Consider the following 71,347-nt stretch of genomic DNA (forward strand, 5'->3'; position numbering starts at 1 on the left):
TCAACTTTTCTTTTTTAGATTCCACACATAAACGACACCATGTCGTATTTGTCTTTCTGTCTGCCTTATTTCACTCAGCACAACGCCCGAGGTCCATCCATGTTGTCACAATGGCAGGACTGCTTTCTTTTTTACGGCTGAATAATATCCCGTTGTATATACATGCGCCACTTCTTTACCCATTCATCTGTTGATGAACACTTAGGTTTACCCGTTTCTGTACCCTGGCTATTGTAAATAACACCATGACTAACATGGGGGTGCAGATATCTCTTGGAGATAAGTTTCATTCCCTTTGGATCAATACCCAGAAGACTGCTGAATCATCTGGTAGTTCTATTTTTAATTTCTCGAAGAACCTCCAGACCGTTTTCCACTCCCACCATCAGTGTACCAGGGTTCTCTCTTCCCCATGTCCTCACCAGCCTTTCTTCTTTTAGGTAATAGTCATCCTAACAAATTGTGAGGTGACATCTCGTGGTTTTGATTTGCATTTCCCTGATGACTGCTGATGTTGAGCACTTTTTCATGTATCTGTGGCCATTTGTCTTCTTTGGGAAAATGCCTTCTTAAGTCCTTTGCCCCTTTTTTTAATTGGATTTTTTTTTGAATTCAGTTGTATGGGTTCCCTGTATTTTTAGTATTAACAGGTTAAATTTTAGTATTAACCCCTTATCAGACATATGGTTTGCAAACATTTTCTTCCATCCCATAGATTACCTTTTCATTTTGTTGGTTTCCTTTGTAGTCCCACCTGTTTATTTTTGCTTTTGTTGTCATACCCAAAAGAATCATTGCCAGGAGCCATGTCATGGAGCTTACCCCTTATGTTTTCTTCTAGAAACTTCAGAGTTTCAGTCTACATTTAAGTCTTTAATCCACTTTGAGCTGACTTTTGTATATGTGTAAGATAGGGGTCCAGTTTCATGCTCTGTGCATGTGGCAATCCTCTTTTCCCAGCACTATTTATTGAAGAGACTGTCCTGTTCTCATTGTATAGTCTCAGTTCCTTTGCCAAAAATTGACTATATATGCATGAGTTTATTCCTGGGCTTTCTATTCTGATCTACATGCCTGTTTTCCTACCAATAGCATACTGTTTTGCTATAGCTTTTTAATACAGTTTGAAATCAGGAATATGATGCCTATAACTTTATCCTTTTTCTCAAGATTGCCTTGGCTATTCAGGGTCTCTTGTGGCTCCATACAAATTTTAGGATTCTTTTTTCTGTGAAGAATGCCATTGGAATTTTTTAGGGCTTGCATCAAATCTGTAAGATCACTTTGGGCAGTATGGACATTTCAACAGTATTAATTCTTCCAATCCATGAGCATGGGGTATCTTCCCATTTATGTGTGTCTTCAATTTTTTCATCCATGTCTTAATAGTTTTCAGTGTACAGAATTTTCACGTAAGTTATTTGACATTAAGGAATTGTTACTGCTTTTGGTGTGAAGTTATTGAGGTTATTTTTTTATTTTTATTTTTTTTTTGCGGTATGCGGGCCTCTCACTGTTGTGGCCTCTCCCGTTGCGGAGCACAGGCTCCAGACGCGCAGGCTCAGCAGCCGTGGCTCACGGGCCCAGCCGCTCCGCGGCATGTGGGATCTTCCCGGACCAGGGCACGAACCCGTGTCCCCTGCATCGGCAGGCGGACTCTCAACCACTGCGCCACCAGGGAAGCCCCTGAGGTTATTTTTTATTTTTATTTTTTAAAAGATTTTTTTGATGTGGGCCATTTTTAAAGTCTCTATTGAATTTGTTACAATGTTGCTTCTGTTTTATGTTTTGGTTTTTTGGCCATGAGACGTGTGGGATCTTAGTTCCCAGACCAGGGATTGAATCCACGCCCCCTGCACTGGAAGGCGAAATCTTAACCACTGGACCGCCAGGGGAGTCCCGAGGTTATTTTTTAAAAAGAAAAAGGGTCCTTATCTTGAAATGTTAGACACGATTTACTTCAAAATAATATAAAAAGGTGGGTATTAATAAGACTGTATTCACTGTGAAAGCCAGATGACAGGGCCATGAAGGTTCACCACACCATACTCTTCTCTTCTGAAATTCTGATTGTCATGATAAGATGTGTCACCCAGAACCCCACCTGACACATAGCAGGGACCTGGTAAGTGATTAACTGAAATGACCGCGCAGCTCCTGCCTGGTCAGCACAGTGCCCGAGGGAGCCCATTCAGCACTGGAGATGGTTCCCAAGCTGCTGAGCAACCCTTTACCCACCCAAATCGGGCTCACTGTAGCTGAAGGGTCAATACCGCCCTCTGGAGGATAAAAGGTAAACCCACAAGAAAGTCCTTCAAGCGCTTTCAGGCCTAACTACTGACTTTATTCAAGAGCTGTCTTCACATTAAAATTCCTTCCACCAGCTAAGGCTTTAATCCTAATGTTTCCATTTACCCCAAAATAAGTTAGTTCCTTCTGCCTCATGAACTGGAGTAAACACTAGAGTCGTACACATACCCATTTTCATTAATGACTCTTTATTTAAACTTTCCAAGGATCCCAAACCCCATTTAAAAATTAAAATTGCAGGGTACTCCAATAAAAGCACATAAGCCCCTCATGACTAGTATCACAATTCACAATACAGCTCTTACTGTGAGAAAGTTTATTTTACCTTTTATTACAAAGGCACAGAAGTCATCTGAGACCTCAGATATTAACCCCACTGCGTATTAATGTTGCACTAATGGGCAACTTAATACAATTATTAAAACTGACAGTACAGTTTTCCAACAATCCACATGTAGTTACAGATTCTCCCTAAAAAAATGCCTAAAAGAAGCACTAGGCCTTAAGACCCATATAGGCATAACAAAAGGGACCTGAAATTTTCTGCCAGGGCAGTTATATGTCTTGGTAGAATAAGACTTTAACAATGAAAGTCTATTACCAGCAACAGGCATACTGGACCCATCTTTGCCAAAGAAATGGGGAAATTCTAACAAGCTAAAAAAATACCTTCCATACGCTCCATGTGAAAGGAGTCCGGGGGTCATTCAAAGACCTAACCTTCCGTCACTTCCCAGTCTTTACAGACGTGTGCCTCACCAGTCAGAAGTAGGCCTGGGTTTCGTCTCAGCGGCGACGCTGAGGTGGAGGCCCCTGCAGCCAGCGCACCGGGGCGGGCCGGCCGCCGGGTCACTGCCTGTGGCAGCATCCGGCCAGCCGGCTACTCTGCCCCTTGCTCGGCACCCGCCTTGTCCTCCGGAGCCCCAGGGCTGGCTGCACTCTCGCTTGTCGGAACAGCCCCCTCTTTCTTCTTTTCTGCCAACACTTCCAGCCCCATCATCCTGAGATAGTGAAGCCGTTCGTTCTTTGGCACAAAAGTTCGAATCGAGGCCTTTCCCCGCCATCCACATAAAACGATGGGGCACTGGAGTGTGTCCGGTTTCCTGTGAACAGAACGGCTCCGGGTAAGCGTTAAACATCCTCCTAACTGCACCGTAGGCAGTACTAACACACAACTGCTCCCCCAAAATACCCCCAAGCCACGGGGAAGGCATTTTAGTCTGTGATTCTATGGAGGCTTCTCTCAAAGGAAAACCAGCTTCCTTCCTTCTGTCCTGAAGAGCATCAACGCCCTCAGGTTGGCCAGTCTTTCCTTCTAAAAACTCACAGTGGAATAACCCCCAAATCTGCAGATTTCAAACACTTTCAGTGTTAGAATCTCCAAATACTTGCGTCTTCGCCAATGTGAAGACCTATCTGTATGCCCACCCTACCCACCAACAGGAATCTGTCCTGTCCCTCATGGCTCCTTGCAGCTCCTGCCCACGTCTACAGGTGAGCAAGCTGAGGCCCCGCAGAGGCCGGGTAACTGGGCCCAGAGTAACAGCGCCAGCCACGTGGGGTGCCAGGACCGGGAGCCAGGACCACCATTCTTTGCAGACTCAATGCTTCCCAAAATTGGGTCTGGTCACCCACCCCCGTAACAGTACAATGCCCAGCACACCAAGCCTGCCTGTGTCCAGCAAGCAGTGCCATCCGGGTCCAAACACCCTGGCTGCGCAACCGGCTTCCCAGGCGGCATCAACTCCCCTTTCCTAACTGGGAGGGCGGCTACTGTCTGTATTACGCATGTGTCCCTTATCAAGCACTGTGCGTATCCATGCATACTGTTATTTACTTTCTTTCAAACGTGACTCTGGTCTAGTTTTTAGGCTCCTAAAGCCCTCATTTAAGTAAACATGTGTCCCAAGCCTACCTGATGCCAGGCATCAGTGACACAGGCTGTGCATGGAACAAACAGGCGTTTCAATCATATTTCTTAAAAAACAAACAGCAAAAGAGAAGAGAAAGGCCTGAACCAGGAAGAGAGAAACCACTAAGAAAAGGAGATGGAAACACATCTCCTTTTCTTAGTGGTTTGGTAAAAAACGATGAGAGGAAAATACCAGAAAATTCCCATACTCCCACTGTCTTCTTCTTTAAAAAATCTAATTCCTGAAGCTGTCTTTTCACCTGTGTACTTCAACTGGTAGAAACCAGTGTATGTGGAAAAGCGGACCCACATCTTAAAACAGCCTACAGTTTTCTACGTGGGCCACACAAGCACTGTTACCTTAAAACCCACCTGCTGTCTTACTCCTGGTCTGCCCCCCCGCCCCAAGGCTGCTCCCTGCAGACGATGCTGGATGCCGGGACCTGGCCTCCTGTGCAGACTCCACCCAGGCTGCTGTCCAGCTGGGTCCTGCCTTCCAGAGAAGCTGCCCAAACCCCTCTCCAGCCCAGACCCTGTTCTATCCCCTCCTTTGGAAATGGTGCTTTATTTGACAGAGGCAGCTGTTAAATGTAAACCAGTCTGGGGATGCAAACGCTGACTCTGCCACCCCCTTGCTGAGGACCCCTGGGCCTGACCCCCAAGTCCTCTGTCTTGTTTCTGGCAAGTGCTGACCACGTGGGACCTGCTCCCCCTGTGAGGGGTGTCGCAGAACAGCGGTTCCGTGCTCCCGAGGTGGCTGTCAGTCTAGCTACGGGGGCCGGCCCGCCATGCCCCGGCCCAGAGCAACACTGCCTGATACCTAACGGGTGATCCACAAACACCAGCCGAACCAACAGCAGAGGTGGAAGAGCTCAACCTCTCTTGACTGTCCTATCTGTACACTTCCTCTGTTTAAGATAAAAATCAGAATTAAGATTTCTGGGGCACAGAGAACAGGACGCTGCATTTTATCTTCTAAATAAAAATACACATGGCTTGAAAGGAATGTTTTATCAAGAGTATCTTCATGATATACGAAAATATTCCATTTCTAAAATTTGCACAGTACTATTTGAGGGGAACATCATAAAAGGCTTCTAAGACCACCCACCATCCTCCCACCTCCAAGAACGCCGAGGCTCCGATGGCAGGAGCGTCTCACTTACATGGGGTCCGGTTCGTACTTCAGGACGACGCTGCCCTTGGCTGGAAGAGAAACAGACACACACTGGTCGAGCTCTGCCAGCAGGGACGCCTCTGCGGTGCACGTTTATGTGCCCAGAGAACAGTAATCTAGACTCTTGGTCTCAGGGGTCTTGAGGCAGAAAAGAGGCCTTTCCGTCTAAATTCACAATGCCATCCGCAAGCCAGGCACCAAGTGGGGTCACGGGGACAGTGTAGGAGAGGCTCACGTCAGACCACTGAGAGACTGAAAACACTCAGCAAGCCTCTCTCAGGAGCAGGGAGGTGGGGGTTAACTACTGCTTAATTCTCAGAACTCAAGACTAAGTAAATAACTGCTCCAACTCCCAGAAAGAGCATGGAACAACACATTAAAAACTGTCAAAACTTATGCTGCGGTCGTCCAAATGTAGGACTAAAAGAGAAAGAGAACACATGTCCCCTCATCCTTTAAAGCAATCCCTACTTCGAAAGCAGCCCTGCCTGGGGAGACGAGGACGCCTCGGCACGGCGAGCTCCTACTGCTCAGGCTTCAGGCCGGAACATAAGGCATGAGACCACGTAACTTCAATGACTGATTTGTGCCCTTTTCATCCAATCGAGCCGGAAATAAGGAATAAGTTATAAAAAAGCAAGCAAGAATGAAAAGAAAAACAGAACTAGAGTCCCAGGTGGAATTACTTGTATTCGTAGGAGGAAACGTCACTCAGTGATTCGAGGTGGAAGTTTATGAAACAGAAAAGCGAGGATGTGACCGCTACCCACAGAGCAGCAGGAACCTTGGGCAAGGATGCACATTCTACCGCAGGGGGCTGGTCAAGGTGCCAAACCAAGCCGACAGCCTGTGCTCGTCTCTCCTGGGCCTCAAGACGCAGACACACCTGAGCGCTAGGACCTGCCCTCTGCTTCCACGCGGGGCCCGGTCCTGGCTGCCTGAGTGACAGCGGGCGGCTTGGGGCTCTGGCAGGTGGGCCGGCCGGGCCCCGACACCTGCACAGGTGACCGTGGAAGGCTGGCTCGGGGAAGAAGAGCAACCCCAGCAATGCCCTTGACCCTCAATGAAAGGGATTATCAGGTGTGTCTCCAGAAATCCCTCCGAAAATCGACACAGGCACTAAGAACAAAGTCACAACGTACATAAAGTGAAAAAGCTCCATCAAGCAGGAACACCTACATCTTCACTATGTGTACGAGGACAAGTGACGTCTCTACGCCAGTCAAACTGCTTACCCATGTCCTTGACTTGGCCGTATGCCTCACTGCTGAGTTTTCTAAAAAATGGATTTTCCTGGGTTAACAGAATTTTAACATCTTCCATCGAGACGGTGATAATTCTTGAATTAATAAATGGATACAACGTATATATTCCCTGTGGGAATAAAGAGAGGTGGCCATTACGAATGGTAGCAATCACCGCCCAGGCACGTGAGGTGAGCCACCTGCCCAAGTCCTCGGGGTTTGGCGGGCCCTCCCCTCATAGCAGCCCCTCCCCTCACGGCAGCCCCACCCCTCACCGCAGCCCCAGGCAGGCGGGACACTGGTGACACACGGGACACATGCCAGCAAGCACAGCTCCACCCTGGCGCCCCGGGAAAGCTCAGTGTCTTCGAGAGCCCCCCTGGCAGCAGCCGGCCAGGTGCTCAATGGTCCTAACCCGCCGGGCCGGCTCAGAATCACCCATCCACGCCTTCACGGCTCGTGCCGCCCCACCGGCTGCGCTTACCTCCTGCGCCAACCGGAAAGCACAGTCGAACTCTTCACCGCTGTTATTTCGACACCAGACTTTAACCCCAGTGTTAATAACCTGGAATGGAAAATATCAGATGAAACGCACGTAAGTGAAAGTCAGGATAATCGACTAAAATACTCCTTTCTAGCACAAGGAGACAGAGCTCTAAGTAACTGCTGAAAAGAAGGAAAAAAGAAGTGGAAAATACTTCAAGAGTCATCTGACTAAAATAGACGTTCTCTTGCCCCGACCGATACTCTCACACGGCTTTGGTTTCTGTGGCTTATACGGACTGATAATTACAATAGACGTTAAAACCAGGAAACTCTGAGAACACACGAATAGGTCAGCACACATTCCACGAGCCATCGGGAGCAAGGACGCCGTCAGCCTGGAAGCCCCAGCGGACACCCAAGAGAGGACAGGAAAGACAGCACCTAATGGCCTAGCACTGTCCTGAGAACACTCTGAATTCGGGGGCCTCCAGACCACACAGAGATGAGCTGCGTTAAACAAGCAGGCAAGAGGGAAATGAGCTGGGAAAACTGTAAAGCAAATGAAGAGGCCCCAGAAGTGGAAAAAATCTAAGGAAAATGGAAAAAAACAAAGCCAAGCGCCCACAGGAGCAGCAGGCAGACGTCGGTCCCCCGTGACGCAGACGGTGTGAGCCCAGCGGGGCGGACAGGACACGGCCGGGCAGCCTGTGCCTGGCAGCGGCCGAGGCCCCCGGGCAGCTCGGCTCCCCTCTGCCCACGACGGACAGACTGGCAGGGTCGCATCAGGGCCAGCCCCTCCCAACCGAGTCCGAGCAGAGGCGAAAGCACCACCCGCTGAGCGCACGCGGCCCCGGGGCTGTGTGAGCGGTACCTTCACTCTCTCACTGTTGTTCAGCAGCACGTTTCTCAGCTCCTTGGACACCATGTAGAGCTGCCTTCTCTTCCCCTCCACGGTTCGAGTTAACAAATTCATCTTTGGGAAGGAAGGGCCCAAAGCATAAAATTTCCTGTGAAAAAGACAGGGCTGCTTACAAGAGTTCCGTTCAGAATGTGACGAATGCCTCTTGGCGGCCTGCTCTCCCCGACAGATCCCATTTCTCAAAGCTGCTGTGGTTAAGGGTGCTGGCACTCTGCCGTGGACGCCCACCTTCACCTGCTTCACCTGGGCCTCCAGGAGCTTCGCCTGAACGCAGCTAGATCTGGGACCTGCATTAACAGGTGCAACTCCTCCCCTCAACTGCTGCTCCAACACCACACCTAAGAGCACCCACCTGCTCCATGGGCATTTTAGGAGGGATTTTTACAAACACAGGCAAAGGACCAGTTATCTACAAGACGATGAATGTAAGTGACCACTCTGGTTTAAAGATACTAAGTTCAACAAACAAGGAAGAGATGAACCCAAGACTGTTATCCTGAGCACCTTGTTCTACCTGGAAATCCCACCCAGACGCACTACTCTTCATTTCCTAACCGGGAACAAGGTGGGGAGCCCTGGCCGCAGTCCAGAGTTTTCCATCTCTCTATCATCTATACCTTTGCGTGGCTTAGGTTCTCTGATTACTGCTCACCTTAAATTGAAGGGTTCAGTAAACACCCTCTAAACTTTCATCCAGCTCTGACATGCGTTGTTAAAAAGCGGCTAAATGAAAAACTACAGTTAAATGTGACCACATGTGCATTTCATCCTACGGTAAATTTAAAAGAAGAATTTAAAACGTTGAATTCATCCTTACTGGATAGGTGGAAATAATGGGTCGTCTTCAGGAATAAATACAAACGGATCTTCTTTAAATCCAAATAACTTCATTTTCTTAGACGGAGGAGGACTGAGAAGGGAATGGAGACGAGGTAATCTGTCATCCGAGGAATACCGCTAAATCCCAACAGCACATCCCTCCTCCCGCCCAGCCCTCATCCCAGCTCCACGCCACCCGGGCTCTGGAGGGAAGTAGGTCTCTTCCCTCCGGGGGTCATCAGCACTGAACCGTGTCCTATACAGCAAGGACCTTCTCACCCCTGCAAAACCACCCCCGAGAGAGATCTGGGTTCCTGTTTAATCTACAAGGGCTGGGGAGACACAAGAACGTGAGGATCAAGACACAACCGTTGGGCTTCCCTGGTGCGCAGTGGTTAAGAATCCGCCTGCCAATGCAGGGGACACGGGTTTGAGCCCTGGTCCGGGAAGATCCCACATGCCACGGAGCAACTAAGCCCGTGTGCCACAACTACTGAGCCTGCACTCTAGAGCCAGCGAGCCACAACTACTGAGCCCGTGTGCTGCAACTACTGAAGCCCGCACGCCTAGAGCCTGTGCTCCGCAACAAGAGAAGCCACCACAATGAGAAGCCCGCGCACTGCAACGAAGAGTGGCCCCCGCTCGCCGCAACTAGAGAAAGCCTGCGTGCAGCAGCAAAGACCCAACGCAGCCAAAAAGAAAATAAATAAAATAAAGACACAACCGTTTCTTACCCACACACACCATCTTTCTTATTTTCATTATTCTCTAAATTCTCAGCTCTTTCAGTTGCTTCTGTGTCACTAATACCAGCGGCCGGTTTACTCTCCAGCTCCAAGGGGTGGGAAACGCTCCTTCCCATGGGATCTGCGGGGCCCGGCTGCACAGGCCCCCGCGGCTCTGCAGACTCACCCTGCAGCTGGAACAGGGGGTAAGCTTGTTTAAACTCAGACAACAACCTCCTCTGCCCTGATACAGGAAAAGAAGGAACTCAAAACGTCGCAAAATCCATCCAAATGAATACAGCATTTCATGTACAAAAGAGAGACAACAGAATTTTTTTAAAACAAGTGTCTTAAATCTATCTGCTATTATAAGCAGAATTCATGGGCACTGATTCTAGTTTTAACTTCCTGTTTCCTAGCAAAGGCCAACAACGCCAGCTTGTCTTCACTCAGAAATGCTGCCGTGCATCTGCTCTGCGTGATGAGTCGCATGCTGCCCCAAACATACTATCCGGGGCCGAGAAGACAAGGACATACATAAAGGACAGTGGAAACTCTCCCAGGACCCCTGGATAAACCGCTGTGGAAGTTAGAAGAAAGACAGTAGAAAGATAAAGTGCACCTCTAGGGACTGAGAAACTACCTGTAGAAAAACGAACTTCTGATCCGGGATAACAGTATAATTTTGGCTTTAAGAATGTGCAAAATGTTTCACTTACATTAATTTTTTATGTATATTTTATATACAATCTTATATAAAAAAACTATTACATAACACAGCACAGCGACTACAGGTAATAACACTGTTGCATATTTCAAACTTCCTAAGAGAGCAGATCTCAAAAGTTCTCACCATGAAGAAATACATTCTGTAACTATGTATATACACACAGAATCATTATGTCGTCCACCTGAACTAATATAATGTTTTATGTCAATTATACCTCAACTTAATAAAATTCTTTAAAGCTACACGTCCTTTCTAACAGGTCACAAGATTGGTAAAAGTGATAATTCTCAATCCCTATGAAGTGAGTTTACAAATTAGGACACTTGAACACAGAAAAGTTCAACATGTCCCTCAGTTCACAAAGCTATTAAGTGGACAAGTTGGTAAGGTTCTAAAGCTATTAACACTAGGCAACACTGCCTCCCAGAAAATGTACTCTATTTGTTTAAAAAAAAAAAAAAGGCAAAAAAGAACAAACCCTTTGCCAAGGCTAGGAATGGTACACATCCTTTCTATGCCCACCTGTGCCTGCTGTTCGGAGCGCGTCTCCCAAGGCCCTCTGTGCAGGAGGCTTTTTCTGTTCCATTGCAATGACCCAGATCTAATCCTGCCCCCTCACAAGGATACCAACAGCACTTTGTCAGCATGGCTCTCCCTGGCTCCAATTCTGACTGTTTTTACAAGCTCCATCACTTCAACTAGACAACGGCGTCCTGAAGACTGAGAATCTGAGTTATCAATGTGGCCCCAGCAGAGTCACGCTGGGCGAGCTCACAGGGCAGGCCGCCAAAACAGGTTTTCAAAGCTAAATGAATGAGGAACTGACATACTCACAGGAGACAGAAGTAGTAGTAAGATTTAAATGAGCAAATGATACCAAGTTGTTCTAAAAGGTAAGATGCCCCATCAGAGGTGGCACACTGAAGAAAAAGCTCAAAACCACTTATGTGACAAAAATGTCAGCACAGCCCCAAGTGCAAGTGAATGTGAAGTACACGTGTGTAACAGGCTCTGACCAGTGCCCTTGTACTGCAGCACCAGTCGTGCACTTTGGCCATGTCAAATGTGACCCGTGCTACGTAAGACGCTTCTCAGAGTGAAAGTTCACACTGCTTTTAAATCTCGGAACGCAAGCATGAAAAATATCTCACTAATAACTTACTTTAATTGCATGAAAATCACATTTTATTATACTGCGATAAATAAAATGTCATTAATCTCACTTTTTCATTTACTTTTTATAATGTGGCTGCAAGAAAATTTAAGTTACCATGTGGCTGGTGTTCATGTGTCAGGGAGTGCTGCTCCGAGCCCCGTGGCCCCATTCCTGACCGGGAGTGAGGGGCTGTGACAGCCAGGGACTCCGCCTCTGGGAAAACCTCTCCAACCTCACAAGCGCCGTGGCGACGGCCCGCAAATGCCACGTCGCTTCAGTGTGAGGCTGTGCCCCAAGCATTCGTCTGGATTAGCCATACCCCAGAGAACAGTTTCCTTTCTGTTTCTCCAAAGGCCAAGCATTATTTGTCCTCGTTTTCCAGCATGGACTGTGACTCCAGGCCATGTTCCACGGCAACGGAAGGAAGGCTGATGGACACGCTAACAAAGTTCCCCACGCTGATACACTGATAAAGGGGAGGAGAGCGCATCACACGGCAACTTTGTGCCAAGACTCAAGGCTGCCCTCTCCGAACCCCTCGGCTTCATGGCCTCCCTTACATAACCCAGGGGGCGGCTGAGGTTCGTTCGACAGGTCAGGCCCTATCTATGTCCACTTCAGCCAGGCCTGGACAGCTTGTCATTACCTCTTATGGCCAAGGCAAAGACTGGCTGGCCTGAGGTTGGCAGAGTTGCTCCGACTGAAAACTACCCACAGGAAGGCAGACACAGACACCGGCCTGCAGGGATTCCTTCTGATCCTAAACCACAGAGCAGCCATCTTTATGACTTTCCAATTTTTATTAAAGAACTGGATTTAAGATACAGAAGAAATGCATTTCCCAACTCTGCCTTTTCCACCTCCCTTATAAGACACGGCTGCTTTCTGGAAAACTCAAAACTTAAATTTAAGAACACCACCATCACCACCTCACACACAAAAACGCTCCACTGACCTCGGCCAGCTTCTGCCTCAACTGCACAAAAAGACCACACGGTATGCTACATTGTTTCGGAAGATGTTTACCTTTGGGGGACGTTTATTCCATGGCATTGAAGACTTTTTCACTAATACTGCTACGAAGAACCCTCCAGTGTTTTGATGATGTGGTAATATCCTAAGACTGAAAAAAAAAAAAAAACCCACACAATTTACCCTTTTTAACTGATCCTAAGTACATTCTTTTGCTGTAAATATTCACCCAACCCTCACTGACAGAATCATCAATGTGTAATGTGTAAAAAGTTAACGTAGTGGCCAAAGTATTACCTAATTAAGTTCAAGCCATTTATTTTTGTTATTTACAAATGCTCAACGCCTGCAGCTCAGGCCCTGAGAACCTTACTTGCTGAAAAGTTCACACATGAGGGGTCGGCCATGGGCGCAGCCCAGACCACGCAGGACACGCCAGAGGTCCCACCTCCCCACAAGCTCACCACCGCTCTAGGTGCATCGCCTGTGACTTCTCGGGGTCCTTTGGGGGGAACATGGTAGGCCGAATTTGGGTGTGTCTGCTGTGCGGAACATCAGCCCACGCTGCAAACCACTGCCCATCCTTCGTCATCACCTGCAGAACGAGAGGGCAGGATTCTAGATTACCAGCCGCACCTAATAATAGGAAAAGTCAGAGTGGGCGATTCTCATTTCTCTCCCAAGCGAGGACTGTCTGCAAAGATAAAAATGAGACAACCTTTTATTCCATGGAACAGGACAATCATTCTGTAAAGCAGCATTTTCACTTTCCATGTGGGTTTTTTTTTTCTTTTTTAAAACAAGCCTCAGATTGTTCCTCGTTTAAAACTGAAAACTGAATTGTTTCATATTGGAAACAAGGCTTGAATTCCAGCCAGTTAAAAGAAAAAAAGCAAAACTATACTTATGGGGATGAGAATAAACAAAGCTGACTTCTAACTGCAGAATAAAGACAGGAGATCTTTTCCAGTGCCAGAGAGAAATATTTGTGTAATCATACCATTTGTCATTAAACATAATTTTGAAATTGATTCTAAGCTGCATAACCAGATGTACTATTTATCCAAGTTACCCAACTGTGGGTGCTTTAAAACATCCACAAGTCTAACAGGTCTATCAAGTTGATCTGCCCTTCTGAGTCAGAGTCCTTGCAGAAAGACTACCTTCCACTGTGTGAGTCCAGGCATCCACTTTAGTCCTGGCAACTCAGAGGACACATCAGCAAGTTCCAAGGCACCTATGTATCAAACAAAAAACAAAACAAAAACTCACATTATGCCCAGTGAAAGAAACTAATTATAAAAGATCACATATTGTATGATCCCATTTACAGGGAATGTCCAGGGAGGGCAGAGAGCAGATTAGTGGTTCCTGCGGCGGGCGGGGGTGGGAACAGGGAGTGACTGCAAATGAGCTCTTCTGGAAAATGCAGTGAAGTCACTACAGATCGCTGAACTGCACACTTAGAACAAGTGGATGGTACGTGCATAAATGACAGCACAGTAAAGCTGCTGCAGTAAGGAGCTACGGAGTCCACACCACGTCCGAGACAAAGTCCACAGCAACAAGAGAAGCCACCGCAGTGATCCGCCTGCGCACCACAACGAAGAGCAGCCCCCGCTCGCCACAACTACAGAAAGCCCGCGCGCAGCGACAAAGACCCAACGCGGCCAAAAATAAATAAATAAATTTATAAAAAGAGAAAAAAGAACACTGTGTCTACAGTAGCACTACTACCAGAAGCTGTACGTTAGGGCCGTTACAGGAAACCTCTCAAATGAACTACCGTCCACAGACCACAGACAGAGCAGACGGTCTCAGGAAGAGGAAAATCCAATATAAGCTCCATGGAAGCTATGAAAAATGCAGGCAATCATGAAAACAGAGCGAAAGAATCCCCAAGGTGGAGGTCCAACAGTAAGAAACCTTTGACAAAAGCATCATACTGACCTCCACTAGTACATCCAAATATTCTGGCTTTTAAAAGCAAACACTAAATAAAGGGCAAGTGTACAAAAACTGGTTTTCTCAATCAAACACTGCCCTGGGTTCAGCAGTGACTTTCTGCCAGCATTTGGGTCAGAAGCTGCCCACGCTGGCCCAGCGCGTGTAGACTGAATGCGTATCGGCCACCCTTCCCCCAGCTGAGTCTGAGGACTTCAAGGCGGGGACCACAGCCTCTCCAGTCCAAATCCCCAGCAACTGCAGAGTACAAGGTCCAGCCAAGGCCTACTGTCTGATGAAGCCACGTCCACACATGACGCCTCTACATGACGTCTACACATGACGGAGGACGGAGATGAGACATCAACAATGTGGTCTGGAGCAACCACGTGCAGAGATGGCTGCGAGAGCAAAACCGAGACTGGAAACCCACCTGCCTGGTTAGAAAGTAATTACAGAATAGGACACTAAGAGTTAAATTTACTATCAAATTACATCACCCACAGCTCTCCTCTTCACACGCCTTTCGAAATAAAGTACCATCAAAAATGTAGAGCTCATAACCATGCAAGAAACACTGTTCAGAAATCACATCTTTATGTAAGTATAGCAAAACAAAATAAACACAACATAGTAAATTCAGGTCGAAAAGACCCCAAAGGTGTGAACAATCAGAGGGCTGACCACACAGCACAGAGATCACTCGGCCACTAAGAATGTAACGGAAGCCTAGACGGTCTCGGATACTGCCTCAGGAAATGCACACCTGTTTCAACAGCTGCATTTCAACTTGCTTCATACGTAAGCAGAAAACTCGGTAGCATTCTATTCTGGAAATGTAGTTAGTTTGAAATCTCCAATTATTTCTGTTAAGGAGAAACTGATGGAAAGGTTAACATTTCAGCAAAAACATGAAAACATTATGAAATGTTCTTACAACCTATGCTGGTCCCTCAGTATAAAACAGTGTGATAAGACCTCACACCCATTAGGATGGTTACTATCAAAAAACAAAACAAAAAAACAACCACAACAACAACAACAAAAAAACAGAAAATAACAAGTGCTGAAGAGGCTGTGGAGAAACTGGAACCCTTGTGTGCTGTTGGTGGGAATGTAAAACGGTGCAGCTGCTGTGGAGAACGGTATGGTGGGTCCTTAAAAATAAACACAGAATTACCATCTGGTGCAGCAATTCCACTTGTGTGTACGCACATAAGAACTGAAGGCAGGGTCTAAAAGAGTTATTGGTACAGCCATGTTCAAAGCAGCATTTATTCACAACAGCTAAAATGCAGAAGCAAAACCAAGTGTCCATCAACAGATTAATGGATAAACAAAATATGGTCTAAACATACAATGGAATATTTTCAGCCTTAAAAAGGAAGGAAATTCTGATATATTATGTAACATGGGTAAACTTTGAGGACATTATCCGAAAAGAGGTAAGCCAGTCAGTCACAAAACAACAATACTGTAATGATTTCAGTCAAAGGAGATATCTAGAGTGGTCAAAGTCACAGAGACAGAAAAATAATGGGGGGTGGGCGGGCAGAGGGGATACTGGGGAGTTGTTTAATGGGTCCAGAATTTCAGTTTAGCAAGGTGAAGAGCTCTGGAAATTGGCTACACAACAATGTGAATGTAGTTAACACTATCAAACTATGTATTTTTAAATAGTTAAGATGGTACATTTTTAAGTTATGTAAGTTTTACCACAATTTAAAAAAAAATGCAACAGTGTGGTAAGGATCTGACATAACCTTTCAAACCTAGAGAAACAAAATGGGCAAACTGCATGATTCACGAAACACAACAAACCCATTATATAAGCATGTTTTTAATCAGGGATACCTCATTTTAGGGTTTATAGGCTAATCACACAAGCAAACGTAGAAAAAGCCTACAGAAAAATACACTAAAGCAATAAAGGTTTTGAAAAGTACATACTCTTATTGAAAGATCATCATGCACTTACCTTCACTCTTTTCCAGTAAAGATGCTATGACTGCTTCATCTTCAATGGGGTTTAGTGAACACGTAGAATACACCATCCTGCCGCCTTCCACTAGCTGTTCAGCGCCCCGAGTTGCAATCCGCAGCTGTAAACTAAGGGCCGGAGACTAGGTTACCCTATGTGCCGAGCACATCCGCATGGTACATACATCAGAGGCACTGACTGTAGCACATATTCATTACAAATTTTATGACAGACATAATAAAACATAAAATACTCTATGTAAGATGAGCAACTCCCATATAAAGAAAAAAATAACAACAAAAATTTTAAGATTTTTAAGCGAAGTTAGATTAACCCTATATAAGATGTTCCCTGTTTATCTAAAAAACACGTATTTATAGATGTTGTTACTATATGTTGTTACTACAATGTTGTTACTGTTGTTAACCTTTCCCAACATGCCAACAAGCAAAGCATAAAGCTGATTAACAAATGAATTCAATATATTAGCTAAATTTCACTATTAAAAAGTCTCCATACTTATACAAATATTTGCTTTTTCTTTCCATGAGCAGTTTGTACCTCTTAGTACATTCTAATCCCAATTGCCTGTTTCACAAAAACAGTAGTAAGTTTTTAACAGAGAAACAAAATTTCCTGAAGTTATTTATGGTAAATATTCATTAGTACCCTCCAGATCACCCACAGTTCTATATTTGTATAATTTTAATGTTAAGTGAAAAAAAGAAAGCAAAGCTCTGTAGACAGTAAAATCAAAACAGCTATTTTAAAAATCCCTCTACACAGAAAAACACTATAATATACCAGGCATGACAGAAATTATCTTTGAGTTATAAGAGTTTCTCTTTCCTTTCACTTCTAGGAACTTTCCAAATTTTCTTTAAAGACAACCAAAACATATTTCTGAGAGGTCAAAATGTTAAGCAAAATAATTCAACACAAAAGAACTGAAAACAGAGAGGAGAAATATTAGTAAGAAATGGTCATTTCATGGAAAACACATGTCTGAAATGTTACAGGAAACTTTTATAAAAGGCATTCTCAATAAATGTATACCTGAAATGTATACAGTCTTCAGTTTCCTACTCTCGAGAGGTTTTAAAAACAAATACTTCTGACAAATAAGCAAACTCGCATGAAGGTGGCCATTAACATTCTGAGGATTACAGTCAGTCAGCTGAAGCTCTGGGCGCCCAGGTAATTCAACCATAAACCTTCACTAATCTCTTAGTCACACAGGGCTACCAATTACACAGTTTATTTACCCATGCAGCTGCAAGCTGTTTAAGGTGCTCCACTTTTTCCAGACGTCAATGTTTTTCCTCATAGTGCCATCTCCACTGCAAAGAAAGATACTTAAGAACTTAAAACTCTGTACCGGTTAGATGATCACAGCTCAACAAATATGTCATATTCGAGTTAAATTACAAAACAGGTATCATTGTTATTATTATAAACACCAATTAGAAAACAATCTAAATTCTCACAAGCTACAATAAACTTTCTATTTTTGTTTTGGGGACACTCTAGTAGAGTAAACTAATTGCACTTCCATTTCAATGCAATAAGGAAATAAAGATTTGAAAAGAACATCTCTCTCAACAAAGAGATAGTAATTTGTTTCCATTTGAGAAAAAATACTATAGCAAAACTAATCTTCAGGGCTTCCCTGGTGGCGCAGTGGTTGAGAGTCCACCTGCCGATGCAGGGGACATGGGTTTGTGCCCCGGTCCGGGAAGATCCCACATGCCGCGGAGCGGCTAGGCCCGTGAGCCATGGCCGTTGAGCCTGCGCGTCCGGAGCCTGTGCTCCGCAACGGGAGAGGCCACAACAGTGAGAGCCCCGCGTACCGCAAAACAAAACAAAACAAAACAAAACACTAATTTCAGACCTAGGACACAGAACCTTTTGATCCTGCTACTTAGAAAAGAAACTTGGCTAATCAACAGTAACATTTTAATCAGAATTACAAGAATAATGATAAACTTATACTCATAAAGGATTTCCACAGCAAATTCAATTAAGCCAATTTAATTTCTTTACCAAGATTTTTCTATATATCACACTTAAACATTTTTTAATTTCTGCTTTTACTTAATGGAAATCATTTACATGTAAATTCCATAATACAGAGTTGATCAATTAATCTTTCTGTCCATGTCGAATTTCATCTACTCAGAATTTGAGTAATTCCTGTGTCTGCTGGCTTTCTCTGTAAAATTTAATTTTCCTTGATGGTCTAGTCACATGTTCTTGAGGTGAAGGGTCTGCAGGATGGAAACGTCCTATACGATATAACTGCTTTCAAATGACATCCCTTGCGTGTATGGTGGTGGCTTAAATTCTAATTCCCTCAGCTTACAACTCAGAGCTCATGAGGTCACGTCTTTCTCACAGTATGATATTTGTGATCGCAAGAACACAGGGGTGGGAAAAATCAGTTTTTCTGATCCAAAGGAAAACTAAAAAGCTGCAATCTAGAAAGAAAGGAATATAGCTCATGACCTATTTCAATTTTGTGAAGGAGAATTCTTTCAGTATTTGACAGGCAGTCCACACTCAGTGCTAATGAGTTCTGCCACCAGCAGTAATCTGCCCCTTGTTTAAATAAGACAGGATTTAATTCCGATGTGTCATATTTAAACACTGTGTTTAGTGCTAACAAAGTTCTGTGGCAGCGTCTGTACTAAACTTTGTTGAGACAAAGTTTGTACTTTGTCTCAACAAAGTCATGTGTTCAGAAGGTATTAAACATGTGTGACACCAGTGCCTATATCACTGCCTCCAGGAAATTAACAGACGTTTTAAGTTTGATTCTCTTCTTTTTGGAAAAACTCAGTTATTCAGCTATGCCATGAAATTCTTTTATAGGTAAACTCTAAAAATCTGTAATTTATTTGTAAAACTTGAAGAAAGGCACGTGTACAAATACACATGAGTTTCCCAAAGGTTGGAACCCCTGAGTTTCACTGTGCTACATAAGATTCACCACAGAAGCCCAATGTGATCACGTATTATCCTATGACAAGTATCCTACATACTCACCGGAGGTAAGCACAAGCAAATCGCTCCCGGCACTAACATCCTGAAATGCCTGTTAACGAGGCTTTATGACGACACTGCTTGCCTCTCAGGTATCTTCTTCGTGTCCCTTTTCAAGACGATCAAAACCACCCCCTTTCTGATCTCTTCGTTCTGTTTATCACTAAAATTGAGTTTCTGGCTTCTGATTTACGCTCACAGTGTCTCTCTCTTCAAACCAGTTGCCACAAGACTGACACCTGCAATTGCATGCGCACCGTGCGCAGATTCACTTTAGACTATACCTGATTTGATTTTGAGTGGACTCTGGGCTTTCCGGCCTCTTAATCGTACCTGCAAGGGACGTCACATAAGATGCGGTCATAGAAGAGAATCTCCTTCTTCCCGTTCACATCCATCTGGAGCCGAGGGATGCAGGAAGCATCATGGTTGACCACCATGATGCAGGGACTGCTCAGCCGCTTGGCCTGATGCACAAGCAGGTAACAGCGCTTGTTGTCCACGTCATTCGCGATGACAAACCCCTCTGGAAACATAAAGCTGTGCGTCAGGTGAAAGGTGGCGTAAGTGGAGCAATTTCCTGAAATGTGTAACCTCTAGGTTGGCAGGTGAGACGGACAACTGAGCAAACTTAAGACCGAGCTTCAGATTTGCTAGAACTAGGGAAGTGGTCCAGAAAAAGGAACCAGGTGGCTCGGCATGGATTTCACAGTCAATTAAAATGTCAAAACTTCAAAATTCATCTGTTCAACAATTATTCACTTTGTACCAATTACTGTGCCAAAAGTAACATTTCCATTATTAACGATTAACTAAAAAGGAGGGTGAGGGGAGAAAGATGTAGAAAACAACGGAATCCCCCAACCAGTGTTTAAAATAGTGCACATGTGCTGGGCCTCCATTCTGGACCCTGCGAATCCGCTTCCTGGGGAGGCGCCGAGGCTCCTCAGGGTCAAGTCAACCCGCTCCCTGGGAGGAGGCTCTGACCTTTGCAATCTTACATAATGTCCTCCAAGTTCAAGACAGATGTCCCATTTCGTATGTGATGTCTGGTAATGTCACAGAACTCACCTATTAAATGGTGGTGGGATTTGAACCTGGGGAGTCTGACAGCAGCTCTGGACAACTACATTCTCCTGCCTCTCACATAGGTAGTAAAGAGTGAAAAGGAAACAAAAACCCCAATGTGAGACTGTTACTACTGAAAACTCAAAGGGCAATCTACCTACTATGGCTTTAAAAAGAAACACCACTTGCTTTTATAGAAAATACATGTAGGGGGCTTCCCTGGTGGCGCAGTGGTTGGGAGTCCACCTGCTGATGCAGGGGATGCGGGTTCGTGCCCCGATCCGGGAGGATCACACGTGCCGCGGAGCGGCTGGTCCCGTGAGCCATGGCCGCTGAGCCTGCGCGTCCGGAGCCTGTGCTCCACAACGGGAGAGGCCACAGCAGTGAGAGACCCGCGAGCCGCAAAAAAAAAGAAAAGAAAAGAAAAAGAAAATACACGTAATTCTAAAGTAAAGGCCCTCCCCACAATGCACGTGTGGGTCTGAGGACAAGTGACAGGTGTGCACAGCGTCCAGCTCTACTTTCAGAGACACAAAACCCATCTGCCTGATGCCTCCTGTGTTATGCTCTTTTCCTTGTCTACAACCCACCAAAGTAGCACCCCTACCCTTCAAAAACCAGCCCAGTGCATACCTGGGAAAGGCACGCTCATGTCGGCATGCAGCATTTCGATTAGCTGTGTGGTCTTTGATCCAGGTGCTGCGCACATATCTAAAATCTACTGAAAAGCGAGAAAATGTCTGATGTTCTCCTTTTAATAAATGAATCATCCTACATTTAATTTAGAACGACTTAAAACTAGTTTCTCATTTCTATTTCACAACCCAAATACATTTATTTATAGAATGAATCTATAGCGTATTATACTGAACTTCCAGGGTCCTAATATTATATGATGTCCCCAAACCACAGAAGGATAAAGATACTTACTCCACAGGGGATAGGAACAAAATGGCACTAGACACCAGTGAAAGCAATACATTTAGGGATGATGAGTAAAGATGCTAAGTGCGAGAAGCAGTATAACAAAATGCTAAAAGGCAGAGCTAGCTGAGTTCAAGTCTCAGCTCAGTCACTGCTGACTAGTTGGTGACTTCAGGCTCCACTTTCCTTTGCCTCCTTCCCCTCATCTGGAAAAAGGGGGACAGTGATAGCATCTACCCTCACAGGGGTATGTGGATAATAAAGTGAATCGATTCACAAAAACAACATAGAGCAATCCTCAGCATTCAACAAGTCTTCAATACATGTTCACTATGATTTTCAACCAATTTAGTCAGTCAAGAACACTGAAGATTATCTGAGTAGTAAGTAAAGAAACTGAGCTGTAAAAATTGCAAAAAGAACCTAAAATAAATGTCATTCTCCACTTTACCCAAAGTGAAAAGGAAAACAGAAATGATTAACTATATAAAGAAAAAAAGGTCTCAACGGAACAGAGAGACACAAACACTGATAGTAGCCTACCCACCAGAATTTTCTATTCAATGCACGATACCTTATGGTGAGGGTGAGCATTAAGCAACAGTGGTGGAATCATGCTAACGGCTTCTTGACGACTGATGTTTCCCTTAGAAAATAAAATTTTTAAAAAATCAGCGATGGCATTAAGAAAGGCAGAAAAAAATTAATGCTGGGCGTTATTTCCAATGCAACAGGAAAATACCATATAATTATACCAGAACACAAAAGTTAGTACTATCACATAGACAGTAAGTAAGACAGATTTTTATACTAGTGGATAAATGGTTGCTACCAAAAGACTAAGTAAGGATGACCATAAATATCAAAACAACATTAGAATATTAGAAATTCAAGTATAACACGAGCACAGGACAGGACAGAAAGTCCCCGTTAGAAATTTCATAGCTGAAACTGTAAGTTCTATCTCTTAGTTCTCCTGTTTCCAGAACAGCCCACGCCTGCTTTGTATTCCTGAGAACTGTCCCCATCAACCACTGCCCCCATGTTTCCTGTGGAAGAGAGAGAATAATTAAAACTCCTCACTAAACCAACCATCCTCTAGATCTTCACTCGTGGGTCAGGACATCTGTTAAAACGTACAGCTGTTCAGATTCAGACAAAGTTTCTTAGTGAAATCCAGCACTTGTGTCAATCACAACTCTATTGTAACAGCTTAGGACTAAACACTTAACAAAAAGCCAAAAAAGCATCAGCTACCAGGAGGCTTCTGCTTCTTTACAACCTGGGGCCCCTGTCCTGGAAAGGCCACCCAAGCAGCCATCACTCATCTTACAACTGCGCACCTGACTGTCAGATCCTAAACACAGGCCTCCACTCAACACCTGTTCCTTTCACCTCATGGGTTTCCGGCCAGCACTGCATCTGTGAGGACTGAACCATGACTGCCTCGCCAGGGGCACGGATCCCAAGTTCTGGGTTACACCTGTGATTCTGATGAGCCTGCCTTCTGTTTTCACCCGAGTTGTCACTCAGAGCATTCACGTAGGACGAGGATGTCAGGCACTTGGCTAGACACCCCAGCAGGTGGTCCCTGGATTCAGGGACACTCTGCAGTCAACTTTGAACAACCCAGGGAGTATTGCACCCTGCCGGCTCCTGATCAAAAATCTGTACTGGTTCCCTACTATACACGCCACCAACACTAAACTCCAGTGTCCTCTACCTTTCAAAGCTGCCAAAACCCAGCTCTTCACGACCTACCGGACTGTGTATCCCTCCATTCCCCACAAATCCTCTGCTCTGTTGAAGTTCGAACCTAAATTGCTCTCTAACGCATCCAAGTAGATTAAAAGCTGAGCCAGAGAACCCCTTCTTGTATGAGCCCGAGCACAGAACTGGGCCCGTGGTGGTGCTCAGCTCCGTTTACTCCTTACCAGGGTGGGGATGGGGGTGGGAAACCAGGCAAGCGGAGCCCAGGTTACCAGGTTACCAAGCTGGACACAGGGCCACAAGGGGGAACAGCTCTACCCTGGACTGAGTAGCTACTAGAACGGAGCGGAGCGAGGTGAAAGGTTTCTAAATTGGTTACGGCTTCAAGGCAAGAAACATGGGAAGCACGATAATCCTTGTCAGCTGGACACAGAAGCGCCGAGTGAAAAAGAAATAAAAACCATCTGGTGACACACAGAGGTTTCCTTGGCTAGTAAAAGGAGATTAGAAAATAAGAAGGGGCAGCTTCTGATTTTAAACGTGAGACTATTAAGAATGCCAAAAAAACTGAAAGTAAACTGCAAAGCTCACAACATCCAAATTTTATGTGCATTCACTCAATCATGCGTTACACGCGGGGACAGCTATTTTGTCGGGGAAGATGTGAGGCTAAAGGTTAGAAGTTCAAGTGACTGAACCGCCATCAGGGAACCTGGGGAGGCTGAGGGGCTGACATGGCGAAGGCGAGGTCGTTCTACGAGAACCAAAGCTGTCGCATTTAGGTCTTGTTTGTCTGCCTGGCAAAGGCGGGGTAAAACACTTTAATAAAATACACATGGCCGTGAGAGCATATCGCTTTCTCCGCGGGAAAGGCGCGTGGCACGCGCACCTCGGAAGGACATGAGAGCAGACAGGGCAGCTGCTCCTGAGCGAGGCCCATGGAGCAGGGTGCTGTGCCCTGCCCCCCGCTGCGGCCACCCCAACCTGGAGCGGCCAGAAACAAGGAGCCACGCCAGCATGTGTGACGGTGCCCGCCGGACGTTTCACGATCAGAGGCGCCAAACGAGACAGCAGCCACGTAACTTACCAGAAATTCAGGGGGCGCACACACACTTCAGCGGGTTTTTCTGCCTGCCTCATCCACCTCGGCACTCCCAGAGGCACGTATGGTTAAAATAAAACTACCGGACTGATACTAAGGCCCATTTAAAGTTGCAAGGAAACCAGCAAATGTAGAGGCATCTACTCACAGATTCAGTTTCGCTAACCAGAAACTGGTGAAACTTTTCCAATTGTGGAGACTTTCTCAAGATTTTTCGACTTAAGTTTGTGTGCCAGGCAAGTTCTTCAGGATACCTGACCGAAAAGAAAGCAAAACATTTATGGGTTATGTTAAAGTGGCCTCTTCACAATTTCTTGCTTATACAGGTCATAAGCCAAACGAGACACCCAGCTGTGTTCCGGCCGCTCAGTCCCGTCCTCGCATGACGGCCAGCAGCACCGTGAGACCTCTGGGACACATGGGTGCACTCTCACTGCGCCCCGCGGCCCCGGCACAGGTGGCCTGGGCGCTCTGAGAGACACACGCACACGACACCACTGAGAAGTTATGGTGATGCGTGTCCACGATCTGATGAAACGGGAGCCTCCCACCCCGCTGTTCTCCACTGTGGTGAGCTAACGCGACGGCACGGAGGCCAACAGAGGACATCACAAGGTGACGAATTACTTAAAATGCAGATCACACAGAATCAAAGTGATGCCGTAGGGCAGGTATTAGAATGTTTGCCAAACGTTTGATTACAATCCTTTTTACTGTATTTTTCGCTATTTCCAAAACAAATCAGTCCAATAATGTACTGAAATGTTTTACATACCAAAAAACCTTGGAAATCACCAATGCATTAATTTGAGCTCCTAGGCTGCTACTTATACAGACCTAAGAATGAAGCTTCTCCTGCCATTTCTGGGAATATATTTGAACTGTCTATAAATCACACCACCACTGATTAGGAAGTGTGTGCTTTTTCATCGCAGCTTGCACCTGCCCACCCACTGAGCTCCAACTGCACAGGTCAGTACACGGATAGGACGCATGGGGCCACGCTCAGCATAACATGGCACTCGGTGACAAATCATACCAAACTCATTGTTAACTCTGAGGTACAATAATGAGCTCAACTTAACAATGCAGGGTCACAATGTTTCCACGTGTCAAACTGCAGCTAAGGTGACAGCCATGAAAACGAAGCTGGAACATCTGAAAAACAACACATCTGACTGCTTTGAGACTCTTGATTATTTGACAGACACAAACTCAGGCTTAAGATCTGAAGACACTGCTCAACTGTCATGTTATCATGAGATACATGTGAAAATACTTTCCACCAAATAATGAAGATTAAACTGGCTGAATCTGTTCACGGCCACCCTCCAAATGCCCCGGTGCTTTGTTTCTATCTCTTATGCCTGCTTCTCTCTTCAATATTTAACCTGTTTCAAAAATACAGAAACAAAATGCAATCATACTTATCAGACAATTTCAAAAAGTTTAGCTTTAAATACTCCCTTTGGCCTCACTAGAGGTGAATGGCAGGGATTCACTCAGGTTGGCTCCAGCTGTAGAACTGAAGAAAACCTGCTGACCCATTGCTACCTTTGCTGATATCCGAACGTCTACTGGCAACCCCAAATTGTCTGTGACTAATGACAGCACATATGCCAGTTACTACTTTACCAAGCCACCAAACACCACTAATTTGAACGCTGCCTGCCACTATTTATTGTACATTGCTGAAGTTTCATTTTCAAATAGAGACAGCAGTCTCTAGATATAACTTGAGGGAATATTTCCTTATGTGCCTTACAGGTTGAATTTCTAGTAGTTAAAATGTAAATTTACTATTATAAGAATAAAACTCGATTGTAAGTTATTGTACGTTATTATGATTGTGAAAGTTCTTACCTGAGAAAAATATTTAAGAACTTTTAGACAGTTAAACACAGACAATTAAAATGAAAAAGTATGTTTCTTATATAGCTTTAGAAACAACTCTTTTGAGCTAACAAATGTTTATGAAAATCTTCACAGACTTCAACATCAAACAATCTTAAAAAACTGTATTTAATTTATAGTTATGTAATTCAAATTTAGCTCCTGAGTCTTTAAAGTCCTATTTTGCAAACTTGTCGTATCTTTTAAGGATAAATTTAAAGCACCACTGTCCCCTTTGTCCCTAAAAAATTCTTAAGAGAAACAGTCTCTAAATATATACAACACCTACGATAAATCATCTTCAACCCAGACATTTAAAAAGAACACGAACAGCATGACAATAAGGTGTGTTCTCAACAACTGATTGTCAAAACAAGGTCTCTTAAAAAATGCTTTAGGATAATTCCTTACAGTTCCCAGTCTATGAAAAGTAAGGATAAAAATGAAATCTGCCCAAGCTATACGTCCTATACATAATAAGTCCTATACCTTCTAGAAAACCTGGTTCCCAAAAACATTTCTCCTATATTATATCCCACGATGTACCAAAAGGTTAGAAGAATACATGATCTATTTCTGCATCTTGAACAATATAGAAAACCACCAGAAGTATTTTAAGTTTCTGCTTTACTTGCTTACTGATTTATGGGTTTCCCACACTTGACAAGTGAATTTGATTGATTAAATGTTTATACAATAAAACTATCACACAACTTCACTGATAATGGAAGAAGGCTGACTATCAGGAACCCAAATCTTACAACATGCTGCTCACACCCTTCAGCCATGTTCAGAAAATTAAAGCAAACAGTAACGTGTAGAGAATGCCTGGCTGTTACTGGAGTGACTCGCTTGTGTTCTTCACCCACAGAACACCTGCAGAGCCTTTCCAACAAGTCTGGGAACTGACTGGTCCTGTACCCATACCCCAAATTCAAAAATCGAGAGCGAAAAATAGCCGTTAAATGTTCAATGAGCTGATTAAAGAAAAGTATGACCACAGTTTGCAGAGAACAATAAAAATAGCGAGACTAGGGCTTCCCTGGTGGCGCGGTGGTTGAGAGTCCGCCTGCCGATGCGGGGGACGCAGGTTCGTGCTCTGGTCCGGGAAGATCCCACATGCCGCGGAGCGGCTGGGCCCGTGAGCCATGGCCGCTGAGCCTGCGAGTCCGGAGCCTGTGCTCCGCAACGGGAGAGGCCACAGCAGTGAGAGGCCCACGTACCGGAAAAGAAATAAATAAATAATAATAGCGAGACTAATTCCCGTATTTGTTGGAGCTGTGGAGGAAAATCCCACGAGAACAGGCCCAGAGAAAAGGCGCCTCTTTCCCACAGGAGCACGTGCTGAATTTTCAGCTCCTCTTACTGCCCAGACCCAGAGGACACTCAGAGACCTTCGCATTCAAAAAGCTGCATCTCTGAACATAAGGTTGAAGGAATAAAAATGTTTTCAGGTGATTGCGAGAGGCAGCAAATGCAGGCAAGATTATTAGAAATAGAAACGTGCACAAAGACAACCTTAAACCTGCTTCTGAAAACATCAGATGACCCCTACTTAAGCGCCAGGACATCAATCACATCTCCAAACCTCGGCACGGGAAAGTTAAGTCTACAACCCAGGTCCTCTGAGAGGAAGAGGAGCTCACCACGTGAAGGCTACCTCACTCGGCAACACTGTAGGTACAGCAACTGGAAATACATCTTCCTTGTCCACTGGCCTCAGGACAGCGGACATGCACTGAGTGACCACCAACAGCCACCTAGCACCTGAGTCCTTTTCCTGTCCTCTAACAGTCAAGCTTTTAAACTCTGACTAAAATCGTTTTAACGAAAAAAACACCATGAAATTTTCTGGCTTAATACTGAAGGTTTAGTCCTGTGTCCCGGAAATGCATTCTATAATGCTGACATTTGGTTTTGATCTGATTTTAGCATCTGGCCATTCAGCATTCATTCTAAAGGTGGATGATGTGCACATCTGTGATACAGACACTGAAAATCCGAACGGCCAAAGAACGAAAAGTAAGCAAATCCACAGCCCATGATTAATGAGAACCTGACCTTGGTTTGTGATCACTAAAGGGTATCACAAGGGTAAAAATGAAAGGTAACATCAAATACATGAAGAGTCAAAGCTTCAAAAGTTGCCAGGAAATGCTGGTTAAATTCAGCTTTTTATAGCAATCATTTAAAATGTGTTGTTGTTGTTGTTTTGTGAGAACTCTCAATACCGCAAAGTTGATCATCTGAAATGTGGAGCTACAGCAATTTAACGACTTTTCTGTTTATAAATTAGTCCGGGGCTTGGCATGGCTATGGCTTGTGCTCGAGTACTCCAGACATTTTACGAGACAGAAGGGTCTGCCTTCACACATCTGAGCCCTGAACTGGACCCTGAGAAACAAGTAAGCCACAGGACACCTACGGGACAGTAAGATTAAAGGGCAGAGAGGGCAGGAGTGTGCTTGGGAGACACTGGAGACAGCCGACACACAGGACAGCTGAAGCAGCCTTGCTGAGCCTTTGCCAGGTGAAGGGCTATGTTGTGATTTCTAGTCATGTGATTCCTACTCTCTCTTTTTTTTAAAATAAATTTATTTATTTTATTTTTGGCTGCGTTGGGTCTTCATTGCTGCGTGCGGGCTTTCTCTAGTTGTGGCGAGCAGGGCTATTCTTCGATGTGGTGCGCAGGCTTCTCACTGCGGTGGCTTCTCTTGCTGCAGAGCAGGGGCTCTAGGTGCGTGGGCTTCAGCAGTTGTGGCTTGCAGGCTCTAGAGTGCAGGCTTAGAAGTTGTGGCGCACGGGCTTAGTTGCTCCACGGCATGTGGGATCTTCCCGGACCAGGGCTCGAACCCGTGTCCCCTGCACTGGCAGGCGGATTCTTAACCATTGCACCACCAGGGAAGCCCCGATTCCTACTCTCTTGTATGACTTTTGGCAGCGTTGAGTAGTCCGAAATGGAGTCACAGTGACCAGTGTGAATCTCCGTGGGGACTGTTCGGAAACGTCTGGTGTTTGGTAACGTCCTCAGAAAGATGGCATGGGAACAGAAGGGGTGACAGATAGAGAAGAGAACCCCAGGTGCATAACTCTTTAAAACACTGAGACAGTGGCTGGAAGGCTCATCATCCCAGGACCTTATGCTCCAAGGCCGAGGAGCTGCTTCAGACAGAGATGCTGCTGGAGGCACTGTCAGATCAGATGGGGACTTCCCGCTTGCTCACACCCCAGGAAAGGGGACCAACATTCATGCTGAAACGCCCCCTTCGTCACCCCCTTCCTTCCCTCAGGTGCATGATTACCTTCTCTTATGTAGTGCGGTGTGTACAATAAACCGAGCGGTTCACAAACTGAATATCGGCTACCCTCCATGTTACCTCCCGTGCCGCGATTCTTACCTGGCCTAACCGCTGGGCCCTGCAACAAAACATTAAGTCTGCAACGCTTCTGACATGAAGACAAGGGGTGTAAATGGAAATGGTGGAAATGGTAACATCAAGGAAGGTAAGAGGCTGGACTGACTTGGAAAAATTAACTGAAATCAAGACTTCAACACACTATGGCTGCAAATCACATAGGAAAACTTGCACACCGGCGTGAAGTAACAGTGATAAAAAAAAGCACTGGGAAGAACAGGAGAATGCCCGGAAAGTATATCCAGGTTCTTTCAGGCCAACAGCAAATGCACTACCAAGAAATACATTCAAGTGAGAAAGATTAAAACTCCAGAGAAATACCCAACAGGATGAAGCCTCGTTATACCTACCAACTCAGGGGCTGTGGAACTTCAACTTTCTGCCCGTCCACCTCCAGGTCCTCCAGTTCCTTGAAATACTTGTTCTTTAAGCAATGGAGAATCTCTTTTGCATGGCTATTAAAAAGTAAGCAAGTTTCAAATCCATCTGGAAAGCTAATTTAATAAATTTTATCTCTCTGTAAATTCAAGATTATGTTTTAAAACTAAAACCATCGTTGTGTGGAGAGAACACATTCTTTAATTACTGCCTTTTTACTCTATTCTTTCAAAGCTTAACAATCCTCATTGTCTGACCACTAAAAGGTGATAAACTAAATACAGTACTACTGCGTTCCTTCCCTCCTAAATATTCCTCGAGTTCCAATTTCAGTTGCAGGTCATCTTCAAAAGGTATAACTGAAACCATACCCTGTAACTTACACACACTCAAGGCCCATAGGCAAAACACAGTGATTAACTGAGACCTCTAAGCTTGTTTTGCAAAAGACCAGGGATGTGCAGACATGGAAACAACGTGCTAAAGGCCCCTTCGCGTGGCACAGGCGCGTTTAGGGACTAAAATAACCCACGGTAAACTTTAGACATCACAGGCTGAAAATCCACCACAGGTAACAGACAGAACGCCCCACCCCGAATTTGCACATGTGACCCATAAACAGGCATGAAGGACAGAGAACCTGTAGGGAACTCTTGAAACTCACCCCAACTTTCCACCCATCATTTCCGAGCCCCCTCCTCCTCTTACTGGCCACCTCCAAGATAAATACCCCACTCAACAGCTGAAGGGGAGAGCTGAGCTCTGCCTCCTGTCTCCTTGCTTGGTTGCCCTGCAATAAAGCCTTTTCACTTTCTGCAAAAGCCCCTTGCCTCGGTATTTGGTCTTTGTGCAGCGGGCAATGGGCGCGCACTTGCTCACCTACACGACTACAAAAAAACATTTTTTTTAAGGAAAGAGAACACTGTACGTTTCACTTAAACTCGGTAATGTCACAAATTCTCATGTGTTCCAAAGGGTGGGCATCCTCAACTCACGAATTCCCTGGAGTCAACCCTTCCTCAGACTGCATTTTCCCTTCTCATTCTGGCCTCCCAACTTGCAATCCCTCCTTTCCCTACGCCGTAGGACACTTAAGCTCCCTCCCCTCAAGGCCTCCAGGGACTCGAATCCGCACCACTGACATGCGCTTCTTAGGGGAAAAAATAACACCCGCGTTTTAAACCTTGGGCGTTCTAACCCCAACTTTCCAGGAAATACGAAAAGCATGACCCCTACCTTTTGTAACCCGTAATTCTTAAAGTGGCCGGGAGAGGCTCCCTGAGCGCTTCCATGAACTGGTCCCACTCGCCTTCGGGCACGATCTTGAGTTCCTGATAGTAGTGCTCGAACAGCTTGTTCTCCTTGACGATCTCGGGGTACCCGCCTTCCCAGCCCTGAGGAATAAGAGGGACGTGTGCCCAGGGCCGGGGAGCCCCACCTTCGCCGCCCCACAGGCCTGGGGATCGGGGAGGTCCCCGCGGGTCCCCGGCTCCTACCGCCCCACTGCGCTTCCCGCCGTCCTCGGCGCCGTCCTCCGCGCTCCCGGGTCGCTGCTGCTGCTGCTGCTGGAGCCGCCGGCCCCGCGACCGCCGCCCCATGGCCCACGCGGCAGCGCACGCCGCCCGCACACAGCGAGTCGCCACCCTCGGCCGCGAGAACTTCCGGGCTGCAGCTCGAGGACCCCGTGGGTCAGCGCCTGCGCCTCTCCCGGACCTGCAGGACCCTTCAGGAAACAAGCCGGAGCGCCGCGACCCGTGCTCCCGGAAAACGACGAGCAGGAGGAGCCGGGGACAGTCCTGAGTGGGAAAGTGGCTCCAGAGAGCAGGCCGAGAGACGCCTACTGGCCGAGGGCCTGGGTTTCCGCGCGGGCTCAGGCGGCGATGCGGACAGCCCGAGGTCACGCATGCGCACCAAGGCGACGGGGGGGGGGGGGCGGGGGGGGGCCCGGGGGGGGCGTGGCTCTGGCTTGTGGGCGGGGCTGGTGGCAGACCCGCCTCCCGCCCAGTCCGCGGCGCGCCCCTTGGACTGGTGAAACAGGCGGGGTCAGCGTACCCACTGCTTCCTGGCCGCCAGGGCGGCGTGGATCGCGGCCCCGGATTTTGACAGCGGGCCCCGACCTCAGGTAACCGCGCCTCCCGCCGCCCCCGCCGCCGCCCTATATGTGGCGCGTCGCGGCTGCCGGGCCATGGAGCACGCCTGCTGTCCCCCACAATGGAGCTGGCCGAGCGGTTCCTGCTGGACGCGCTCGCCTACCTGGAGTGCGCCCTGGGCTTCCTGTGCTACGTGCTGCTGAAGCTGGTGGGCTCGCCCTACGGGCGCTACGCGTCGCCGCGCTCCGCATTTCGGCTGCCGGCGCGGGCCGCTTGGGCGGTGCAGGAGCTGCCCTCGCTGGCGGTGCCGCTCCTCGCGTGCGCCTGCGCGCCCGCCGAGCGCCTCAACCGCTGGCCCAACTGCATCCTCCTGACCATGTTCCTCGTCCACTACGCGCAAAGGTGAGGGCGGGCGGCCCCGCGCCTCTCCCTGCCACCCCTGGTGCGCTGCCCTCTCCCTGCCACCCCTGGTGCCCTGTCCCCTCCCTGCCACCCCAGGCTGGCTCCCTCCACCTGTGCAGCAGGGCCTGGCGCCCTCTCCTTGCGCCTCTACTTCTTCTCCCAGCATCCTCTTTCTACTTTTCTAGTTCCACTTTGGGCTCTTTGCTGTGGGTGGAGGAGCTCTTTTCCTCCAGCCAAATGGTCACCTGCAACTTGGGAGCCTGGTTTCCTCAAACTCCTTGGGACTTGCCCTTTACGATGCACGGACTGTATGGGCTTGAATGGATCACGTTCAGAGACTTTCACCTCCACATTATGCAAGGGCCCCCGCGACTGTGGAAGTGGCCTTCCAAGAAATAACTTTAAACACACATGAGGTCTTTACACTGACTTCCAAGTGTTTCGTTTTTGTGAAGAATGCTCAATGAATGGCTGTGTCTGAACTGTTCAGGTCTCGTAATAAGTTGGGACTTTCTCCAGCTCTTAGGTTTTGGCTTTTACACTGCTAAACCAAATGGCTGGACAAAAGTTTAAAATCAGAATTTGAAAATGTGTATTCAGACTTCAAAAGGCTGCCAAGTTAAAAAGGGCGTTCCCTGCATGTGAGAGACCTGGGCTCACCTGCTCTGTGAATGTGGGCAGGTTACTTGACCTCTGTGATCGTGGGTCCCACCCCACTACGCCCACTTCATAAAGTGGGACGGGAAAGAAGTGTGGGTGTCTCTAAGCCTCTCTTGAGTCCCTGGCACAGCTGTGTCCCCATCTGCTTTTAAGCAGGCACAGGAAGTGGGCAGAGTCAGTGTTCCACAAGGCTTTCTGGGTGCCCTGTTTCTGACACTCTTAGAGAATTCCAGTAAGCAAAGTTGTTACCAGACTCATGGAGGTTCTGTAATGTGATTGAGCATTACTGCAATTTGCATATCAATAGAATTCTCATGACTACATACATTTCTCCATAAATATGCCAGAACCTGTGTCTGTCTTTTTTTGTCACAACTAAAAGCAAGCTCTCGAGTCAGACTGCTAGGTGTTATCTCAACCGCATCACTGGTGACTGGTGAGGTAAGTTATTAAGCTGCTCTGCAGCAGATTGCCCCATCAATGAAACTGGCGTAGCCATGGTACCAGCTACCCACCAGTGGGATTGGCATGTGTATTAAATACTAAAGGCAACTCCATAAAATGCTTGTGAGGTTCTGGGAAATCTGAATGCTTAATGGTGACAAATAACACCACTTTATATCACCATGCAAATGGGCGTACCCGCATACACACTCTGCGTGACATTTGTGCACGCTGCAGCCAGCTTCATGTGCCAAGAAAAAAATCTGAAGACATTGAAGGCATTGGAAAGATGTGAAGGGAGCACTTTACAGAGCTTTGTCTGAAAGCCTGGAGTTGAAGCTTTTTGATGTAAGGTGTCATGTGTAATTGCATTGGGGCTTACTCTAGTGGGAGACTGGATGCGGCCTCCCAGAGGGCCGAAGTCGCTTCTACAGATAGAACTGGAATAGATCCTTTCATACAGATGAGGCCACAGAGCCCCAGAGTTCAGGTGTTTTATCCAAGCTTGTTGGATGAGCGACTGCCGGGACTAACACCCTGCTCCCCTCCTCGGTTTCTAGACCAGTGCTTTCAAAAACTCTGCTCCAAAGGATTTGACGGGTCACGTGTAGTTTTTTAAACTGCTGGGCTATTTTTTTTTCCCCCAAGTCGTTCATGTTACTATACACATAGCCCATGTGGTTTGGGGGCATTTAAGTTTTTCCAAATAGAAAAGATAAACATCTTCCATTCTACCCAAGCAACTAATTTATTAAACGGTCATTTGACCTAAGTCGGTGAGCTCTTGGACGAGAACGGAAGTGCAAACCACATTGAACACTTGTTCCAAACCACTGAACTCCTTGACCCAGAAGCTGTTTCTTCAGCCCCTCATTTGTCAGGGCTCTGTAGGCCAGACAAGAAAGTAAGAAGGCAGACAGGTGAATCCAAGCCTGAGTCAGGCTAGTGGCGGGAGAAACACAAACCATGGGACATGCTTGGGAGACACGAGACCGAATGGGCAGCAACTTCCAGAACTTGGCAGACGTGTGCTGAGGCCCTGTGCTAAGACGTGGGCTGACACAGGAGGGAGGCGGGGCCCCGCCTAGGGGAGCTTGAGCCTCTTGAGGACTGAAGCCAGAAGGAGGCTTCCCATGGTCTGTGAGAAGGGGTGTTTGCCTGTGTGTTTTTAGTTCTTCATTCGGCACACACTGACTATGGATTGTTTGATGTATTTGGCATTCTACTCATCGTTGGGTGTACAGAGTTGAGATGTTCTCTTGAGTCAATGAATACAGGACAGACTCTGGAGAATCAACAGGATCTTTGGGGCACAAGAGCCAGGGATGGGAGGGAAGGCCTGCCTAGGACGGCAAGAGGGGACAACTGTGGGACAGAACACACCAGGGCCCTGACCAGCTCCCCCAAGGATGGTGAAGGATGTTTGTAGTAACTTTTTTTTTTTTTTTTTTAACTTTTTGGCCGCACTGTGTGACATGTGGGATCTTAGTTCCCTGACCAGGGATCGAACCCATGCCCCCTGCAGTGGAAGCACAGAGTCTTAACCGCTGGACCACCAGGGAAGTCCCCGTAGGAAGGTTTTTTTAATCTACGGCAAACCACATGGTTGTCCCGCCAGCGGCCGGTGGCCTTTGCATCCTGTCTGCACTGAGGTCACCTCCTGTTGGTCACGGGCTTCTGAGTTCCCAAGGGCACCACCGCATCTTCTCACACCGCCCTTGGTTTCGTGTGTGTGGAGCGTGTCCGACCTCTCGCCTGCTCACCTGAGGCAAGCGTATGCCGGAAATGGGCAGTTGCCTGTTCTCAAGTCAACTCAGAGCTGCTCTGCATTTGTCAGAAGCCCAGGTGTGGCTCCCTCAACCCCGTCTCACCTCGTGTTCTGCTGCTTTCTGTCCAGCCAAGCAGGGGTTCGATATGACCCGAACCCAGGGTACCTGTGTCACAGATTTTCCCTTTCCGTTCAGCAGTGAGTGAGTGAGTCGCTGATTATTTCTCATCAGCTCCTCTGTTTAACAGTAGTTACAAACCAAAATCCCACTTGAGCGCTGAGCTGTTTATTTACCGCTGGGGCCCCAGTCACCCTGAGGCCACAGAGGAAGGGTGCCAAGCACCCCCGTCCCAAGTGTGCAGACTTTCAAACACCCACCCCAAGGTCTGTGCTCAACCAGATCTCCTTGTGGGATCTTGATTCTGTTGTCATCCTTGATTGCAATGCCTCAAAGCCCCTCACCTACTTCAGGTTCATCATTCCTCCAGCTGGGGCCTGTTAATGGTCTGGGGAGAGCCTGGCCCAGCCTCTCTTTTAACTGTGTCATAAAGCATGTATAACATTAAAACACAGCAGAGGACTGGAGAGGGTGAAGGGCACACCAAATCCTTGGCCCTTGCCTTGTGGATTCAAATAATTTGAGAAGAGGAAAACTTTTATGTCAAAGTATAGAACGACAGAAAGTAAAGTATTAATTGTGTCTGTGACCTTGCCTTGAAAGAGCAAAGTGCTTATTTAAGTATGTAGCTTTACTGCAGTTTAATCACTACAGGGAAAGAGTCTTTTACAGAAGGAAAGAAAAGCAAAGGGAACTGATCCAAATGTAGGAAGTGCTGTAGATTTCAACGATGTCAAATTGTTGAGAAAAAAGTAATACAGTCAAATATTAAAATCAACAACCACTCTCAGTTTTAAACATTTTAAAATGGTTAAATCTACCATTACCTAAATTACTGCCAGATCACCAAGTTGGTTACTTAGTGTTCCCAAACTTGGGTGGGCGACATTATAGGCTGTCCTAGGAGATGATGTCCAACTGCTTCCATTTCCAGAGTCAAATCATTTGCTGAGTGATTGCGTTATTTCTCGTTGCAAGAAAACTGCAGTGTTGTTATTGCAGTTTATTGGGAAAACATTTTCAGAGAGAATTCTTATACTTCACTATGCAAATTAAGCAGTCATGGAGCTTGTGTCTGGGAGCCCAAACATTGAAATCTTAACTTTCAACCGTTAGAGAATTGTCATTCCACATGGTTGCCGGCATGTTGACCTTTGAAAGGAATGCTTTCACTTGAGTCTTTCCAGCAGATGGGCGCAGTGGTTATTTGCCAGTTAACTTGGGTTTTGTGTAGGCATTAACCCTACTGGCTTGAGTGGTTCAAGAAACCACGTGAGAGCTGCTTGGGAGGATGAGAAGCTTGGGTCTCTGGGCGCTACTTTGCAGTGAGAGTAGAAATGCGGGCTAGCTCTGGGGACTTTGTTCTTTTCTGTAATCCATTTTCCTTCATGGGTGCTAATAGGATACTTTCTTGTTTCCTTAAAATTCAGGAAAAAATTTAAGGAAAAATTTTTGGTTTGCTTTATTAATTTTGCCTGATTCTCTCTGAGCCTTTTCCAATAAGCAATTGCAAGTCTTCAGCCCAAGAAATCAGATTTCTCCCTCTCACTCATCAGGTCTGTTCTGAATGTATTAGGTTCCAGGACTTAAAATACATGTGTGCGTATTGCATGCAAAAGAACCTACAACTGAGGTACATGCTCCTGTAGAAAACTTAGAAAATGTGGAGGAATTGAAGGAAGAAAATAAAAACCACCTATAGTTCCATCACCCAGAGATAACACTGACGATATTTTGGCATATCTCTTTCCCATCTCCTTCACTGTCTTTAATAAGTTTTTGATCACTTTTTTTTCTAAGCAGTAAAGATAACACGTATAAACACGCATAAAACCTTATATCCCACTTTTGTCACTTAACATAAGTATTATACTGGCCTAATAGAAATACTTACTAAAGATGACTTCTAAAGACCAATGTGCCACAGAGTAAATAGACAGAGCCAGCCCTGCTTGGTCCTGTTTCTCGCCACCACCTTGCGATGTGTTGGATGGCACACCTGGGTCATTGCCTCGGAGCCTGCCTCTTCCTAGCCTACTGTCTCTCTCCATCACCCAGGGCACCGTATTCCTCTGAGCCTCTGGGTCCTGATCTATTAAATAGGGTAAATAGTAACAGTTCTGAAAGTATTTAAAAAAAAAAAAAAAGCATGTTGTATAGGATTAGGAATTATTGGGAACATTTTTATCAGGAACTATGAGAAGCACCTTTATGCTTTCTAAGCATGGAAACTCACCCAAAAAGTAAACAGGTGGCAGAGTGCCCTGAGCATCAAAGCCCCGCGGAGTTTCTGGCATCTCGGGGCTTTTGGTTCATCCAGTCGTCAAACATTCCCTGCATTCCTGATTGTCCTACAAACACAAACTTTTGTAAGTTTCCCTGGGTAATTAAAAACAATTTGATGATTGGGCTTCCCAGGCGGCCAGTGGTTGAGAGTCCGCCTGCCGATGCAGGGGACGCGGGTTTGTGCCCCGGTCCGGGAAGATCCCACGTGCCGCGGAGCAGCTGGGCCCGTGAGCCATGGCCACTAAGCCTGCGCGTCCGGAGCCTGTGCTCCGCAACAGGAGAGACCACGGCAGTGAGAGGCCCCGCGTACCGAAAAAAAAAAAAAAAAAAAAACAATTTGATGGAAAGTACATATTCTTTCTTTACATGGAACAGAAAGAAAATAAAATAAGGAAACTGTAACACAGTGAAGAACAAAGTGTCAAATTCAATCCCATATCTGCTTCTGATGATGTAGGAAACAGAATTCCTTCCTAGCTCCTTGGGACCTGGCTACTGCGTATCCAGAAGAGGAAATGGCTTTATAACCCAGTACCTAAATAAAATACTTTTTTTTTTTTTAATAAGTGGAATTTGTGGCTTTATTTATTTATTTATTTATTTATTTATTTATTTGCGATACGCAGGCCTCTCACTGTTGTGGCCTCTCTCCCGTTGCGGAGCACAGGCTCTGGACGCGCAGGCTCAGCGGCCATGGCTCAGGGGCCCAGCCGCTCCGCGGCATGTGGGATCTTCCCGGACCGGGGCACGAACCTGTATCCCCTGCCTCGGCAGGCGGACTCTCAACCACTGCGCCACCAGGGAAGCCCTAAATAAAATATTTTAAGTCCAAGTGCTTCATAGTTTCTCAAAAGATTATTTCTATTTTAAGGAATTTTCAACCTCTGACTTAATGCCGTTATTTTAAAGAGGGGTGGTATTCATTTCCCATAGGTGAGTGTGAGGGTGAGGCAGTGTCTGAGAAGAGCTTTTGAAGACGAGTGTCTGTTGTAACCAAGGTGGCCTGTGTCCCAGACCCTGGCGCATGACTGGTGCTGTGTCCATCCAGCAGGTGTGCCTGCCTTCCTTACTGTCTGAGCCTGGATCCTTCGCCCTGATAGGCGGCTGGGTCCACGGCAATCCCTGAGCTGCTCTTGCCCCTCCAAAGTCTGGATGAAGGCTCAGATGAAAGCCAAGCCCAGAAGCCACCACTCCTTGGTCCCATTCTGGTTCCTAAATGGCCCAAGTCAAAGGAAAACACTGCTGACAACAGCTGCCTGGATTTCCGAGGAAAAGATGTAAAGCTAAAGGGAATAACCCAAAAAGAGAAAAATAATCGAAAAGATGCCAAGAGGGGGCAGAGCACTCCCCTCTGGAAGGCATGTTGCACTTGGACATCTGGCCCCTGAAGACCCTGGCCGGCATGTCCTCAGAGGCAGTCCTAGAGGTCTGCAGGCATAGGTGGCATTGCTCCGCATAGCTTGTTCTGACTTCGATGGTTTTTATGGCCAGGCCTGTGGACATCAGGGTCACTGCTGTCCCCTCCAAGGGCAGAGAGCAGAGAGCAACGGAAGAGGCCTGTGTCAACCTTTATAAGGCCCTGTTTCCAGTCCTCGCCCCTTTACTGACATTCACGTGAGACCAAAGAGAGGTAAATCCTCTCCCCAGGTTCTTTATGACTGCCTTCCCCAAGTTCCCCCCAGGGCATGCATAGGAGCAGAAGTCAGTGCACCTCTCCTGCCTGGTCAGGTAACAGGACACAGGTGCGCAGTCCCTGCCAGCCACCAAGCCACAGTGAGCCCCGGGACCCAGCGGCTGCCCGAAGTCCAAATGCTGGGGCCACAGGCAGGAGTGTTTTCTAAGAAAATCAAAGTGATGGTTCTAGGTTAGATCTCCTGTTTTAATCTAGACCAAGAGCTGTGAACTTTTGGGGAAAGGGCCAGATAGTGCATATGTTAAGCTTTCTGGGCCAAAGGACAAAATAAGGTACATGGTGTAGGAATTTATAACAAAAGAGAAAAGATTTCACAAAAGTTGTATTGACAAAATTTAAAATATGATACCTTAGTGCAATTTTGGTAATACAGGTGTAATGAGAAGAATGGGGTTCTTTTTTTTGTTGGGGAATAACATGTAACTTAATTGGACATCAGGGTTAGGGCACCTTCTTATGAAAATCTCTTGTGTCTGCCTCTTACCGCGATTACATTTTATCTTTGAAAATGTCCTTTCGTGCATGTATGTTCTGCCAAATATTCGTATCAGTCCACAAGTTTATGATTTTAATTTAACACAACCCTGGCTTGAAAGCCTTTTGTGAAATTTTTTTAAACTTTATTCTATAAATGTATTTATTTATTTATGGCTGCGTTGGGTCTTCTTTGCTGCGCGCGGGCTTTCTCTAGTTGCGGCGAGTGGGGGCTACTCTTCGTTGCGGTGCACGGGCTTCTCATTGTGGTGGCTTCTCTTGTTGTGGAGCACAGGCTCTAGGCATGTGGGCTTCAGTAGTTGTGGCACGCAGGCTCAGTAGTTGTGGCTCGCAGACTCTAGAGTGCAGGCTCAGTAGTCATGGCTCGCAGGCTCTAGAGTGCAGGCTCAGTAGTTGTAGCGCACGGGCTTAGTTGCTCCACGGCATGTGGGATCTTCCCGGACCAGGGCTCGAACCCGTGTGCCCTGCATTGGCAGGCGGATTCTTAACCACTGAGTCACCAAGGAAGTCCCATGAAATTCTATTGCATTCTTCTCTCTTGATATCTGCCTTTTAGTGGGTCATGACATTGTAGATTAATATCTTGCGATTGAATATCAGGTGGCAGCTCCTCGATTACACAGCTAAGTGGATTTTGAAGTATGGAAACCAAAGTTCGAGAAGCACTGCTAGAACTAGTCTGGGCTTAGAAATTGTCCACTGCACATTGATGTGAGAAAGTAGATCTTGCTGCTGCTTTTAATTTTAACAGCATGGAAAGTATTAATATGTAGAGCAGTCTGACATGACTTGTGATTCAAACAGTGTCAGTTGTCATTGAAATAACTAACACAGTGTAAATTTTGCACCTGAGTGATTTTTGTCCTACAGTTTTAGGTGGATTCACTAGGAAGGTGAATTGAACCTGCAGCAAAAGCTAATTTCCAAACCCTTTAAAACTCAATAATAGTGGGCTTCCCCAGTGGCACAGTGGTTAAGAATCTGCCTGCCAATGCAGGCGACGCGGGTTCGAGCCCTGGTCCGGGAGGATCCTATGTGCCACGGAGCAGCTAAGCCCCTGTGCCACAACTACTGAGCCTGCACTGTAGAGCCTGCGAGCCACAACTACTGAAGCCCACACGCCTAGAGGCCGTGCTCCACAATAAGAGAAGCCACCGCAAGGAGAAGCCCACGCGCAGCAACAAAGGCCCAACGCAGCCAAAAATAAATAAATTAATTAAAAAAAAAAACTCAATAGTAGTGGTTGAGAGCAATTTTCCTCAATGAGAAAATTTGTCTTGAGCTCAAAATAGTGGTCAGGTCCATGGAGGGAATGTCACATGCACCGTTGACACTATTGATTCAGTCACACACAATAGATTTTGTTTGTTTTGCCGAGTACCTGATGGTATAGGAGATAGCTTTAAACACCTTACATTTTCACAAGCTTTGTAAATTTGTAATTTATCTGTGTGTCTGTCCCACACATTTTTACCACCATGAGTAATAACATCCTAGCTGATTCCACTTTAGGCTGTACTGAACTAGTGTTTCCTCAACCTCTTTGGAAGTATCCTCACCTTTAGCTGTTCCACACAGACTGTTTAGAGAGCCTGAGCCTGCAGTCGCTCCAGCCTCGGCACTGAACCCTAGAATAAACAGCTGAGCAATAGCATCCAGTTCCGTGGACACACCAAGAGCCAAGGATGCTCACATGCTGCATCTTCTGCCTCGCTTTTTTTTTTTTTTTTTTTTTTCCGGTTCGCGGGCCTCTCACTGCCCCAGCCTCTCCCGTTGCGGAGAACAGGCTCCGGACACTCAGGCTCAGCGGCCATGGCTCACGGGCCCAGCCGCTCCGCGGCATGTGGGATCTTCCCGGACCGGGGCACGAACCCGTGTCCCCTGCATCGGCAGGCAGACTCTCAACCACTGTGCCACCAGGGAAGCCCCCTGCCTCGCTTTTTAACTATAGACGTCACTCCTGGTGTCCTAACTCCTCAAGTGCTGTTCTCCCCAAAAGGCTATGTACAACAAGTTTATATTCCCTGGACATGTTTCTTTGGCTGCTGCAATTAATTGCCTCACCATTGGCATATGGTTTTCCTTGTTTGGCTAGCAAAATGAACTGCTTGGTAGCTTCCTGGGGGTCTGTAGCCTCATCTTCATTTCTTTTGTAAAGAAATTCTGTCATGGGGTGCTGTTTTAAATTCTCTGATTTTTTTGATCGTTGCTTTCCTGGGAGTTGGGGACATTGTGATGACGGCTCAGCCTGGTAGTGGGGACCTCTGTTATATTCTCCTGGCACAGCTATAGTGGCATTGCATCCCAAAGTATGCTTTGCCATCTGATGCAGTAACAAAATAGCCCACACTCCACTGTACCTTCAAAGCACGAAGAGGCCATCAACTTTTCTTGTTCTGACAGGATGGGTAAGCACTGGTCATACACAGCCCAGTGCCGTGCTTGGTACTCAGGTCACTGCATCACGGTGATGGGCAGCGAGCACACCAAGCAGCAGTGCAAAGTGATAAGATGGTCACGTACAGGTTCTGTCACAGCTACTGAACTCTGCGCAGACAACGTGTAAACAGAGGACCACGCTCACGTTCCAGTACTGCTTCATTTATGGACACTGAGATTTGAATTTCATATAATTTTTACGCGTCGTGAAATATTCTTTTGATTCCCCTATCCCCAATATTTAAAAATGTAAAAAGCATTCTTAGCTCACAGACTGTAAAAAACAGTGGTGGTGGACAGGATTTGTCCCAGGGGCTGTGTTTGCTGACACCTGATCCAGACTCACGTTTTGATATCACAGGCATAGAACATTAGTGACAGATGAGGAACATTTGTGAAGGCAAAACAAAAGAGAGGTTTGGGTTTCACCTTTACAGTGTGCCAGCCAATGTTTGCCAGTTCAGAATTCAGCCCTGAACTTGAAACCGGATTGGGAGAAATCCATCAAAAGTTTGCTGTACAGAAACGTCTACCACCTTTGCAGAATGTTTCCTCAGAGTTGCTTCTACAACACTTTATACATCTATAATCTAGAAATTTGTGACATCTAGCCTAGAAGGTTGCCTCCCGCCATTTTTTAGTACCTGTTTTTCCTATTCCAAGCTTACTGTTTTTCCCTCCACTCTCTGACCCTGCGTTTCTATTAGCCTGTGTTGAACTCGGCATGTTCCGTTCAGGTCAACAGTCCCAGTCTTTCAGGAACGGAGCATTCTACATTTTAACAGGCATCTTTCTAAACCAAGTCCAACCCCTGCGTCTACCACAAGTCTTATATCCTGCTCTCTCTTCTTTTTTTTCCGTGTTTCTCCAAACTTGGAATTCTAACACTTTCTCAGTTCAGTCCTGCAGTTTGCCTCCTGGAAATTTCCTTGAGACCATGACTCCCCGAGGAGATTTTTCCTAACTTTCTCACCATACTGTCCCCTTTCTACTTTCCCACGGCTAGAGAATCCCTTACACTGACTGTGGAAATGAGGCTGCTCACTCCTGGTACTTCTGAAGTCTGGGCACTCAGGGACAGGGTGAGAACCATTTTGTATTCTGCCATCTACCGTTTTCTCTGGGTCTCACACAAGGGCCCCTACCCTGGCTGAGAAACAGGGAGAGGCAGAAAGGCACCTTGACAACAGTGCCCAATCACAACATGTCAGAATCCCTGCCTGTTTTTAAGGGAGCCTATGCCGGTCCAAGACACGCACACTTACCCCCAATCAGGACCAAGTCCTGATCTTGCAGTGCGAGTGTTTGCAGTTAACCTGCATCCCCAGTGCCAGCCCACTGTGCCAACTGTCTACCAGATAGGAACCATGTTTTCCCGAGGCAGAGAGAAATGGTTGAGATTCCCTGTTCTTTTTGAGGGGCTTGTCAACACTATAGTTTCCAGGTAAATCTCTACCTCACTGATGATGTCATAACCAAATGGATGCTTTGCCCTAAATTTGAATAAGGTCTTCTTTGGGGGACGTGTCGTGAACAAGATGAGAACCTTGAAGGCTGCTTGTGATTCCTGTGAAAGTTCTCCCAAGATGCTGAGTGAGACTGTTGGGGAGAGAATCCCTTGAGGATGCATAGCCAACATTATAGTACTATTCTCGTGCTATTACTATTACTATTAACAGTCAATTACGTTTTTACTCTAGAGTAGATGGCCAAAATGGAAACAATAAGTGTTTACATTTTTCCTTGTTTTAAGCTATAATTTACATAAATAAAATTCACTCATTTTAAGTCTATAGTTTGGTCAATTTTGGTGACTGGATTAAGTTGTGTAGTCATGGCCACAATCTGGATACAGAACTGGTGTACAACAATTCCTTTCACTGACAGAGGAATTCAAGTTGTCACTTTCTTCTTGGGTCAGTTTTGGTCACCTTTGTCTTTTAAGAATTTTGTCTATTTCATCCACGTCAAATGTATTGACATAAAGCTGTTGAAAATAATTTCTTATTATCCTCTTAAGTGCTGTAGGTTACATAGTGATGCCCCTTTTTTAAATGTATTACACACTGATTCTAAAGAGAAAATTCAAACACAGAATAAAATTTTGCATCCTGTTTTCTTCGTACATTTCACGTTTCTTGTCCTTGTATTTTCCCTCTTTAAATTTTTAGTAATGTGCCCCTACACCAGCATGATATAACCAAAGAACATGATGTCAAATTGCCCAGGTTTACACTGAAACTCAGCCACTGTCTAGCCCTGTGGCCTTGAGCAGATTACTTAACCACTCTGAATCTTAATCTTGTCCTCTGTCAAATGTGCGTAACGCTATCTCCTGTGCAGGTAGCTGCGAGGCCTCGCTGTGATGGACACTCAGGGAATGAGAGCCACTGTGATGGTGATGGACAACGTGATGGTGGTCCCCAACTCGTAGTGCTCAGACTAGAACGAGTTACTGGTTTTAGGATGGTGGGAATTTTGAGAGTCTCTTGAATCCTTCAGTCTCTCTCATTCAGTGTGTCTGTTTTGCATTCTGTACAGTTGGAATCCTGAGTTTGTGCACAGTGGTGTCCATTATTGAAACACGGTTAATTCTTTAACTAGAAATGCTGCTTTTAACAGATGTGGTACTCTGGGCAAGTATTACTAAGAATGACTTTTGTACAGAAAGCAGGATTAAAAACCCAAGACACTTAAAGTAGAATTGCAGAAATTAGATTCTTTATTGTTGTTGCTTTTCTTAAAAAAAAAAAATATATATATATATGTTTCTTTTTTCCGAAGGGCCTTGATTTTCCCATTTCTGATCCGAGGAGGAAAGCCCATGCCATTGTACACCTTTATCCTGGCATTCATGTTCTGCACCTATAATGGCTACTTGCAGAGCAGATACTTGAGCCAGTATGCGGTATATGCTGACAACTGGCTCACTGACCCCCGATTTCTAACAGGTGAGTGTCCTTAGTGATGCACTCCATCCTCCTAATCATAACTTCGGTGCTCACCTTCCAGTAGTGTCCAGTTAGAAAGCGCACACTTCTTGAGAGAACAGAGAGTCTGCGTAGGCCCATGACCTAGCAGGGGGCCAAGCACTGGCAGGAGGGAGGGTCAGGCTGTCCCAGCGCCACATCAGTAGCAGGAGATGACGCAGGTGCCCGTCACCCTTGCCCACTGAAGCACTGAAAGCACAAATACCTGTTCTTAAGGTGAGCCTAAAAATAGCAACCGGCTGCAGCAGAGTGAGCAGTGGATGGAGAGTGAGTTCATTTGGGCACAAGTTGACTGTGTAATCTAAGTGGTTAAACCTCCTACGGTTTCTTCTGGAAAGCGAGAGAAAGTCAGACTGGGTCATCTTCCCACAAGGTAATTAGACTTTTATGGTTATACTGACTTTAAACTTTGAGGTTTGTGAGGTTTTTGATTTTTTTTTTAAATTTTTATCAATGAATGTAATGTACATTTTCAAGTTCTAATTATAACCTTACAAGTTCTGAACAAAAATGATGATAGAACATTAGCCATCAAAAATATTTGCAAGGATGTTAAAACTATGTAATTTGGGAGCTCTTGTTTGTAAGGAAGTTTCTTCTATATGTTTACCCTCCTAACGTTTAGACGTTCTAGCACATTCAGGTGTAGCTTACCCCCAAGGTACCATGCTAAGAATCGGCAGTTGGTCCATCAAATTCTCAAACTGCCCTAGAGCCCTTCACCCTAAAGTACATAAAGTGATCTTACGTTTCATCTGGCTTTTTCTCCATGTGTATGAATTTGTCATAATAGAGGAAACGAACATTTGAGTAGTACTTTGTTGTTGACGAAGCAGTTTCACATTTCTCGGTCATATTTTTTTCTGTGAATTAAAATTTTGCTCCCAGGGCAGAGTCCTCATCGAACCTGAGAACTGTGACAACAAGGGATCTGCTTCCTCATCTATCAGAGGGGGGACGAATGCGAAAATTTTCAAGAGCCTTTTCTAGCTCCACAAGTCTGTGCCTCCATGAAACACCAGACTAAATCGTTCTGTTCGCACCCTGCCCCCAAATATCATCTTGATTTATCTGCTCCCTGACTGTCTGATTTTCTTCTGCCCCAACTCTCAGGAGACAGAACAGGCTTGGCCATCTGCCAGGAGCTGTACCCATGCTTCTGCCTGTCCGAGGTTCAGAAAAGGGCAAAAGTTAGGTCCTTTTCACAGGAGAAAGAAAGGTCATATGGTTAAGCAGCTGGCCCCAGATCTAAATCGAGTAATAGCAGAGTGGTGGTTTAAACCAGATCATCACACTGGCCCACAAAAGGCAATGAGGGACAGAGAAAGGGGATTGTTTTTTAAACTAAAAGATAAAGGTTTTAAATGTTTATTTGAGATTCTCATGGGAATCGTTTTTATGATGAATTGTTTGAACTTTTGATGAACAACAAAACAAAAGAATTCTTTGGTCTGTGAATTTCAGTGTCATTTAAAGGAGCTCTATAGATAGACCGTGTTACCTGCAGGTGCCTTTGAAGCTGGTCTAAAATTTAAGACATCAATAAATTGTATACAGACTTCTTGACTTCTCTGTGATTGAACAGAAGTAATTGAAAATGAGGAAATATGCCAACTGAGAAACAAACTGGGTTACTTTTTTCATATTCATTTCATAAAGTTTATAGATTTTGTAATTACATGAATAATTTTAGAAATCACATAATTAATTATACTTACAATAGTTATTATGAAAAGGTTAAGCAAGTATCAATAGTAATAAAATCCTAACAAAAAGTTTCCCAGAGAAGTAAGAGTGGTTAAGCTAAAAGAATTTATACAAAGATTTTAAGATCCCTAACCATGGAATTAAATGTTTAGTTCAGGTAAGCACAAATATTAGTTTTCCTACGAATCTAGGCAATAGAGGGAGCTTGTCTCTTAGAAGACAAATAAAGGAAGCATGGAATTTTGAGAATGTGATGCTTTCTGGAACATCACATTGGGGGCCAAATCACCTAGAAGTGACATACTGAAATTCAAACAAGGTAGCGAGTCAGCCATAAATTGATGGATCCAATAAGTGACTTACAAAACATATTAGACAATTTGGTACAAACTGTTTAGAAAGGAAGCTGCCTAGTGAAATCAATAGGAAGAAATCTTGCAAGTCTTACTGTAGACCTGAACATGATTCGTATGTCCCTGTTCTAACTGTGGAAAACTCTTTAATGCCACGGGGGTAACTGATGGATAACTAATAATGTTACTCCAAGTGTACGTTCCTTTGAAATTGAATTGAATGCCACCATTAAGCACCATCTGCCTTCACATTGTTTTAAGTATCTCAGAATAATCAAATTAACTCTTTTTATGAAATCAAGTTATTCCTTTTATCAAGCACTATCTTGGCGTTTGGCCTTTTCTTGTTGGAATCAATTGGTATGATACTGATAAGTCTCCCTTAAGTGATGAGAAACCTCTGAAGGCTTTGGAGAACTGGAGAGAAAATGTTCAGATGCTGTGGAATATCTACGCAGAGCTGGGCGGCTGGCAGTTGAAGATTTAGTTGGGGGAGATGAGGTGGACGAACAGACCCAGGAACACTGACTGATGAATGAGCAGGAAGTCAGGGGTGGGGGAGGCCGTGGATGTGCGTTAAATTGTTCAAATGAGGTTATGGAGAAAGAAGAGAAGAGGACCCGAGGTTAGCTCCTCCGCACCGCCCCTCGAGGGGCCTGAATGCAACGAGTCATGGTAAAGCACGCGCTGGGATTTCCCGTCTCCTCTTCTGTGAAACAGAGGGGCCAGAGGGGGCATCGTGCTTCAGTGTTTGAGAGGACAAATAAACGTTGTGGGCTGACCCACTGACAATGGTAATACCTCTTCCTAGAAAAAAGCCTTGTGCCTTAGTCATAAGTCAAATTTCTGATCATACCAGTCATCCTAAAAACATAGATTGTGGCCATCCGGTCAAGCTATCTTAAATAGATTAGATAATTTAATAGTATTATTAGAAAAGCAAAGCCCTATCTAGCAGGCCTAGAGCAGTGCTTCTAAGTCATCTTCCTAAATAAAGCACAGTATTTATTATATACAATGATTTTTGCTATCCATCATGGCTAATGTGTTATACCAATAATACCCTTCATTCAGGCTTGGGTTTGTAAACTTTGTAGTTTATTAACCGTAATACTCTTGAATATTTTATTTTCTTTATATCTCATTTTCTTTAGGTTTTGTCTTGTGGTTGTTAGGTATGCTGATAAACATCCATTCAGACCATGTCCTAAGGAACCTCAGGAAACCAGGGGAGACTGGATATAAAATACCAAGGGGTATGTACCGAAAATGGGGAATTTATTCTAAAATCTTATTGAGTGATGCTTTGCTGTTTTAGTTTTGCCAGATCTCGTAACTAAAGTGCAGTATGTTATAGCTGCAGGTTTTCAGTGTGAGTCACCATTATTGTTCGTAACAGTGACTGATTTTACTGTTTTGTTAAAATGATAGAAGAAGCAATTCTGACTAACTGGATGCTTTGTTAAGCAGAAAGGAAGCTCTAGTTATATCTGTGTTTGGAAAGAGAGATTAGCAGGAATCGGTGGTCTACAAGGGGTGTCCGATACTTCATTTCTAGCCACAGAATAGAATCGATAGCTCGATTGACCCTCCCTCCGAAAACAATTTAAAAGGTTGGGTGAAAAATTTAAATGCGTCAGTGTGGTATCAAGAAAGCAAGTAATCATCAGAGGGCAGAATCTAAGTGAGTGCTAGAGTCCAGAGTGCATCTTGTTTTGACCACTGGCTGACCCTCATGCTGGTTTTGTGGCCCAAATTCGTGCCACTTGCCTGGTCTGAAAAACGTCCAGCTGTGAACTAGGATCCATGTATTCCTGGGGGCGGTGCGCTCATGCCTGTGGCCATCGCAAGCCCAGATCCCCAAGGAACCTGCCTTCAACTCAGGCCTCCGAGAGCCCAGCAGACCACACGCCACAGGATAAGGGCCGCAGTCAAAAGTTGAGCCCGTGAGGAAAAGGGCACCATGAACAAGAGCTTCGTGAATGTGAGCGAGCTCAGATCTTAGAGTTCATGGACACAAGTTGTACAGTGAATACTTAAATATTTAAAAAATAAAAAAGGGATTGAAATTATGAGCAAAGGAGCAATATACTCTAAAAAGGACAACATAGATACAAGGTGGAAAACAACAGAGCTCCTGAAAATTTTCTTTAAACATCAGTAGGTAAGACTACAACTAGAGTGAAAGTGAGAAGCACACAGCAGCACTTAGTTCGGAATCCTTCAGCTTATCTTCCTGGAAACCATACAGGAACAACAGCAGAACAAATGACCAAAAAACCCTGTAAAGCTCAAATGACTTAAACTGTGGCCCTGGGGTTACCCTTGGAGTGTGCAGCTCTGCTCTCCGGCCCGATGACTCCCAGGCCCCCGTGCCCTTCTCTGCCCCTTGGGTGGCCCCCCCTCCCTGGGGTGTAATGGCCAAGATGTTGGGGGAGGGGTCTGGTCCACACAGCACCCCACGTGCTTCGAGAAAGGTCTGGCCTGTCATGTAGACTTGATGAATCTGTGAAGATGTGAGGGAGGAGTGAATGAATGAGTCTGTCCTTGAAAATTTGTATTTTCTCCAGCTCTTTGTCTAGGGGTCCCTATAGGTCCATTTTATCAAGTTGGTTCATTAACTGTTAGTCTGTGTTCCCCATCCTTGTTTAAGTTTTGTCAGCTTCATTCATTAACCAGGGAGGCGATATATTGAAGTGTGTTAAAACCGTAGCATTTTATAGTCAGACAAACAGATAGGTATTGATACAGGCGTGTACTTACTACCAGAAGTTGTGATATGAAATAGTAACACCGGTCATGTTAGGTGCGTCTCATTGATGAAAATTCTGTAAAGGTTGTATTTCCCCAGAGTTGATTTGTATGTTCTCGGAGGAAGTATCCACTGGTATCTCTTAAGTCAGGATTTCATGAGGCACTCTTTCATAGTAAACACACTGCTGGGTCTCTGTTTTCTTCTAGGGGGCTTGTTTGAATACATCACTGCGGCCAACTACTTCGGAGAGGTCGTCGAGTGGTGTGGCTACGCCCTCGCCAGCTGGTCCATCCAAGGCTGGGCTTTTGCTGTGTTCACCTTCTGTGTCCTGCTCACCAGGGCTCAGCAGCATCACCAGTACGTTTGAAAACGCTTTTAGCATTTCTAATTTGTCCTCCGACCTTGGTAGAGCAATTTGCAGGTTAGATTTTTGAAATGTTCATATCAATTTGCCAAATCCCAGTTTAGACCAGGCTTTAGCTAAACGAGCATGGAACCACGCAAATGTCTGAAGAATAGCCCAGCTGTAATCGTCAGGTATGCGTCAGCCACATCATTTGCTCCACCCTGCTCTGAGCCTCTTTGAATGTCTGCTGCTGGACTCGGTGGTCAAGTTGAATGTCAGGCAGGGGGATTCAGGGTCTGACGTGGACTCGCCAATGATAACAGGGGACGCTGACCAGGCAGCAGGCCCTCGGGCGGCTGCAGTTGGAAGCATCAGTGTCTGGCCCTGGCAGAGCCCCTTCGCACAAGGGCATCCCACTGTGCAGGGTCCCTGATGGACTCCTGGGATACCGCACCCCGAGGTCACATTGTTTTCCAGAGTGTGAGGCCTTTATCAGATCCCCAAAAGGGTCTGTGATCCATATGACCAACAGCATAGAAAACAAAGTATGTTAAAGCTGAAGTGAGCTTGGAGGGCATCTTCCCCATCTAACAGGTGGGGAAACTGAGGCTCAGGCTCAGACAGGATGGAAGTTCCGTCTCGCTGAGACTGGAGGGCTCGCAGACCATCTGAGCATCGGGACAGTCCCCTGATGCCGCAGCAATGCTGGAAGTTTGGCGCGTCTGGTTCCCCAGTGCCCACATGGACATCTCGTGTCCTCTGAGCTCGAGGGGACGCTGCTCTGCTTCCCTGGCTTCATGCACTCGGAAACATTTCATCCTAACCTCCAGGGCTGCTGACACAAAGGCATCCAAAAATGTATATCATTGTCCTGCTTCACGGACTTTGCCATCTCTTTGGGGAACAGGACAGAGCTGGAAGGCCAGCAGAAGAATAGATGATATCACGGTGCAGTGAGAAACACAGACTTCTTAGAGTCAGAAGTCCTGGGTTTATTTCCCAGGCTCACCATGTATTTAAAGACACAGAGGATTCTTATTGGAGGTAGTAAGGAAGAGCTAAAAATATCTGTTTAGCTAATAGTTGAAGACATTACAGCAAAAGCGTGAGAGTTGTTGAGATCCTGAGAGCAGCACCTCTGTTCTTTGAAGTGCCCCCTGCGCTGGTAAGTTGGTGAGCTTCCCTCCTGCCAGTGAGGGGAGCAGGGCCACAAAGGCAGGACCCGTGTGTATCCCAGAGCTGCTGTGAAGACAAGGGTAGGAAGGAAGCCCATACCAGCGAGGGCTCAGGAAAGGGGTTACAGCGTCAGAAGTGGCTCAGACACACAAATGTTCAGGAATGATTTGCCGTCTAGGGTTGGATTGGGTCCTAATCCCAGGAACAGAGTCCATGTAGACGGGCTTAGTTCAGATGAGGTCACCCTGGAGTCAGGCCCTAGTCCAGTAGGGCTGGTGTCCTTACGAAGAGGAGACGCTTGGACACAGACATGCAGGCAAAAGAAGCGACGGCTGCGTGCAGACAGACACAGAGGGAAGCTGAGGGCCAAGAGTGTGGCAGTGATGCAGCCACAAACCAAGGAACCCCAGATGCTGCCGGAAGCTGGGAAAGGCTGGAAGTGAAACCGTACACCTCAGACTGGGACTTAAACCCACGCCGGCCGGGACTCGAACCCGGCCAAAACCCACAGTCTTCCAACTGAGACCACACACCGGGTTTCAGGACTTAAATGAAGCTCAGATTCTTGATGTCTCATCGCAGAAAGAATTCAGTGAGAGACAAAGTGATGGGTAAGAAGTGGATTTATTTAGAGAGAAACACACTCCACAGACAGAGTGTGGGCCATCTCAGAAGGTGAGAGAGGCACCAGGGTATGGGAGCGGGTAATTTCATAGGCTAATGAGGGGGAGGAGTGTTCTAGTTGTTTCAGGAAGGGGCGGGGATTTCCAGGAATTGGGCCACCGCCCACTTTTTGATCGTTATGGCCTGTCTTGGAACTGTCGTGGCGCCTGTGGGTGTGTCATTTAGCGTGCTAACGTGAACTTGCTGATACTGAGGCTCAAGGTCTAGTGGAAAAAGTCGACTTGTCCGCCATCTTGGATCCATTTGGTTCTAATCAGTTTATGTCATGTTCTCGGGCTGTGTCATTCTTTCAAAGGTTGTGCCCAGCCTCTTTCTCTCCTGTTTCAGAAAGACCCTCCCTTGGAGCCTGGGAGGGAGCAGTGGCCCTACCACACCCGGAAGCCAGGCTTCTGGCCGCCAGGCATAAATGCTGTTGTTTCAAGCCCCGGGTTTGTGGCTCTTTGTTATAGCAGCCCTGAGAAACCAACACACCAGCCCTTCCAGGATTTACAGTCCATGGGGCTGTAAGCAAAGGCAGTGAGTCTGAGGTCCTCAGTTTTCTCCTCTGCTAGATGATTTCCCCAGATCTCATGCCTATGAAACACTTTTCTCAGAACCAGAAAGATTCATACTCTCAGCAGGCCTGGCTGAAATAATATGTTATTATCACTTTAGAATAAAAGTATCTAACAACGTCCTAGAAAATGAATAAAGCAAAACTAGGTTCATGTAACAGCAGTGACAACAACTGCAAGCTATCTTCCCCACCCCCACCCCGCATCCCTTCCCCTCCCCCTCCTCCACCTTCCTCTCCTCCTCCTCTTCCTTCCCCTCCCCCTCCCCTTTGTGTCCCATCTCCCTCCCCCTCCCTTCTCCCCTCCCCCTCTCCTTCCCTCCCCTTCCCTCCCCCTCCCCCTTTCTTCTCCCCTTCCCCTTTCCTTCCCTCCCCCTTCTTCCCCTCCCTCTTCCCCTCCCCCTCCTCCCCCACCTCAGCACCAGCACCTACCCCACACAGCCCAGTGCAGGGGCCTAAGACCACCTTCTCATGGCCATGGGGGAGATGCTATTCCTGTCCATTTGTGATATTAGATATTAAAAAGTGAATATTGGTTGCTTTCTAATAATAAAAGCAAAAGAGATAATCCTGACATTTTAAGAAAGTGGAACAGAGGAAGATTGAACAAGAGCACACTAGGTCAGTCGTAAAGATGTTTTCTCAAATGAAAACAGGGCACAGGAAAATCCCCCTCAGTGCTGCAGTGTGACACAGATAGAAATAGAAAATAATCCTATTTTCCAAATGAAAGTCTCTGTAAAGAAAACCCAAAGGTGTTCTTTGCAGATTCACGGGTTGAAAGGGCTCTTTTTCATTCATTTGCTGTTTAAATTGATGTCAGTGTGAAAACAATTTTAATTGCTGAACAATTAATTCGGTTTAGTGGAAGTATGTTCAGAAATGTTAGATTTACAAGCTGAGGACAAAATTAAGCCTATCTTTGTTTTTTTTTTTTTTTTTAAATCCAGTCCACCCAACTAATGAAACCATCAGATAAATTGCTTCCAAAAGGAAACAATCCCTGGGACTAGTCCTTGCACTATATTTGACTTACTGACAATGTTCCTAAAGCCATACTTTATTACAATGAACTTCTTTCTGTAACAGCTAGACGTGAAGTATTTAAATCCATAAATGATTGTTATATTGATAATTAGATCTGTAGATCAGAAACTTAGGGTCACCTGTTCCGAGTAGCTAACAGATATTCAGGTTTGAGGGCCACATTTCAAGGAATGGTTAAGGGGGGCACGTTTTCTCACCGTTTTCTTCCCTGCCAGCCTCCAGCAGCCATGCTTGTTGGATGGGGCCAGGGTGTGGCTGCACATGATTTCACAGCTGTGTGAGAATGAACTCAGACGTGTGCTCATTCACACCAGGGCACTGGAGGTTGGCGCCGGCCTCAAAAACAGTCTTTGAGGGCAGACTCTGTTGAAATAAATTATTCCATGCTTATCTATTTGTTAACTTTAATGTCATTTTTAAAAATGAACTCAATGAGTCTTCAAGACACTGGTTGATGACACAATGATTTTTTTAAAAAAAGACCCACAAGAATATGACATGCTGCCATCTTGTCACAGCCTATTTCATGAGACTTGGGTGCATAACCGTGATTTGTGAATGCTTGGAAAGTGTTTACTCAGCTGTCAGTGGCCCGTCCCTGTGTTCACAAACACAAAGCTGTTTCTAAGCCCGAAACACACAAACGGTTAGGGATTATTTTGCATTCAACAGAAAGGCAATGAGATGTTAGTTCAGTCTCCACAGTAATAAAATCAAGACAAAAAATTGGTATCCAGCCCTGGTCAGTGTCACATAAGCTTTGGTTCTAAGGGTAGCAAAATGAATGAGAAAAGTAATAGAAATATGCCGCTTGTCCTTTTAAAAGTATCTATACATACACACATACTTAAAGTACTTTTTTCTTTTTGGCTGCGTGGCATGTGGGATCTTATTAGTTCCCTGACCAGGGATCAAACCCATGCCCCCTGCAGTGGAAGCACAGAGTCCTAACCACTGGACCACCGGGGAAGTCCTTTAAAGTATGTTTTCTTGAGGTGGGTTTGTGGTCTCAGTGTTCAAACAAATGAGAAGTTTCCTGGGTGGCTGCACAGCGCCTGGAGCCGTCCCGAGGGCGTGGGTGGGAGCGCCTGTCCTGTTCTTGCTGTCTTTGGGCCGCTGCCTTCACTCTTGCCCATCTGAGGCCAGGGTCCCAGGTCCCCGGGCAGTTTCAGGACAGGGGCTCGCCTCCTGCTCTCCTAGCGTGCTGTCCACACTGCTGCCCCATGGGAGGCTCTTTGGAACTGGCTGCCTGGTCCGTGTCCTGGATCCCGAGCGGGCTGTCTTAGTCTGTTTAGGCTGCTGTCACAAACATGCCATAACCCAGGGCCTTATAAACAACAAACGAGGGCTTCCCTGGTGGCGCAGTGGTTGAGAGTCCGCCTGCCGATGCAGGGGACGCGGGTTCGTGCCCCGGTCCGGGAGGATCCCACATGCCGCGGAGCGGCTGGGCCCGTGAGCCATGGCCGCTGAGCCTGCGCGTCCGGAGCCTGTGCTCCACAACGGGAAGAGGCCACAACGATGAGAGGCCCGCGTACCGCAAAAAAGAAAAAAACAAAACAACAAACGATTATTTCTCAGAGTTCTGGAGGTTGGAAATTGGAGATATGGGTGCCAGTACTGGCAGTTCTGGGAAAGGCCCTCTTCTGGGTTGCTTTCTCGCTGTAACCTCAAGGACAGAAAGAGCCGGGGGGCCTCTTTAATCCAGGCACTAATTCCATCCTTGAGGCTCCATCTTCCTGACCTCATCGCCTCCCAAAGGCCTCACCTCCTAATACTATCATTGCCTCGGGCGTTAGGTCCTTCACATGACTTTTGCGGGGGTCACATTCAGACCATAGCACAGGCTGACATGAGTAAATATGTGGACTGTACACATTCTTGGCACCTCTGCTGCCCGTAGCCCTTCTTGTCTCCACACACATCACTGATCTGGAAAAGTCCGTTTTTACTGTGGCCTCATGTCAGGGGAGGTGCTGCTTGATCTGAGGTCCAGTGACCAGCTTCTGTGGGTGTTTCTCATCATGTGTCTTTTGGGGAATACAGAACAGCGCATGAGAGCACCGTGGCGTCTGCTATGTTGTAATTCTGTATTTGTGGATGACAGTGTTTAGTTGATCTAAAATCGACAGGATTTTGTTGACTCACTTTCAGGTTGTTGTTTTCATATGTTTCTGCCATCTTAACAAATTAGCTAATTTCTTTTTAATTTAATTTAATTTATTTATTTATACAGCAGGTTCTTATTAGTTATCCATTTTATACATATTAGTGTGTATATGTCGATCCCAACCTCCCAATTCATCCCACCCCCACGCCCCGCCATTTTCCCCCCTTCGTGTCCATACGTTTGTTCTCTACAATAGCTAATTATTTTTCATCATTGTTTTTAGTCTGTTTAGCACTCTTTTGTACTTATGGAAAGGCTTTTTCTGCCTATTTCTCCATTTTGTCAAATTATTTTTAATCTTTTACTCCATCCACTTAGCTGCCACCCTTCCCAATGGGCTCTTACCCCACAACGAATGAGTGTGCCTTTGTTGATTTAATTTATATCAAAACTCAAAATACCTGCTTGAGTGCAGGGCTGAATTATGAACGACCCGTGTCACGTGTTCCTAGGTTTGTTTGAGAGTCACCTGGCATGTAGCTGCGTGCCCCTGCCACAGACCCTGGGTCTGGAGCAGTAGTTCTCTTCTGGGAACTGGAGAAAACTCTTGGGGTAACTAAGAGATACCCAGGATACACCTACTCGGTTCCCCTCCCCTCCCCCAGTCAGCCTGCTTCCCAAGATCTGCAAAGATAGCGCCCCAATATCCTGATCTGCGTGTTTATCACATGCCTGTAACTTTCCCTGCCAATATAAAGGTGAATTATATGAGTCACATCTTCGTGAATCGTGCTGTACATTCTGATATGTTTATTCATGATACAGACAAAGTCAAGCTATGTGTCTGAGATGCCAGAATTTTTATCACTACTTTTAAAAAGCTCAGTATCCCTCTATGATGAGAAATACTGTCCGTTTTGTTAGCAACTGTTAAATGTTTCAGTGAGAAAACTAAGTTTTTTTTAATGTATTTTTTTGTCTTATTTCAGGTGGTACCATGAGAAATTTGAAGACTATCCCAAATTCAGAAAAATTATGATTCCATTTTTGTTTTAAGTTCGCTGTCAATGGGGTTACCTTCAACTTGAAGCTTTTTGATCGTTTCTCTCAGGATGATATAAATGAATGTGTGTCTCTGTAATTTTTCTGCTACTTCACCTTTTTCAAGATTTGCTCTAGGATTGTGTAAATGAGTAAACTATCTAATAACAGTAGCAAATGTGTAAGCTACCTAATAACAGTCTAATCAAACTGAAATGGCAGGTGGAATTATGACGCTGCATACCAGGTCACGGATCTGGAACTCTGTAATTGCAGCTTGACCCTCCTCTCATTTGTCTGCCTCTTTGGACCAAAACATTCTCTACCCCTTGCACAACTCCCTACAGCAATGGGTTTAAGGTCAAAGGTGATGTTGTCCCCTCCCCCTATGGAGGTGTGTTCTGTCTTCATGTCCCTCTCATCCCCCTAGGTCGGAGAGGCCCGGGTCTCCACAGAGTACCCACCACAGCCTCTCACTGTTGGGTGCTGGGCAGGCAGAGAAGCTGGGCGTAGAGAGAGGAGAGGCCCAGCGGAGGCCGGTGCAAAAGGCCTCTGGCACCTGCTCCAGCCTGGACCACCAGGTGACTTCACTGGCAGGACAGGGCACTGGGGGCATTCCTAAGGAGCAAGCTGCTGTGTCCCCCATGAAAGGGACTTACTTCCTGGAGGCCCTCAGCTGGGAGCACGAAGGTGCTGAGGGGCAGCCTTCCCATCTCGGGTCACTCGCCATGAGCCACTAGGAGTCTCTGGCTTGGGATGATTTTTCTTCCTCCTTCTAGGTAGAATTAACATTTTTTAAAGGCACTTTTTCTTTTTAAATACCTCTCAATATTGCAAAACTATAATTTGAAGCAGAATTTCTTATTTTAGATGCACTCAAAACCTCCACGGAGATGAATGACAGTAATAAAATGTACTACTTATTGCCAGATATGTAAAAGAAATCTCCCTACTGGAAGGCTACCTACTGAGTCTCTTGCCCCCTCTGTGAAAATCCAATGAACACATGGTACGGACCCCTCCTCACCTGGGACAGCACTACCTCTATTGCTCCTGCATTTGCAGGGGTGGGAACCGAGCAAGGTGTAAGTGGAGAGAGTCCGTGTTCACTTAACGATCTCTAACGATGCTGGGTGGCAGAGGCCTCCGGGGCATGCCTGACGTTGCGTCCTGTATGTTCTCCGACCGACTGCCACCTTTGGGCAGGGAGCAGGCCCTCCTGCCCCCTGCACCCTGGGGCCTCTGGGTACCCCATCGGCTCCCTCCCCACTTCTCCTGGCTCACCTTCCCAACCAGGGGCTCCCTCCCCATGAGGTTTCATGTAGCGACTGTGTTCTTGGTGTTAGTGGTTTTTAGAGTCCCTTAGGGTTTTAGAATTACACGGAAAACTTTTCCTGATGTGGCTGTGCTTCATTTTTAACTAAAAATTGAATGCTTTTGTAGGGAAATTTTATGATCAAATAAACTTTGGCCCTTTTTCTGACTGAATAATTACTTGAAACCATAAAACGATAAATATTTAGGATCTCCTCCAGAAAACTCAAAAATCTGAGCAAGTCTTGACTGATTTGGGCCCCTGGGCTGTGGAAGGTGTACCTGGCCAGAAAGATGCTTGTCTGAGAGCTAGAGATGCTCACTGTGATTTTTAATTCTGTTGGTGCTTCTTTTTTATTTAAGTGACCAAAAGTTTGGGCTAAGTGGGGATTTGATGAATGGTTGCTACTTCACTGTCATGCGCTGGGTGGATGATTGACAGGACGAAATGTTGTTCTATCTTGTCTGCCTGTCTTCCCTTTGCTAAAAACTGTAACTAGCAAATTATGACAGTTTGTTATTGTGTTAGTTATAATAATTAAGGAGATTAATAAAATTACTGGTAAAAGTTGGGTTGTTTTGTTACCCTTCTGTGTGGACAATTCTTCACGCTAGAAGTTCAGACAGCCCTGAAATCTCTTTCCCACCCATATTAATATTTCATAGTGCTAAATATTCTCTTCTATCTCTCAGTAGAGCTGTGTGATATTCTTCGTATAAATCTTGTGCATTTCTGCTAAGGATATTTTTATTTATTTTATTTTTTTAACATCTTTATTGGAGTATAATTGCTTTACAATGTTGCGTTAGTTTCTGCTGTATAGCAAAGTGAATCAGCTATACGTGTACATATATCCCCAGATCTCCTCCCTCTTGTGTCTCCCTCCCACCCTCCCTATCCCACCCCTCTAGGTGGTCACAAAGCACCGAGCTGATCTCCCTGTGCTATGCGGCTGCTTCCCACTAGCTTTTGGTAGTGTATATATGTCCATGCTACTCTCTCACTTCGTCCCAGCTTAAGGTTATTTTTAGATATATGTGAATGAGAATATGTCCCCAAATACATTTTATAACCAGGATAAATCAAACCTATTGAGGTTTGTATATTTGTCACATCCAGCCATGCTACTAAGATTATTTCATGAATTCCCACCTTTTGTTGCTGCTATTCTTAGGTTCTCTAGCTTTACAGTCATACCATTCTCAATAAGTAGTTCTTATTTTGCAGTATTTGAAGCTGTTGCTATTGTCGTTCGCTGCTTATATTAACAAGAAATTCAAAAGAAATATTAAATAATAGAGGTGATTGCTAGGATTCTTGCATAATTTTGACAGGAATGCCTAATGTGAAATGATTATTTTGAGCACTCATTTTCTTGTGTGGTTATGGTTCTGTTTAAGCTTCAGCCGTTGGGATCTTGTCTTTGCTTTTTTTGTTTATCTTTTTATTGAGAATTTCAAATGCACGTCATACAAATCAGAAATGAAGACAAGGGTTGGCCAGCAGGCGTAGAGAAGATGGCAAACTAAGAACAGGCCCACTTGGACATTCTGGTCTTGTAGGTTATTCATTAGATATTCTTGACGTTTATCTTTTTCTGTTTTACTCTATGTTTTTTATGGTAATTTCCTCTGTATTGCCTAATTTGTTAATATTCACTTTGATCTTATTTTCACTCTTCTAATTTCACTCTTCTAATTTGGGGGAGATTTTTCCATTGTGTTCATAACTGTTGAGAAGTAGTGCTTCATTTATTTTCTTCTGAGCATGTGTATTTTTTGGCTTTTATTAAGGCTCTGTGTTTCTGCTAAGAAACATTGACCACATTTCCTTAAGTTTAACCAAGTTCCTATAATTATGGTCCTGAAGAGTCCCAGCTATACTTCTTAGATTTGCTTTGATCCAAATATTGTTAGGAAACTAGTTTTTTTGTTTGAAATGGTGCTTTTTACTTTTCAACCGTTTGGGGGGATTTTATTTAAACATTTTTTGTTCTTTTCACACGTGTGGATATAGTAGAGACCATTTCCTGTGAGATTTCTCCTTTGTGGATTTTGAGTTTTCCTTTGTAGCCTCAAACCTTTTTTATAAAATAACAACACCATTTTTAAAGTTGGTGCTGTTTGTTCTATAGTTAATTCAAACATGTTAGTTATATTGTTAAAATTCTCTTTATTTTTTAGCACCTTAGGAATGATTTTATGTTTTTAGGAGTTCACTTAGAAGCTCCCAGTTAAATATGATGAGCTGAATTTATGCTTTGACTTCCTCCACCTGCTGACAGAGGTTTACAAACCACATCTGATAGAGGTCTTGTATCCAAATATGTCAAGACCTCTCAAACTTCAGTAATAGATATTTTAAATATATTTTAATGGGCAGAAGATTTGAACAGACACTCATCAAAGAATACATTCGAATGGCAAGTAAGCACATGCAAAGGTGTTTACCATCTTGAGTCACTAGGGAAACACCCATCAAACCACAACGAGATACCACTGCCCATCTCTTCGAATATCTGAACTTAAAAAGAATGACCAACCAAGGTTTGGCAAGGATGTGGAGACCCTGGAACCCTCACATACTGCTAGAGGAAATGGGGAATGATTTAACCACTTTGGAAAACACTTTAACAGTTTCTTAAAAACTTAAACATACATTTAATATATGACCCAAAATTTTCACTCCTATGTATTTACCCAAGAGAAATAAAAGCACATATCTATACAAAAACTTTTACATGAATGTTCATAGCAGTTTTATTTATAGTAGCCAAAACCTGGAAACAATCCAGTTGTCCACCAGTTGTTGTGTATCCATACAATGGAATACTACCCTGCATAAAAAGGAATAAACTATGGATCTCAGCAACAACATGAATGTGTCTCAAAATCATGCTGGCTGAAAGAAGCCAGATAAAAAAGAGTACCTGCTGCATTGTGTGGAGATAAGCATTTGCCTGGGAATGAGGGCAAGGGGGAGGGGGCATGAGGAAACCTTTGGGGTTGATGTTTGTTATCTTGGTTATGTGAAGCTGTGTGCATCAAATTATACACTTTAAATATATGCAGTTCATTGTATGTCCCTTATATCTCGAGCTTTTTTTTTAAAAAAAACATGTTATTACACTTGCAAAACAATAGAATGCTATGAAAATGAACTTATCTGAGAACAATGAATCTAGGAACTTAGAAAATGAGAATTTGATAGAAGAGGTAGAAGGCAAAATCAAGGCTGTCCTAGAAAATATAATGACCAAGAACAAGGAAACACAGCACCACGTAGACGGTCCCACATTTGACTCATGGGCATAACAGAAAAGCCTTCTCCCCAATTCTTCCCTAACTGGGATGATTTCAAGAACCTCTGTCCATATAAGCTGATCTGAGGACTGCTTCAAGGTGACCTGTGAAACAAGGTGGACTCAGACTAGACAGGAAGCCCTGGTTGGCCTTCTGGTGAAGGAAGCAAGCAAGCGGCACAACAATCACTGGAGAATGATACAGTGTTTGCAAGTTGAGAGGGAAACAAAACGCTGTATCTGTGGAGAATGTGCGTGCACATGTGGTAAAAGCATAAAAACAGGGATTGGATACACAGAAGTCCTTGATCATGGTTGTCTTTGAGGAGGATGTTTCAGCAAAAAAAATAGAAATGAAGTCCTCCCTCCCCTGAGAGCAAGGAAAACAAAGGGACAGCGAACAGGCTAGAGAAGAAACGTAACCTGGCCTGAAAGAGTTAATCACGCCTTGGTTTACTTTAACTGTCACTAATTTGGAGTAACTAGATTTGTACTTTACAAAGCTAACCTCACTCCCTCACTCCCTGACACTGTGTAATTTACATTCGGTACCCATCACCCCTAACTCTGTGTGAGTTACATCCCCTGCCTCTCACTCCCTAATCTTATTATGTCCAGCACTTACATTCTATACGCCCCTTGTAACAAATCACCCCCTGCAAGTTTTGCATTTCAGAAACAAGGTCACCGGGCAATAAACCAGAGGCAAACGGTTGCAATTACCAGACAGCGGGACCCCAATTACGAGGCGGCCTGACGCCAGCTATGACTGTTTTGAAATAATGCAAAGGAAAGGAGGAATGCAAGACCTTCACTACTTTGATCCTTATCATATACCCTGGACTGCGAGAGCCCCACATATAAAATCTTCCCTGATTCCCAAGGAGGGACGACACAGCTCTGGAGGTGCTAGCCTGCTGCGTCTTCCCCTCTGCCTGGCAGAAAAATAAAGCCATCTCTCTCTTCCTCCAAAATCCCTATCTCCGTATTTCTGTTCAGCCTAGGTGCACAGGGAAGCCAACATTTCGGCAGCAAGGAGAGGAGACTGGAAATGGGGAGGAGAATCTGGGCTACTTCAGGCTTCCAGTCATGTTTGTTTTAAAGATCTAAAGCAAATATATCAAATCTATGTTTCAAATAATATTTATGCTGGGTGGCTATGTTATACTTTGCAGTTCTATGTGTTTTTATTTTTTAATTAAAAAAAGAAAAGAATACGGAAGTGGACAGTGGAGTCTGGATGGTGAGGAAAGTGAAGCCAGGATGCTGTAAATAGGAAAGGAGAAAAAGGGCTGTAAGCAAGGCGTGCCTTGAGTTGGAGCAGCCGTGCACACGGAAACTCACAGGACTCTGGAGAGCTCCACACAGGCAGCCATCCTGTTCTTAGGGCAGAGGGTCTCACACCTTCCTTTGCTGTCGTTGTTGTTGTTGGGGGCGTCAGAAGCAGCACAAGGAGTTTATGAACACCACTGAGATTTGACGACAGTTCCTACACACTGAATGAGGAAGTTTAACAGATGACAGATACTGTATCCCTGTATCCCAAAAGAGAAATGCAGGGTTAGATTACTCAGTACGTTTCTGGAGAAACCTGTGGTCCACCGTGGCCAGGCACGGAATTAGACAAGGGGGCTAAAGGGCACAATGCAGTTGTGTCCCCAGTAGATCTGGGGTCTAGTGTAGAAGGAAAATACAATGGGATGCTGCATTATGGGAAATGAAAAGGACAGAGGGCCCTCAGTCTGCTCAGTGGCTATTGTATGTTTACAATTTGGGGAAAACAGTCTGGGCAGAGGCCATATCTGTAGAGGCCAGAGTAGTGGAAGGCCAGGAGGCTTCTGGGACCGAATTTAGTCCAATGTTGGTGAAAATAAGTGAGAAAGGGGGAATTGGAGGGGCTAAGATAAAACAGGTGAGGCACGTGTGAGGAAGACACCATGTGGCAGGCAAAGGACAGAAAGTCCCGTCGTTCAGAGCCCACAGATATGCCTGAGAGGGGCTATGACATCAGACCTGGAGGCTCCGGAGGTTTCTCTGGTAGCCATGAGTGTGATGCAGAGGAGTGGGCAGGACAGGGAGATGGGTGAGGAGTCAGGAGAAGAGCAGGTGTGGACCTGCACAGACAGGTGTTGGGGGAGGGGTGGGCGTGATAAATACCGAGGAGTAGAAGTTGAAAGGCTGTATTTCTTTTTAATTTTTTTTTTTTTTTTTTTTTGCCTCACCGCACAGCCTGTGGGATCTTAGTTCCCCGACCAGGGATCGAACCCCGACCCCCTGTAGTGGAAGCACTGAGTCCTAACCACTGGACTGCCAGGGAAGTCCCATGAAAGGCTGTATTTTTAAATGAGCCAAAGATCTGAACTTCACTAAGGAAAATACACCTGTGGCAAATAAGCACATGAAAAGATGTTCAACATTTTTAGTCATTAGGAAAATGCAAATTGATACCACAAACATACTACCACACGTGATAGAATGGCTCAAATGAAAAGCCTGAGCATACTAAGTGTCGGTGAGGATGTGAAGCAACTCAAAGTCTCACCCACCTGGCTGGGGGGAATGGAAAATAGCAAGACCGATTTGGAAAACCAGAAATTTCCTTCCTCTCTTTTTTCTCTCTTTCTCTCTCTCTCTCCCTCCCTCTCTCTCTTTTCTTTGTTTCTTCCTTGTTTTCTTCTTTTCATTCTTATGTTCTTTCTCTCTCTCTCCCTTCCTTTTTTCCTTATTTTTTTTGAATTGTCAAATACTTAATGCTAATTAAAGACCCAATGGTCTTACATTTTTATCACTATTTGATCATGAACAGCAAACATTGTTGGTCTACAACATACCATCTATCTGTATACAAAAACACCGTAACATATTCTTAGGCTCTTAATTCTGAGTTTGAAAGTTAAGCTGAATTTCTATTGAATTTTAGGAAATGTTAACTGTAAAAGTGATTGAATTTTTTAAATGTATTGCTTGTTCTTTGAAGACCATTGACAGTGTGAATTTAATAAGCACACCGCTGGAAGCTTTAGGAGTTACATTCCTAATATTTATCTTGCCTGGACTTAAAATTACTGAAAGCTTTCCTTCATTGTCAAAGCTCAGAAGTATTGATTTCATGGCATAGTGAACTGGAAATGTGCCATTAGAGGATTTGGAAACTGTTTATCACATACGAAGTAAAGACCATAATACCATAAGAGACTCCAGTTCAAGTTGGCAGGCAAAATATAATTTAGACTTAAAATGCTATATTTAAAAAGAAAATAAATTTTCAATTTGGATAAATAAAAATAACTTCACTTTCAAAGCCTTGGCTCCACAAAGGATGGCGTGCACAGTAAGAATCCTTACTTCACAGTGTCCCTCTGCTCTTTCTAGAGACTTGAAGCTGGTCAAGTAGTGAATAAGAATGAACATTTTCCTCAGTAAGATTCATAAGTCATAACTTATTTACTTCCCCCCGTTAAATACTGTTACATTTACTTCAAATCATTTAAAAACTAGGTCTGTTCAAAGTGGAGGTTCTCCAAGTACAATGCAAATTTGTTTGACCAGAGAAGAGTAAACCTTACTAAGAATATAATCTTTATTGACAACATTTTAATCCTCTTTTTTAAAATTTAATTTAAAAAGCTAGTCCAAAAATGGCCTTTTCCTGTAAAGATGCATCTCTTCCAAACCACAGTGAAAGAGACGTAAGTAATTTTCTATTTTATTTTCTACCACATGCCTCAGAATTCCTCACGAAATCACTCTCGGACCCACCAGAAGAGCATTTGCAGAATGAGTTATGGGGATGAGAGTGTATGAGCCTGTTGGACATGTATGCAACAAAACCAGGACGCTGATTGTTAACCTGTTAAAATTATTCAGACATCAAATGGTTGGTTATATGCTAATTATTTACATAGAACATGGATTCACCAACATAAAAAATAGGTAGCCGCTGCCAGGAGACTACTTTTAATGTGCAGAGGGTTAGCTATTCTTCCCACTTTCTGCAGGCAAATCCTCCTCTGATAGACATTTTATGCCTTCCTATGATAGAAATCTCTGGCATTTTCCCAAGTGATTGTCTGAACAGCAGGCTAGCAGCCATCATACACAGAGAGGTCAACCTCAAGTGTTCCATTCACCCAGGCTGATCAGTGCCCAGGAGGCTGGGTTCCAAGGATTAGATATGAGCACAGCGTGGCCTCCGCGGCTTACGTTTTATCCCCCCTGGACAGCACTATCCCAGGGCCCGTCCATCGAGGTCCACCTGAAGACCTGGTAGAGAACCTGGGGCATAGTCAGGGCTCAAAACACACTTGTTAAATGAAACAATGACTCCCACACTGCTTCTCACTCAACAAGAAAACCAAGGTAGAGAAGCTCCATGCTTTAGGACGGGACAACCTGGGCCGAGGGTCTGGATCCTGAAACAAGTGTCCTGTGGGGAATTGGTGGCTTTCACACAGACAGTCTGGACAAGTGTGCGTGTCGCTGCCTCTGGCTGGAGGTCATTCAAGTGTATTGCCAAACACAGCTGGCCTGTGTATTTTTAGACCCATAATCGTCTTGGAATCCTGTATGCTTGGAAGCGAGTGAGTGGGTACACATGATTGATGGCTCTTGGGGGTGTCCCCTGGCGACCCCTCTTGTACAGAAGCAACTTCCAGAAGCTAAAAGCCCTCCCTGGGCCAGCTTGGGGCCCTCACGTCTGCCTCTTTGCTCTGTTATCTTGTTCTCAGAGCACAGACTCAGCCTTGACTAGCGTCACTAAGGATGAGATTTGGGGTATCCTTACGCTATGATGAAGTCCAAGATTGCCAAATAAGTCGCGACTTAACAGCCTGCAGCTCCAGCGTGATTCGGGGCCCCTGGTTCCTCCAGCCTTCTGCTATGCCCCTGGGGAGGATCCGCTGTCTTTGTTTTGCCCATCGGAACATGTGTCTCCCACCCCGAATGGGACCAACTCCTAGCTGAGATTCACCGTTGGACCCCAGGGCTGTCCACCTATCCCAGGCAGGAGGCTGGTCTGCAGGGAAACTGCCCTGCTACTGCTGAGGCTGTAGCCTCTCCTCGGGGACCAGCATTCCAGCCTCTCTCTAATGGCCAGGGCAGTCTTCCCTCATCGTTCAGGATCCCTGGGGAACCAGGTGCATCCAGGGGTCCAACCCACAGCTCTTCATTCGGCATGGAGAGGCACTGGCCGCCTTGCCCACAGACCTGCTGCCTTCTGAGCTGCCTCTCAGCACCTGCAGTCTCCTATAAGCAGCGTGCTTTCCCATACCTGGCCTCCCTCTGCTGTGGCAGCCCTGGGGCTGGAGCCGGGGCCCAAGCCCTTTCCCACAGCTTGTCCGCCCCTCTCCCCTGAGGGGCAGTTTCAGAGAGCCCCTCCTTCCTCCCGTCACTGTGCCCAGGTCTGGAAGGGGCAGGCTTCCCACGCTGTCTTCGCTTGCCTAACTGGGCTTTCTTTCTGCCCTTCAACTTTGTGGTTAAGCCTTGCCACTGCACAAGGTGCAGGACAGAACGCGGGACTTGTTTAGCATGAAGGGGCTGAAGTCAAGCGGTATTGCAGAAGCTGTCACCTTTTACAATTGCCGGCTGCCTTATTTGTTTTAACCCCAAGTGATTTTTCCCTCAGCCCCAACAGACGGTCCCTTTCCTTCACTGACTCAGAATCCCTCCAGCAACCCCCAGGGCTCAGTGCTAAGCTTCTCCTCACTTGACCTGGCAGCAGCTGGCACTCTGCCTGGCAGGGACTTCTCTCTCTACCTTTTACCTGCTTCTCATCCAAACCACCTGAGTCCCAGGCTCCTCCCTCCCATGACTGTGCAAGGCGTCAGTCATCTGCTATCTGCTACCCACTCAGTCTGCTGCTATTTATGGGAAAACAATCCACTGGCTGTCTTGGCTAAATCTGAAATCCAACAAGGCAGAGAGCTTACTAATATACCTGCCCTCCTCAGAGGATGCTTCTCTAGGGCCAGGCTTCCATTTCTGCTGGATCCAGGAGGGAATGTCTGCCCCGGGCTCCACAGCACAGCAGTTTGAATCACTCTGCCCACTGATTCCATTTCTAGAAACCTCTGTCTTATTGGTTAGGACCCTCTTGATATTACATCTCAGTGAGAAGAGAAATGCCAAAGGGGATGGATACCCAATGAGTCAGCTCATGGAGAAGGCATCTCCAGCAGGCTACCTCACCTTCCCCTGGTAAGCCCAGCATCGGGAACAGTGCCTGCAGATCAAGCCCACTTCTGATACATACTTACAACACATACTTTGAGATTTGCAGGTACTATTGGGAGTTGGAGACAAGACTTTCAGCTCTAAAAAACTCATTCAAATCAAGCTTCCACAAAATTGAGAGTCGAATCCATAGTTTTATGTCAATACCATAATTACTATAGCTTTGTAATATAGTTTAAAATCAGGGAGCATGATGCCTCCAACTTTGTTCTTTCTCAAGGCTTCTTTGGCTATTTGGGGTGACATACAAATTTTAAGATTATTTGTCCAATTTCTGTGAAAATGCCATTGAAATTTTCATAAGGATTGCATTTATTTGTAGATTGCTTTGGGTAGCATGGACATTTTAATATTGATTCTTCCAATCCATGAGCACAAAATATCTTTCCATTTATTTGCGTTCCCACTCAATTTCTTTCACTGATATTTTGTAGTTTTCAATATACAGATCTTTCACCTCCTTGGTTAAATTCCTTCCTAGGTTTTTTATTCTTTTTGATGCAATTGTAAATGGGATTATTTTCTAAATTTCTCTTTCTGATAGCTTGTTATTAGTGTATAGAAACACAACAGATTTTTGTGTATTGATTTTATATCCTGCAATTTTACTGAATTTGTTTATTAATTCTAACAGTTTTTTGACGGAGTCTTAGGGATTTCCTATATTTATGTTATGTCATCTGCAAATAATGACAGTTTTACTTCTTCCTTTCCAATTTTGATTCCTTTTATTTCTTTTTCTTGCCTAATTGCTCTGGCTAGGACTTCCAATAATATGCTGAATAAAAGTGGTGAGAGTAGGATTTCTTGTCTTGTTCCTGACCTTAGAGGAAAAGATTGTCACCACTGAGTATGATGTTAGCTGTAGGCTTGTCAAATATGGCTTTTATTACGTTGAGGTATGTTCCCTCTATACCTGCTTTGTCGAAAGTTTTTACCATAAAGGATGTTTACTTTTGTCAAATGATTTCTCTGCATCTATTGAAATGATTGTATGATTTTTATCCTTCATTTTGTTTAATGTGGTATATCACATTGACTGACTTGAAGATATTGAGCCATCTTTGCACCTCTGGAATAAACCCCACTTGTTCATGGTGTATGATCCTTTTTTTTTTTAATTTTTTAATTAATTAATTTATTTATTTATTTTTGGCTGCATTGGGTCTTCATTGTTGCACGCTGGCTTTTCACTAGTTGTGGTGAGCGAGGGCTACTCTTTGTTGTGGTGCTCCATCTTCTCATTGCAGTGGCTCCTCTTGTTGCAGAGCACGGGCTCTAGGTGCGTGGGCTTCAGTAGTTGTGGCATGCGGGCTCAGTAGTTATGGTGCATGGGCTTAGTTGCTCTGTGGCATGTGGAATCTTCCCAGACCAGGGTTTGAACCAGTGTCCCCTGCATTGGCAGGCGGATTCTTAACCACTGCACCACCAAGGAAGCCCACGTATGATCCTTTTAATGTATTGCTGAATTTGTTTTTTTTAATATTTTGTTGAGAATTTTTCCATCTGTGTTTATCAGGGAAATTGTCGTGTAATTTTCTTTTCTTGTGGCAGCTTTGCCTGGTTTTGGTATCAGAGTAATTCTGGCCCCATAAATGAGTTTGAAAGATTACTTTCCTTTTCTGTTTTTTTAAAGAGTTTAGGAAGGATCAATATTAATTCTTCTTTGAATGTTTGGTAGAATTCATCAGTGAAGTTGTCTGGTCCTGGACTTTTTATTTTTCTTATAAATCTATTTATTTTATTTTTATTTATTTTTGGCTGCATAGGGTCTTCGCTGCTGCGTGTGGGCTTTCTCTAGTTGCAGCGGGTGGGGGCTACTCTGCGTTGTGGTGCGCAGGCTTCTCATTGTGGTAGCTTCTCTTGTTGCAGAGCACAGACTCTAGGCATGTGGGCTTCAGTAGTTGTGGCTCGTGGGCTCTAGAGCACAGGCTCAGTAGTTGTGGCGTACGGGTTTAGTTGCTCTGCGGCATGTTGGATCTTCCAGGACCAGGGCTCAAACCCGCATCCCCTGCACTGGCAGGCAGATTCTTAACCACTGCGCCACTAGGGAAGCCCTGGGCTTTTGTTTCTTGGGAGGTTTTGATTACTGATTCAATTTCTTTTATGTGTAATTATGACATATAGGACTGTAACACCCATCTTGAAAGATGCTCTCTCTGCTTTGAAGAAGCCAGCTGCCATGGTGGAATCTGCTCCATGGAGAGGTCCACATGACAAGGAGGTAAAAATGTCCTCCAGATGACTCACAGCAAGATGCTGAAGCCCTCAGTCCTACAACCACAGGAACTGAAGGCTGTCAACAACCACACCGGCTTGGAAGCAGATTCTTTCCAATTAGAGTCTCTGATGGGATCCCAACCCAGCTGACACCTTGACTGCAGCTTGGTGAGACCCTGTGCAGAGGACCCTGCTTAGCTGTGCCCCCGAGTCCCAACCCTCAGAAACTCTGAGGTCATAAACATGTGTTGTCTTACACCTTAAAGTTTGTGGTACAATTGTTATGCAGCAATAGGTAACTAATACAATTATAAAGAGTATGATGGTTTGCTTTTTTTTTGAGAACCACAATGGACTGAGGATGGAAAACTTTTCAGAGCAGATAAGACAAATATACACATATCAGGACATCCTCTTAACCTCACAAAGAACCAGAACATTTTGTAAAACTGCCTTTTGTCTGTTTGTTCTAACCCCAGTGCTAACATCAGGTTTGGTCAAAATGTCCTTCCTGCTTTAAGTCATTTCAAAACCCAACTTGTCAGAAGATAGTAAATGGAACTGCTAAGTCAGTAAAATAGTCTTTCTGAACTTCTAGGACCTTGTCCACAGAATGATGGAATCTAATTAACACTATCATTCAACTACGAACCAGTTTAAAAACTGCTGAAAGCAGTTTTTTTTTAAATGACATTCTCCACTTTTCCCTGAAGAAAATGGGGTTGGAAAATCATATTTATATTGCCACTGACTAATGGAACTCAAAGGTAATATTTCAGAATGTTCACCTTCATTTATAAAATCCTCATCTTTGTCAAATACAATAGAAATGGAATATTAGATTGTTACCTCATCAATTCCTGGGTCTCCTAAAGCAGTCAGTTTTTACATAAAATGAAGATATGTTTAAAGAAGCAGTATAAAAATCCCTCAGCATTTAGTGGTCTATCTAGACGTCCGTTGGCAGATGGACAGGTGTCTGTATATAGGGAAGAACAGGAAGGATTAGGTACTATGCTCCTGCTTTCAGGAAGGATGATGGGACTCTCTAGCCCACCAGAAATGAAGCAAGATGGATTCAACAGGACTGGAACATGGAGAGCTGATGGGGTGCTGGGGAGGGCTGCCTTAGCATTAGGCTGAGGACTAAGGGTTTGCATCATCCATGCAGCTAGTCCCCCGGTGAGCATTTGCTCTGCTCCAAATGGAAAAGGGGAG

The 71,347-nt window shown here is 45.3% G+C and overlaps 2 protein-coding genes across 2 annotated transcripts; one reads left to right on the top strand and one right to left on the bottom strand.

Moving 5' to 3' along the window:
• Positions 1-2,481: 2,481 nt before the first annotated feature.
• NSUN2 (NOP2/Sun RNA methyltransferase 2) lies at positions 2,482-31,506 on the bottom strand. Its single transcript, XM_029217796.1, has 19 exons — positions 31,405-31,506; positions 31,145-31,302; positions 29,881-29,985; positions 24,370-24,475; positions 21,984-22,055; positions 21,119-21,203; positions 19,751-19,943; positions 17,641-17,715; positions 16,373-16,503; positions 13,614-13,687; positions 12,915-13,045; positions 12,505-12,601; positions 9,602-9,786; positions 8,866-8,958; positions 8,001-8,136; positions 7,128-7,208; positions 6,635-6,773; positions 5,389-5,428; positions 2,482-3,413 (listed from the first exon to the last, which is right to left on the bottom strand). The coding sequence occupies exons 1-19, from the start codon at positions 31,504-31,506 to the stop codon at positions 3,191-3,193; spliced, it is 2,226 nt and encodes a 741-aa protein (XP_029073629.1). The 3' UTR covers positions 2,482-3,190.
• A 599-nt stretch (positions 31,507-32,105) lies between these two features.
• SRD5A1 (steroid 5 alpha-reductase 1) lies at positions 32,106-58,934 on the top strand. Its single transcript, XM_029219222.1, has 5 exons — positions 32,106-32,400; positions 45,088-45,254; positions 48,508-48,609; positions 50,315-50,465; positions 57,011-58,934. Exons 1-5 carry the CDS (start codon positions 32,120-32,122, stop codon positions 57,075-57,077), a joined length of 768 nt encoding a protein of 255 aa, XP_029075055.1. The 5' UTR covers positions 32,106-32,119; the 3' UTR covers positions 57,078-58,934.
• Positions 58,935-71,347: the final 12,413 nt, after the last annotated feature.

Source organism: Monodon monoceros, unplaced genomic scaffold, assembly GCF_005190385.1.
Source record: "Monodon monoceros isolate NGI ecotype Baffin Bay Population unplaced genomic scaffold, NGI_Narwhal_1 Super_Scaffold_12, whole genome shotgun sequence".
Taxonomy (NCBI): Eukaryota; Metazoa; Chordata; class Mammalia; order Artiodactyla; family Monodontidae; genus Monodon; species Monodon monoceros.

What these genes read in the sequence shown, in the direction of transcription:
- NSUN2 (XM_029217796.1), bottom strand. Translation starts at nt 31,506, where the DNA reads ATGGGGCGGCGGTCGCGGGGCCGGCGGCTCCAGCAGCAGCAGCAGCAG. An exon ending in CTGGACTCACACAGTGGAAG is followed by an intron (nt 13,046 to 13,613) that starts GTAGTCTTTCTG and finishes CTCGTTCTGCAG; the next exon opens with GTGATGACGAAGGATGGGCA. An exon ending in ACAACAGTGAGAGAGTGAAG is followed by an intron (nt 7,209 to 8,000) that starts GTACCGCTCACA and finishes TTTCCATTCCAG; the next exon opens with GTTATTAACACTGGGGTTAA.
- SRD5A1 (XM_029219222.1), top strand. Translation starts at nt 32,120, where the DNA reads ATGGAGCTGGCCGAGCGGTTCCTGCTGGACGCGCTCGCCTACCTGGAG. An exon ending in CTCGTCCACTACGCGCAAAG is followed by an intron (nt 32,401 to 45,087) that starts GTGAGGGCGGGC and finishes TTTTTTCCGAAG; the next exon opens with GGCCTTGATTTTCCCATTTC. An exon ending in TGACCCCCGATTTCTAACAG is followed by an intron (nt 45,255 to 48,507) that starts GTGAGTGTCCTT and finishes CATTTTCTTTAG; the next exon opens with GTTTTGTCTTGTGGTTGTTA.